We start from the raw sequence: 71,785 nt of genomic DNA on the forward strand, positions 1-71,785 counted from the left end.
TTTAATTGGGGCTGGCTTACAGGTTCAGAGGTTCAGTCCATTATCATCAAGGCGGGAGTATGGCAGCATCCAGGCAGGCACAGTGCAGGAGGAGCTGAGCTCTACATCTTCACCTGAAGGAAGCCAGGAACAGACTGAGCATCCTTCGGCAGCCAGGAGGAGGGTCTCCAAGTCCACCTCCATAGTGACACACTTCCTCCAACAAGGCCACACCTTTTTTTTTTTTTTTTTTTTTTGGTTCTTTTTTTCGGAGCTGGGGACCGAACCCAGGGCCTTGCACTTCCTAGGCAAGCGCTCTACCACTGAGCTAAATCCCCAGCCCCTAAGGCCACACCTTTTAATAGTGCCACTCCCTGGGCCGAGCATATGCAAACCGTCACACCTAGAAGATGCTCTATTATCCCTGCTGGGGCAATGGGTGGTTGTAGAATGTCCTACAGGTGAAGGCAGGTACAAGATAGAACAAAGCCTGTCATTGGACGAGAAGGAAGGATGGGCGGGAGAAAAGTTTGAGGGAAGAGGAGGAGACTGGAGAGGAAGTGGCCGAGAGAACATGGAGGCTGACGTTAAGATTCCACTCTGCACATTTACAGGTTGTTACGAATGTTCTTAAGGGATGGATGTGTTCAGGGCTTTGTACATCTAGGTGGGCAATTATATCTTATCAATGGGATCAGAGGTTATTGTGTTGTGTGTTCTTTCTTGTGGCGGATTAAGTTTAAGAGAGTTATGTGGCAGCTGGGACACTAGGCCACCACAGAATTGAGATATATATGTCTGGCATGGCGGCAACCTGCCTTGGGAACTGGATGGATAAAGGGATTGTTGCCAGGCTCAGAGGGAAGCCTTCGGCAGTGTGATGGGGGATAGAGCAGAGCAGGTGAGACGCTTTGCTGACTGAGATGAAGACATCTACCAGATATGTCGGGGCACTGCGGTGCCGGACCTAGTGGGGGTAAAAGACAGCATTTTATTTTTTATAATTTTACAGCAACAGGTGATCTTGAAGTGTCGGTCGAGGGGAGATACATTCAAGGCAGAAGAACCATCTAGGGAAGTCATGGCAAAGGCTGTGGGGTGCCTGCCAGTAGAAAGGAGGTGGAAACGACCAGTAGGTAGGACCTGTGCTGGCTGCAATTGCTTACCCCTGACAGTCCCAAGATTCTGGAACTACAGGCCTTTCCTTCACATACAGCTCGCATTCCTGAGCCCCAGTACCTGGCCCACTTCTGGGAGGGGGACTGGGCTGTCAGGAAAAGCTTCTGACCTCCCACCATGCCCTTCTTTCTCCTTTCCACATGGTGATCTTGATTCCTTTTTTTTTTTTTTTTTTCCGGAGCTGGGGACCAAACCCAGGGCCTTGAAGCTTCCTAGGCAAGCGCTCTACCACTGAGCTAAATCCCCAACCCCGGTGATCTTGATTCCTACAGAAAGCACCACAGAAGACCACGTGGAGCATGGAGATGAGCAGAGACCCAGGAAGGGGAAGGTGACTGGGGAGGGGCATCCCGGAAGGGGGAGGTGACTGGGGAGGGGCATCCCAGGAAGGGGGAGGTGACTAGGGAGGGGCATCCCAGGAAGGGGGAGGTGACTGGGGAGGGGCATCCTCTGGGTCTGTGCTGATGCTGGCAATGCTAGCAGCAGATAATAGCGCCATGAAGATACACTTCGCAGGGGCAGTCCTGCTGGTTTGCTTTGTGTGCTGGTCAGTTCCCACGTGGTCATGGTTAGGCAAAATCCTGAGGGATCAACAAAAGCTTTAGAAAGCAAATAAAGGGAAATTATAGCTGATGTTGTTAAAGAGGAAGAAGACTATGACCTTAGCAAAGTAAAGGAGGAGCTGTCGCCGTGGGGCTGTGACAGCACGGGCCAGCACCAGAACACGCTGTGATTTCCTTTCCTTGAAACCAAGAATGTCATCTGTGACCGTGAACGAGCCCTCTCTAGGCTGCCGGGCTGCTTCTTGTACTACGGAGGTGAGCGGGTCACTCTCACTGCTCTCCTGCCTTTCAAACTTCCTGTTCCCTTCCTGGTGTGGGGGTGGTGATGGTGAAGAGAACTTCTCCTGACCCCGGGGGTCATAGGATCTCACAATTCACAAACAAGCACTGGTGGAGGTGGGGCCCTTTATTTTCTTAACCTCGCTTTGCCTCACAGCCGTGTCCCTCAAGAAAAGGGAAAGGAAAGGAATGATTAACACCATTGCACATGTAGGGGAAACTGAGGCTCACCATGGCGCAGTTATTCACACCGTATGTAGAACTGGCACTAGGCCAGAGGACTTCCGAGTCCCAGCTCTGCTGGCCCTGTGAGAGCCCTGGCATGTGTGTGTGAAGACGCCTTGGCAAAGCCTAATGCTTTGATACTAATGTTAAATACTTAGAGATACATGAAATGTTCATTCCTTTTGTTTAAATCCAAACAAAAGAACCAAACATTGCCACGCATGGAGGGGTGCCTCTTTAATCCCAGCACTCAGGAAGGAGGCAGAGGAGGGCAGATCCCTATGAGTTTGAGGCCAGCCTGGTCTACACTGCAAGTTCCAGGCCAGCAATGACTACATAGTAAGACCCTGTCTCTAAAAGTAAAAGTAAACAGAGAAACGAACATGGATGGCTCTGGGTGTGGCTTTGCCTCCAGCCCCCACATCCATGATGGACGTCTTCTGCATGAAGGCAGAGATGGTGCTCAGTCAGCAACTTTTCCTCTCCTGGGAAGAGACAACGAGGAAGGAAGCAGGTGACTGATCATCTCAGGAAGTGGCAAAGGACACCAAATGCAATTTGACAGATAGTTCTGGAAAGTTCTAGATGGTCTTGTCAGGGCTGGCCTTTTTAGGACTGGCAATGAACAGGAGATAGTTCTGGCAAGTCTGAGGGGTACAGGCAGAAGGGACACAAAAACAAGGAACTCCAGCATACTGCGGGGGTGACCAGAAGGCCAGCGTGCTCAAGGCATAAAGAGAAGGGCACCCCAGCTGAGTTCTGGAGGGCTTCTTCAGCTGCAGGAAGGAAGGACCTGGTCATTATGTAGGGGAAATGTGAGAGTGTCATCATGGAGACCAGGTAGCAGGCATAAAACAGTTTAGGTCAAGGTGCTAGGGGCTTGGGTTAGAGGTAGACTAAGGTGGATGGGAAGAGAAAAAGCAGAAAGAATTTTGGAGGGGAGCATCAGGCCTTTTGGGATCAGAGCTGTAGGCAGGGTTGGGATGAGCATCGTGCTGGCTAGACTTGTCAATTTGACACAAACTATAGTCACCTGAGAGAAGGACACCTCAATTGAGAAAATGTTTCCAGAAGATTGGGCTGAGGGCAGTCTGTAGGTATTTTCTTAATTAGTGTTGACAAGGGGGGGCCCAGCCCATTAGCCCTGACTAATAGAAGCAGGAAGAGGAAGCTCTTCCAGGCTCTCTACATCCCCCTCCTCTTATGCTTTTGGCTAGGACAGTTTGGAGGGTGACTTTATCAAGAGAGAAAAGAATAGAATAAGAGTAATGTTGAGGGAGGGAAGAAATCAAGTGTCCTGTTTTGGTTTGGTCTGTCTGTCCCTTTGACACAGGTTCCCACTATGTAGCTCAGGGTGGCTTCAAAGTTGAGATGCTTCTGCCTCAGTCTCTCATGTTCTGTGACTAAAGGCACATGTGAGTATGCCTCGTGAGTGTCCTGTTACCGACGAGGGGATTAGAGGTGTCTGTTGAACAAGTACAAACAGCTCCCCAACAAGCTTGGTTCTGGGGAGGCTTCAGAAGATGTGTTAATTCTGGGAGTCAATTGTATGGTCGGGTTCAGGAACTGAGGCCACGCGGCTTCCCCTTCACCCTTTAGAAGTCACCCCCAAACAGAAGAGGTCCCCACTCAGGCCGGGAACTGGGACTTTATTCTCTGAAGAAGATGACCCTGGGAGGTTGGAGAGCTGGATAGGAATAGGGAAGTCAGACTAAGCAAGAAGCTGGCGCAGGATGAACACTGAAGACCAGAGCTGTCCCGCCTGGGGGTCCAGCTTGACTACAGCCAAGCTTTTACCCTGATAGGTATTTCAAAGCACCCTTCTGTAGGAACTGAGCCACCCAGAAAAACCTGTAGTGATTGACATTTGGAGGTCTGAGTGGAAATACCAGGGGACCCCACTTAGCATCCTACAAAGAGGCCCGCAAGTCTCCTGCCGTCTTTGCAACCAGGTTTCCTGTTAGCATTTGGCCATCACGGGATGGTCAAGGTTCATCAGACACCCAAGAAAAAACCTTCCACACAGAAGACAGAGATCCAGTCAGAGGAGAACTCACACAAGGGGAAAGAGAATGCACGAGGGGAAAGAGAATGTCGAATGAATGGCTTCCTCAAGAAGATTAGGGGCAAATGGGACCTATGAAGAACAGTCAGATTCATGAAGGGTTCCTGGGAATTAGAACCGATGGCTGAGATGGAAAATCCAGTGGGCAGAAAATAAGGGTCATCAGGCAGTGTGTTTAAGGAAACCCTCCCTGGCCCCCAAGAAAGCATTCAGAGGGAAGCAACGGTTGAAAACCAGACAGGAAAGAGTTCCACATTCTGTCCAATGGGAACTCTAGAAAACGAAACACGAGAAAGTAGGAAAGCGATTACCAAAGAACTAATAACAAGAAGTTCCCAGTGCTGGAGGCCGTACCTGCTTTGCAGGGAACGATGACATGCGTGAAATTAACGTGAAATACTAGACTACCAGAGAGGGGATGTTGAGTATCTTTCAGAATACGGAAGGTGAACAGAGACTAGAGACATCTTCAGAGACGAAAATACCAGGGTATTAGTTTCCTATTAGCTATCTCAGGGAAACTTCTGGAGGGAAACTGCTCCTATGAGGAAGGAAAACAAAAGAATGCATGGGGGGCTGAGAGGCAGGAGGCCACTGCGGACTGAAGGGGGCGCCCAGGAGGCAGGAGGCCACCGCGGACTGAAGGGGGCGCCCAGGAGACAGGAGGCCACTGCGAACTGAAGGGGGCGCCCAGGAGGCAGGAGGCCACCGCGGACTGAAGGGGGCGCCCAGGAGACAGGAGGCCACTGCGAACTGAAGGGGGCGCCCAGGAGGCAGGAGGCCACCGCGGACTGAAGGGGGCGCCCAGGAGGCCACCGCGGACTGAAGGGGGTGCCCAGGAGGCAGGAGGCCACCGCGGACTGAAGGGGGCGCCCAGGAGGCAGGAGGCCACCGCGGACTGAAGGGGGCGCCCAGGAGGCAGGAGGCCACTGCGGACTGAAGGGGGCGCCCAGGAGACAGGAGGCCACCGCGAACTGAAGGGGGTGTCCAGGGGGCAGGAGGTCATGGCAGACTGAAGGGGGCTTCCCAGGCAGACAGAACAGCAGCAAAGGCTGAAGAAGGAGGGGGAGGAAGCTGGGCATGACAGTCCTGGAGACTAAAACTGGCAAAGTTTAGTGATGAGTTCAACCATGCAAAACCTTCCTTCCGGTGACAGACTTTCAGGGTATGGGTTGACCTAGCCAGATGGTAAGAGCAAGCTAAGCAAACTGGAATCATTAACACTAGGGAAAGAAAAGATGTTTGCTATGAGTGAAGGATATTAACATAATCATATCAATAAAATACTGAGGCCTTTGCCACCAAGGTTAATAACCTATGCTCTATCCCCCAGGACTACACGGCGGAAGTAGAGAACAATATTGGTAAGTTGTCCTCTGTTCTCTGCATGTATACTATGGCATACATACACAGGTGCACACACATATACATACACGCATGTGCAACACACATACATGTACATACACACATGCACATACGCAAACACAAATAAATGAATACATAATATAGCATATTTCCTACAGTACGTAATTAATAGGTAATATATGACATTCCTCATTTAGGGACTAGAGAAAAGGCTCAGAGACTAAGAATATGCATGCACCACCCATGCAGAGGACCTGAATTCTGTTCCCAGCATTCATATCAGGTGGATCACAACTGCGTCGAACTCCAGCTCCAGGGGAGCTGATACTCTCTACTGGCCAATGTGAGTACTGCAACTATGTTCCCTATATCTGTCTGTGTGTGTGTGTGTCTGTCTATCTATGTATCTCTGTATCTAGTCTATGTATGTATGTATGTATGTATGTATGTATGTATCTATCTATCTATCTATCTATCTATCTATCTATCTTCCTATCTATCTATCTATCTATCTATCTATCTATCTATCTCTTCTCCTCCTCCTCCCTCTCTTCCTCCTGCCTCTCTCTTTGGCTTAAATAAAACTATTTATACTAAATATTTGACAAAAGAAGTCACTGATATTTAAAGTTTCAGGACTGATTAACGTTCCTAAGCAGAGAGTGCAAACAGTGAGAATCAGTCCCGGGTCCCAGCCTCCCCAACACTTAGATGTGCTGATCTGAGGATGAGACCATTCTAGAGGATGTGAGAGGAAAGTAACTCAGGCTAAGAGTTTCAAGGAGGCAGGAAGCTTCAGAGCGGAAGGCTCTCACACCTGCTAGCATGAACTGCTGAATCAGGAGCCTTGGGTCAGCGGCCTTGGCCCTTAACATCGACAGCTGGAATACGCTTGTTAACCCATTCCCAGATGAGTTTACAATGTAGGATTTCTGCCCAGGCAATGTGCTGCTTACAAAAACATCTGCTTTGGAAATCCCCCGTTTAAACAACAAAACAAAACAAAAGCCCTCCCCCAGCATCTGCAGCATGGGCCACTGATCTTGGTCGAGCTGATTCAATGCACAGGAACTGCAAGTCTTTGTTTTCAGGATAGATGCTATTTCCTCTGACCTCTGTACTGATCTTTAGTTAACAGGGACTCGAAAGAGGGGCTCAGAAGAGCCCAGAGGACTGTGGTTCAAGCAGGAAGGAGCGCTCAGCTAATACTGTGGACCCTGCAAAAGTACTAAAACTGAAATTATTTGGGGGCCATGAATGTGATAGAACTTTATATCCTTTAGACATAGCTTGCCACCCTGACCTTTCCACGCAGAGTGGATTTACCATGGGTGACTGTCATTGTGTTACTTGTGGCCTTTCAACTCCTGCCCCCGGTGGAGAAGAGCCTTCTGGTGTGTGGCCTGGGTGTTCTCTTGTCAGGGAGAAATGTGTCTTGCCCAGGAATTTTGTCATCTCTTTATTGGATACGACATCATTAAAAATTAAATCGCATAAATCTTCAATTAAGTCTCTTCACATCGCTTACATATGTAGTATAGGGGCTCGCGTCCTGGGTCTCAGTGATGTTAGGCGTGTTCTACACTGTGCTGCTTCCTTAGACCTTGCCCTCTGTTTACCTTTAAAGCAAAGATAATATTTGAAACCTACCTATTTTTAGTTATTTACTATAGTTTGTGCTTATTCAGGCACTTGAGGTTAAATTTATATCTGCATGGTGGTGGTGCGGTTAGTCTCTGTTGGGGCCAGATGTTTCCAGATTCTTGCCTGGTGTCTTGTTTAAAGAACTGAAAACCCACATACACACACATGCACACACACACATACTTAAAAGCAAGCAGAATTTTTTTCTCAGAAGCAATGAAAACGTATAGGCCACAAACCCCAGGAGAGAGTGGGCTCTGGGTGACCAGCACCAGGTGACCATTTGGGAATTTATTTTATTGGGCTAAGAAGAGGAGGAAGAGTTGGTTGCTAAGGGACAGGGGACAGGTAGTTTCCTTTTTTGATTGACAGGCTTGAGTTATATAAGCCTTTGTTTACTGTAAATGTCCTTCCCCAGAATGCATCTGCTTTTAATCATTTGCACACCCAATTATGCATAGTCATAAGGTGACCAATAAGATTTTTCACCTAAAAGTTCATTTTTGAGAACACAGTTTTCTTTCTGTTCACTATGCCTAGTTCTCAGTCAGACATTACAGGCCGCAAAGCGGGCGTGACTAATTTGCTAGGGAGCCATTGCTTTGAGGGGCCTGATTGCCTCCTGGGAGAGGGGTATGTGTGCAGCTTGTCCAAGGTTGCTAAGTGCTTTGCCGATCCTCTTCCTTCTCCTTTTCCTCCTCCTCCTTCTTTTTCTTCTTCTTCTCTTCCTCTCCCTCTCCTTCTCCAACCCCTCCTCCTTCTTTTTCTTCTTCTCTTCCTCTCCCTCTCCTTCTCCAACCCCTCCTCCTCCTTTTCCTAACACACTCAAAATCCTCTGACTACAGAACTTTTAAGGAGAGCTGCTCTCCAGAAATGGAGCCCCCATCAGCTTAACCATCCGCTCTGATTTTTCTGGGCTACAAATGTATCCTGAGTGCAGGATGTCAGAGACACAGTCACCCCAGGAGTCCTACAGTTGGAGCACCTTCCAGTGTGGTCCTGGGATATGGTGACGTGGTGAACACCCAGGAGAACATTTACCTGCTGCCGGCTACCAAATGCTCCAGGAACTACCAGGAGATGAAGCCTTGCCCAAGACAGTCTCTCCATGCCTTCCAGTGCCCAGAAAGACTGTGAGACCAGAGGCCTGATATCCAGTAGCACTGTGAGATGGAGTCTAAATGCTTACCACGGCCCTAGTCTGAGGCCTAGTACAGTGTGACCCAAGCTGGAGTCCTCTGAAGGGGTGTAGATATAGAGATTGTTGGACCCCGATCTCTAGGGTTACTGGTTCCGTGGTCCCAGGTGGGCCTGAAAATGTGCCTAATAGGTTCCCAGGTGCTGCTGCTGCTGCTGCGTTCAGAGTTCACTGTGAGACAGACTGTCCTACACTAATTCCCTCACACTCTGCAGGTGGCAAAACATGTGGTGAGGTCACAGATGGTCAGAGGTCAGCACCACCCAGAGAGAGGCCAGACCTACGGAGTAATTAAAGCCCCAGCAGTCAGGGGTGAACTGGCAAAGATGAACTAACCTGAAACCCCTCCTCTGTGGAAGACCATCTCCCCACCTCTCACCTGAGACGGCATCAGGTAGGACTTTTCTGTTTTGAGTGTAAGTATGAATGACTCAGTCCCCAAGCCCTGTCTCTGTCCCTGATTGTAGGTGCAGCTTTCCAGGTCCCCGCTGTGTACTCTAGATACCAGTCATCCTGAGGAAAGACAGACCCAGGAGCTCCTGGCACAGTGGGAGGCAGGGGGAGATCATAGGGAGGAGAGAGTAGGCTTGACCCTGGCCCCTTGTGAGGCTTGGAGGACCAAGGGATGAGGAGACACTTCAGAAGCTTTTTGGGGATCATTTCCTTGTCTTCCTGTCAATGGGCAGGCTCCTTTCAGCCATAGGATCCTTCCTCTCCCTGGGTCTCAGAGGGAAATGCAGAGCTGCTCGGACCTGGAAGACCCTCACTTCCTGGGTAGTCAGGCATAATTGAGGTTTTAGGATATTGAGGTTTTTAAAGATTTATTATGTATATGAGTGCTCTGTCACATACATAAACTTCTTTGTTATATACATATACTCCTGTATGGCAGAAGAGGGCATCAAATCCCATTATATATGGTCATGAGCCACCATGTGGATTCTGGGAATTGAACTCAGGACCTCTGGAAGAATGGCCAGTGCTCCTAACCACTGAGTCATCGCTGAGCCATCTCTCCAGTCCTAGAAGAGGGCCTCCTAACGATATTCTCCTCAAGCAGCCCTGTTCCTTTGTCTGCACCTGTGTCCACAGCCATGACGTGAAGTCCCTCCAACATAAGAAAAGTACCTAGCATGCTTCTACACATAGGAAAAGTTCCAAGCTTCCCAAGCGATCCAAGGCTTCTGCGAGAATGAGCAGAGAAGGAAGCTTGCAGGCCTAGTACTTCTGACTTGGATGTGAGTGTGGACTGTTGCTCTTCCCAAAGCGTGGGCATGAAGATGGGGCAAGGAATGCAAGGAGATGGAAGGAGGGACCAAGGATGGCTCTGGAAACTTCCAACGACAGCCAGAGCATACCAGCAAGTGGGCGGGCTTGCCTTGGAATTCTTGGGTCTGGGTTGACTGGCCACTCTGAGGAGAGTAGGGAGAAGTGAGGAGCCCATGATTGCTCAGGAACTCAAGATGGTCTCTGAAACTCTGCTAGTTTCAAAGGGCAGAGCCAAGTAGCCCAGAGACACCCCTCTTCACCCTGTTCACCCCATAGGAAAACCCTGAGACCGCCCTAGGAAGTGATAGACATCACTAGCAACCCTCCTCCGCACCCCACACTCCCATTCCCAAAGCCCCTGCTGCAACCTCGAGGGCAGGGGAACATTGTCTTTTTGCCTGTGACTCCTGAGAGCCCCCGGGGTCCCAATGCTTCCCATAAGATGACACTTCTGCAAGCCCAGGGGCACTTTTGAGACCCCTTCCTCACATGCCCTGTGCCCCAGCTCCTCTGTAGGATGGCTGACAGCTCAGATACTTCATCCAGTGGAAGATTTAGGCAAGGATTTTACCTCGATGGTGAGACCCTCCTCCTTTCCATAGGATCAGTGCAAGAGGCAGCTGGCTTGAGGCAGCCTTTCTCTGCGGTACTGGATTTAATAACCCAAGGCAGATGGCCACAGCTCTCTTACAAAAAAAAAAAAAAGTTCCCTTTGTCTTGTAAATCAAGGGAGGATGTTTGAGTTGGTGTGGATATCTGGTTCCCTGGTAACCCCTTTCCTGGTGGCTTTAGCATCCTTGATGAGTTGACACCCCACCCCTACCCCCACCTGTGGTTGCCATGTGGTAGGGTGCTAGGTCTCTGGGTCCTTCTGGGCCATCAGCTAGGTACTTTCCTGTAAGAAGGACTTCCTTCTCCCACCTTTACCCCTCGGACTTTTGGACCCCACCCGGCTGCACCGTTAATTACTGAGGAGGGCTGTATAAAGGCTGTACCTGCCCCAGGCTGAGTTGTTGGTTTGGGTGAAGCTTGAGTGTGTTTAAAGCTCCTGATTCTGTTGCAAAGACATTGTACTGATCTGTGAGCAGCTTTCTGGAGTCTCTAAAGAGCTCGGGGATGGAGGGATAAAGACGATGATGCTTTCCAGACAAGCAGAGCTGGGTTGGGGAGGCAGAACAGCGAGCTTACTGTTGCTGCCATTTTATTTTCCTGAGGAGGAGGAAATCTGAGAAATCAGATTTCATGTTCAAAAGCACTTAGATTCTGGAGTCCTGGGAGCTGTCTTTTGAGGAAGTTGTGGGCTGAAGTTAATAAAAAAGTAATAAGAGATCTCTTTCATGTATGTGATACAGCTCACTGCTCTGAGCGGTTCTTTTCCCTCCCGACCCACACTTCGGAACATTGGGAAGACAGAAAGAATAGAAAGCAAGGAAAGAGGCCAGGGGCAGAGGTGGTACATACACCCCACTGCCTCTGGCTTGTCCCTCTCCGGGTCCCCTGTGGCTATGTATCTATTATCCCTGCAAAGAGCCTTGTTTAGGACCGGAGCTGGGAGACCACGCTCCGTGACTTGTGAGTCTCATTGGTTTTAGGATTACTATTGTGGCTGGCTTTATTCTTGTTTGAATAACATAAATACACATCTGTCAAGAACAGTGGGCAGGCGGAGGCCCAAAGGACCTCGAATTCTGACTAGGAGGTAGGAGTGGGAATTGGGTTGGGAAAGTACAGGCAGAGTGTGTGGGCTGTGAGACTGAGCGCGCCGCGTACAAGACGGCTTCAGTGAGCCATACCGCGACAGCCAGAGCCATTCAGGAATCTAGGAGTGCTGGGCTGGGCAGGGTCAGGCACCTACCTGGTCTTCCTGAAAAGGGATGGGAGGGCCTTTTATGGACCCACAATCCAAGGCTGGCCTGGAAGTTGCTTCAGGAGCCTCTCCTTAAAGCCCACTTCACCCTTAGGAATAGCACAGACTGAATCTTTGGTGGGATCTGCCCACTCTTACACCCCTCTGGATCTGCTATCCAAGGGGTAGCAGGGACCTTGGTAGCAGGTAGCCTAGCAGGGACCAGAACCCAAGACTACGCACATCACTATAGATGCTCAGCCCACAGAGCCCTCTAGCCCAGCTTCTTACTGCTCTAACCAACCCAGGGAGCTCCAGGGACATGGACATGGCCCCTGCCCTGGAGATTATGTCCAATGAGACACAAGTCATTTATTCTGTGTGACTCTGTGATGTTCAGACAGGTGACACAGATGTCAGAGGGACCCTCAGAGGGCCTGAGTAGGATGGGGGTGGAGATGGACATCATTGGATGAATCTAGATCAAGGTTTGGTGCCTTGAAAAATCAGCCAGGACCTTCAGGGGCCAAGAACAGCACTGTCCTACAAGAAGCCACCCCGTAAAGGGACTCCTTGCCAAAAGGAAGATGGCCGAAGGGGAACAGAGTTCCCAGATCTGTTATGGAAGCACCTTCTCCAATCTCAAAGTATGTCATAGTCTGTTCCTCCTCTGGCTGTGTGACTGTAGTCAAGTTCTATCTCTGCCTGCCAAGTTGTCTTCCTTTCCTGTTAGGTCTGTTGTTAGGCTTTAAATCTCAGCCTGTGCCTGGACAGAGCACACCCAGACAACAGGTTCCACATGGAGAGGTTTAATGAGAGAAGAAGAGAAGAGAGGAAAGGCCATGAGCACGTGGTGGGAAGGGGGAAGGGGGCAAGAACAGAGAAGAACAAAGAGTAAGAGGGGGTAAGAGAGAGAGGAGGGGGCAAGTAGCCCCCTTTATAGTTAGGCACAGCTGGCTGTTGCTAGGCAACTGTGGGGCAGAGCATACCTGGCTGTTCCCAGGTAGCTGTGGGGTTGGAGCTTAGACAGAATACCAACATCTGTTGCTCTGGTCTCACCCGTGGCTGGCTCAGCACTCTGCCTGTTACCATCTCTCTTTGTCCCTTTTGGACACATCACAAACAAGGGGCTGCTGAGCATAGGAGACCAGTCATGTGCCCATCACTGTAAGGTCCCGATGAACTGCAGGCTCTAGAAGGAAGGATGTGGGTCTCGAGCTGTAATGCTGACTGACCCTGGGCAGATTGCTTCCCTTCTCTGGTCATCCAGCTCCTCATCAGTTGAAAGAGGCAATGCTGCCATTGTTCTCCGTGAGGCGCCGTGTGTGGCCTTTGAATCCAGTGCAAAGCTGTTGGGTGAATGTGGGGAGTGAGAACGGCCATCTTAGAGCCAAAAGAGAATCCTTCCCTCACTCTCTGCTGGGATCCTGTAGATCTGGGGCAATGAGGTTTCCTCCTACCTAGCAGGGAGCCAAGAAATCATTTTAATTCTCCTCCATCTCCATCATAAAAAAAAAATGAGATTGCTGCTTACCCAAGGGAGTGCTGTGAGACTTAATGGAGTAATGCTGGCAGAGTAGTGGGGCCTTGAAGTCACTCCCTGGGATGACTGCCTGGGCTTCTGGGTGGGGTGGGAACTGAATGCTGGCCAGGAATTTTCCCTGTACCTTCTTAGTCCTGGCTTCCCTGCCAAGGCTCTTGGGCTGCAAAGCTCTCCCTATCCCCTGTCCTGCTAAAGCTCCATGTCCTACTGAATGTGTAGAGCCTAGATTCTGACAGGTCCTTTCTGTGCTATCCACCCTGGTCTGATGCCCTCTGCAGGCCACGACTTCCCCTGGAAGGACCTTGCCAAGCTCCTCTCTTTCTCTGTGATGCCTCTGCATTACAGAATGTCCAGCGGCAGAGATTCAGTTCGATCCCTCTGGCAAAGAGCTCCAGGCATTAACAGCCGAAGGATTCCACAAGCATTTATTGTGGAGCTCAGCTCTGGAGGAAAGCAGGGTGCATTAGCAAATTCTGGTGCAGCAGAACGTTGACAGGAGGGGATGCATCCAGGAGGGGACGTGTATCCCTGCACAGTTCAGATACAGCTAGTCATGCCCTAGGAGGCATCCCCTCTGCGTGGTTTGTGCAGTCTTAGGGTTGTTCTGCAGAAGTAATGAGCACAAGAACGATTGTGCTACCAAGTTGCTGTTCCTGCCTCCCCTGTGAATACCTGTGAGACACTCAGATCGCACAGCCTCACTTGGGAACACCTGTGTGGAGCTCAGCTAGCACAGCCTTATTGCACTTCACACTGAGGTGGTGATAGTGCAGGGGACAGGAAGGTTGGTTTGCACTGAGGTGCTCTGGACATGTCGCCTGCAGGCTAATTAGGTTTGATACCTGGGGAAATGATACCATGTATAAGTAAGTTTGACTATAAGTACTAGAGAAGTCCCAAGGAACAAATGTTTTCAAATGAGACAGGAGACTATCTTCCTAAGGAAATATCAGAAGACAGACCAAGTCTTTGTCTCCGTGGGGTCAGGGACACATAATTGCCATTTGTCTTCTTTCTCTTCTAAATAGGACTTCATCTCCAAGACTACTCTATGACCCAAATGTTTTCCCCCAGTTTTAGTCATTCCAATATCAGTAAGAGTAAAAAGGAAAGAGAAAGATACATCAATTCTCTTTAAGAAAATGTCCCCAGGGCCTGTCAAGATGTCTTAGTGGGTATAGGTGTTTGTCACCAAACCTGAAAACCGGAGTTCAATCCCTAGAAACCACACCATAGCAGGAAGAGAACTGACTTCTTTGTGTGGTCCCCTAACCTCCACATATAGGCTATAAAAATTTACAAGAAAATGCCTGAGTTTGTATTGTAGGCATTTATTTTTATCAGCTTACTTTAATAGGGGTTCAACCTCCTTTCTGGCCCACCGTTCACCAGAGGTAGTAGAAAAGAAAGATTGTTAGAATATGGGAGAAGTGGAACGGTTTAGAAATAGTTCTTTGGGAGATTCCTCTCTTCGTTCTCAACCCAGATCGTTAGCAAACACCAAACGTGAGTCCGCGGCTGCAGTCCAGTCCACTTGGCAGACACTACACAGGAACCAGCAAGGGCAGTTTAATCTAGAAGAAACCTGGAGGCTAGCCAACTGGCCCAAATCTGGAGAAGCTTCAGGAACCTCACGAGAAGTTCGTTGGCGAGTTCCTCTCTATGAAGTCACCACAAGTGAAGCTAAGCAATGTGATGTAAGGCGAACCAATACATGAGTCATTGAAGACTAGGGAGTTGGAGCAAGGCAAACCACTTCTCGAGCCCCCACTGTCTATGGGGTCATATTTATATTCCTTCTGAACATCACATGTCCTTTCTTGTGTCTGCTCTAGCAAAACATCCTTTTACCTCTGTGCCCCAGCAAAACATCATTTGACATAACTGGCTTCCCAAAGAAACCAGAAGCTCCCATTTCATTGTACTTATCTCTTGCTTAGAACTTACTCACATAGCCACATCTGCTGAAGGAAATTCTGGGCAATCAAAGCCCAGAATGACCATGAGGTCAGCTAACTGTTGTGTAGAAGACAGGGAGGACAAATATTGGGTGCCAGCAAAGAGTGGCTGCCAGTAGTGTGGGTCTGTGGAGAAGGCTATGCACTGAGTGCAGGGGCTAAGAGTTGGGGAATGGTACATGTCTAACCATTAACCACTCTCTTGGAAGTCAACTCATCTGATGGTGACCCCCAGGGCACAGGGACATGGTGTATGATGCTGATGCCGTGGACTGGATGGCCTCTGATCCTTGCTTATCCTCCAGCTGGAAGTTGTTCACGCTCTAGGTTTGCTTTTCCTGGGAAGGACCTGCTTTGTCCAGGTGCTGATTCACACAGTTCCCAAGGCAGAGCTCAGTTCCTGAGCTGCCTGAGTTTCTCTTTTCTAGACTCCTGGGATTGCTCCTTGCACTGGGCTGTTGGGCACAAGGGACACATCTCTCCTTCAGACTTTGCTTGAGCTGTGCCCCTGTGAGCAGTGCTGAAATAGCCCAGTGCATGAAGCTCCCCTCTCCGCTAAGGCAGACCTCATGGTAGGTGTTTGCAACCCCTTTTGCATTTGGGCTGAAACTCTGGAGGCATAGGAGCCATCTCTACATCTTCCCTCAGTGAGGACCTAGCCCAGAGCAGGTATCCCTTGGGATATTCTGAAGGAACACCGATGAACAAAGGTTATCCCAACTCTGGACCTCCCACTAAATGAGAAGTTCAAATCCAAGATGTGTGCTCTTGGCACCATGGTGGTGGTTCCAGCGTATGTGGATGGATTTAGGAGCCTGTGACTCAGCTGTGTAATGCTGGGTAGATTTATTTTGAAGCACCAGAAATGGCCCAACTTACTGTCTTCTGAGGGTGGTCCGGCTTCTGGGGCCTACTCAAAACCAGATGGAGGCAGAAAGAAGTCGGTTTCAAGCAAAAAGAAAAGTCAAGTACAACCCGAGTGTCAAGATATTAGTACTGAGTTGTTCAAAAAACCCCAGGCTGGACACACTGTGAGTTGTAGAAAGTCTTATGTCTAAATCATTTAAGTCACTCCAATAAATAAAGGTCTCCAATTGTCCCTACATGGATGCTCTTGCTCCCCCAGTGGTGCCTGTTATGGGGTTTTCAGCAGCTTTGTAAGGCGCTCTTCTTCAAGATATATCAAGGGAAGCCTGAGGACCCTGCTAAGTGTGGCTCTGACATAGCTAAATCACAGGCTTACCTTCTCCTCCCCTTACCTCCTCCTGGGCACAGTCTACAGGTAAAGTGTATTTGGATGCCCCTGGGTTTGTACTTTTGCTCCCTGAAAGTGATCTTAATTATGGTCAGGTTTCCCAAACAGCTGGAGGGCCCTCCCCACTGTGGGAGGTTCCCCCTCCTGCCAAGGGGCCCAAGGCTGCCATGTACCTAACCCCAGTCATAGCCCTCAGGAGACCCCAACTTCTTCTATCAGATTTGTGCCTACAGGAAATTCCAGGCTTCTCTGGAGACCATCTTAATACTCATAATCTTGCCCTTTGACCTGTCTGGCCTGGCTCGGTCCTAGACGAAAGTAAAGTAAATAAATATGATTCTGTTTGATCACACACACACAACATTTATCTTTCAGCAAGACGCTTCCTGAGGAAGCGCAGTGAAGTACTTTGGAATGACAGACTGCTGCATCAGTGTGGCTACGCTGTATGGAACCCCAAGCTAAGCCACATGGTGGACAACGCTGGGCCAGGCTGGGCACCCCAGGGCCCTACCCTTCTCCCCGAGACCTTCCAGGTCTATACCACCCTCTGGACTATCAAAGGTCCAAGCTTTCTCCAGCTCCCCAAGTTTAGAAGAAAGTGATCATGGCTAGTGAGGCCAGCAAGTTCCCCCTATCCAGGAGGCACGATCTTTCTTAGACCTGTTGGCCAGCGTGCGGTGGGGCTGTGCAGGGGTACCCACATTTGCTGCTTCTGTGCTGTGTTCCCTGCCTTCTCGGAAGCTTGAGGTGGGTAACGGATGCCAGTCCTCTTCAGGTTTGAAAGGGAAACATCTCTTCCCTGAGATGCTTGTCACAGCCCTTTTATGTCTTTGTTCTTGTCTGGCCTTTGGACTCTAGAGGACAGCAGAGGTCCCAGACATTCTCTTAGGAAGCTCAGGAACCCCAACGCTATTTGGGAAAAGCATGCGCTAGCCAGCTAGTAAGAGTAGACACTTCCTCTGAGGCTCTCCCGGGCACCTTAAGCTCATCACGACGAGCCCTGATTTGCTCACTAACCCACTTCTCTTTGCTGCCCCACACCCCCAGCCTTTCTTCTACTGGATGTCCAAATCATGCACAGCTCACCTATGTCTGTCTGGTTGGCTGCTGTAACAAAATTCTTCTATGTGGTAACAACCCGCCAAGGGAACTGTGAGTGAAAGCAGTGTGGCAAGGTGCCACGCTGGAACGGCTCGAGGACCGCCTGGGTCTGCGAGTACTTGGGGGCAGTGTGGAGCCACAGAGAGAGAGGTACCCCACAGTGCCATGCAGCCCCACGGGTGCCGGCACTGGCGCGGGATAAAAGGTTTAGCAAGTTTTTTAATATTTACTGCAACACATTGCTCACTCTTCTAGGTCTGCGAGTTCAAGAACAACGAGTTAGTAGATGGGCTGTCTGGCAAGAGCTGGCTCCTCTCTCATAACCGGTCACCTCCCAAGGCACCACTTGGTCATAGACAAGAATAATGAGAGTTAGGTTTAGCCCATGAACTTTGGATTGGCACAGATATTCAGGCCAGAGCTCCCGACCTGGATATCACAATCTGACCATATTAACCACCTCAACAAAACCACACGGTGAACTTAAAGAGGAGAGAAACTGCTTTGGCTCATGCTTTGAGGCTCCAGTCAATAAATGAGTGGCCTCGTTATTTAGGTCTCTGACGGAGGTGCTGGAAATAGTGGGAGCACTGGGCATAGCAAACTCCTTACACTATGAGCCAGGAAGCAAGATGGAAAATAGAAGATGCAGAGGGCCCATAAGCCACACTGAGGCACACACAGTGACCCAATGATATCCCAGTAGACCTCACTTCCTAAAGATCCCACCATCCCTCAAAAGTGTCCCCTTAAGGACAATCCTTTAACACATGGGCCTTTGAGGATTCTTATCCGAGTCTGACCAGGCAATTCTCTAATGTTCCAGAAATGTTCTTTGTGAAGAAGCTATTTCATTTGATACAGTTAAACTGATCCCTTGTCTTTCATGCATTCTACCAACCATGCATCTACCATCCCACCATCCACCCATCCCGCCATCCCAGATCCCTTTGAAGCTGTGTATTGTGACATAAAGAGGATTCAAGCTGTGTCTACGGGGACAGTAGCCTTTATGACTAGCCCCACACCTGCCACAGGAGGTGGGCTAGGCAGGGCTGCAGTCTCACAAGACTTTCACACTTCACCCTACACAGCAAACATCTGAACCATTCACAACAAGAAACCCAGGCCACAAAATAATGGCTGGCATAAAAAGCAGAGCTCTGGGAATGTGGTAAAATGGGGCAAAATGAGCTCAGCGGGCACAATATATTTTTAGAAAATGGAGTTCATTCACTCGAGGAGCTTGAAGAACTATTAATATGTGTTCAATAGGGAGACTAAAAGCAGTAGCACTCCCCTGGCCAGATCGCATACATCACCAGGAGTGTCTGCAGCCTCTGTGTCACAGCTGAAACAGTGTTAGGAGAGGTGTGGCTTACACATGGTCACGGGGCTGAACCCAGTCTGTCTGATGCCAGTTCCTGCCTAGGAACCAACCATTGGGATTTCTGGCAGCTACATATTAAGATACTTGTTAAGATCACTGAATGAAGAAAAGATATTAAAGAGAAGGGCGTGACTGCTCCAAGGTGGAGGAGAAAGCTCATGGTAGATGAGAGAGAGAGAAAGAGAGAGAGAGAGAGAGAGAGAGAGAGAGAGAGAGAGAGAGAGAGCAAAAGGCAGAGACAGAGGCATCTGAGTCCAGAGCGAACATCACCCTGGGCCTGCCATGTGAGGAGAGAGGGGAGGGGAGACCAGGGGACCAAGAAATAAGAAGGGTTAAAAAAGGTTTAAAAAAGGGGTGGGGAGACAGAGTAACTGAAATGGCTGGATTACAGAAGGGTGGGCAACCCAGCCATTCAGGGAATGGATTGCAGTATGCCAGCCAGGAGGACCCTGTAACTGGTAGAAACTGGTGGGTTCTGGGAAAACCTGGCAGCTAGGTCTGCTTTGATATGTTAAACAGGTACCCCAGCTGCTTATCCTGGGTTTGGGAGCCTAACAATCTACTTCCTGTTTATCTTACCACAAACAGGAGTGGCTCTGGAACTGAACCAGGTTGGAAGTCTAGTGATTGATGTTACCATCCTGGTCTTGTGGAAGTGAGTAGGGTGACCTTGTCACCCTTCTCACAGCAATCCTACCAGTTGTACTACAAGAACCTGGCATCAAGGCACATGCCCAAGAGCTCACAGTGATGCCGCCTGTGAGCACAAGAGCCTGAAGGCGGCCATGAGAAGGAGAGAAGAGCACAGAGTCCCTGTGTGCATCCAAGCAGACTCTAGTGTCATTCACCTCAGGGTGTTCCCAGGCCTGGTCCCCTCATACCCTAAACCAGAGCTGCTATGCATGACCAGTAGTGTGTGGCGGGAGTAACAGGTCATTCCTGGGTCTAGGTTACACAAAGATAGGGGCTTCCTCTTTTTTTTTTCTTTGTCTCCATCTCCCTCCCTTGTCACTTGCTGTAGGGGAACTTTCTTTGAGCAGCCCCGAAGGGGTCTGCATGCTGCAGAACTTAGATGACTGCCTGCAGCCATGCAAGTGAGCCATCCTATCTCATACGTCAATCTCTAGCCCCAGTGAAGCCTCAGATGACAGTAGCCATTGCTCACAGCTCAGCTACAATGTTGCAGAGCCCCTGACCACAACGACCAGTACAAGCTGGTCCAGGATTCCCAATTTCCGAAGCTAGGTGAGGTAAGGGAGTTTTCATTGGTTTGTTTCTTTTTGTACATGCCCCTAAATTTGGAGACAGGAGGGGAGTTTGTTACGCAGGATAGATGACTAATACTCTCAGGCTATAAATTATGCAGTAGTGTGAGCAGAGGATAAGTCTGTGTGTGCTGATAAGGAGCAGGTACTAAAACATGTTGTTAAGAGAAAATAAATACAAAGTTCAGGAAAACACAGGTATCTCTTAATAATCTAAAACTCCATTACTGCCAGAGGGAGGTGGCTCAGTGGTTAAGAGCTTCTCTCCCAGAAGGCCTGGGTTCCATTCCTAGCACCTTTGTGGCAGCTCATGGCTCCCTGTAACTCAGTTCCAGGGGATTCAACATCTTCCTTATGCCTTCTCAGGCACCAAACATGTATGGGGTGCCCAGACATACATGCAGGCAGAACTCTCCTGCACATAAAGTAAGCCTTAAAAATAAATATTTAATAACCTTAAAACCACCGCTTACTGTACTCATGTATTTACATACAGGAATCTGTGGTAAATAGCTCCTTTGGCTGTGTCTGGTGTGGTATTGGATTAATCTGCTCTCAACTTCCTGGCGGGTGCCTGCACACCTCTCACTAACACCCAATGCTCTGGATTTCCGAAAGGAAGACACACATACACAGCCTTATGTTTTAAATACCTTAAACAGCTCAGTGACTTGGCCACTCCCTAACTCCACATGGCCAACACACATTCCCCTCTGATATTCCTGAGTTAATACTCTAAATCTATATTTTCTCTTTGCTGCCCTGAACCCTGATGGGCAGCCCCTCCTGGGGCCACTTTCCCCCCTGCACCTACATGTCCACTGTCTCTCCCTCCTGCACCTTTCCAGCCTGGTCTGTCTCCTATGCCCTCTTTCTCCTTCCTCGGTCTCTTGGTCCCTTCCTAGGAATCCTAAAAGTCCTGCCTCTGTCTCTTTGTCCAGCCATTGGCCAATGGTAACTTTATTTGATCAGTCAAAAACCAACTGGAACAGGCATCCTTTAGTCCTAGGTGTGGGACACTGCAACCAGATTTGGGGTAACATGATGAGAACACATACTACTACATGGGCCAACTATTAACCCTAGTTCTTCTCTCAGCAAGAGAGAAGTAAAAGAATGCAAAAAAGGAATTTTAACTTCTGTTCACTGTATTACTATAGAGATGACACATAACGAAAACATTTTTGTGACGACGTCATGTAAATTGTGTAGCAGAAACATTCTTAAAGCAGCAAGGTTAGAGCACATGACTGCTGGAATCTCTTTGAACTTTGATGTCCTGTTCTATTAAGATTGTCATGTGACTACAAAGGAAAAGAATGAAACCACAGTCATCACTTCTAGGGGCAGACAGAGGTTTAGTGAGTCAGGCTTTGACAGTGATGCAGGGAAATGGGTCCCCTCATACCCGCTGCCGGGGAGTGTCTGAAGAACCACTTAGGGGAGCTGTCCGGGATGAGCATACAAGAGTGAACCAAAATGAAACCTAACATCTCCACTCCCACTTGGAGACGGACTACTTCCACTCAAATGCATTCGCTTTTAAATATAAAAATGTGCTAGAAAAAAAAAACGAGCTATGTTTATTAATGGAAAGCCTATCTTGTGAGGCTTAACTAGGCTGTACTCAAGATAGACATGACCCAGACTTTCAAGAACAAAAACTTTGAAATATCCTATGTGACCATAGGTAACTAAGTTCATGTATTTCCATTCCATAAGACACCTTGAGGCTACTGAAATATTCAAGTGAGGCTTAGCAAGTCACTGAAGAAACAGTTTAAGATCTTTAAAGAAACAACTTACTGCTTAGTGTCATACATTCCATGACATCATCAACAGACACTGTCCCATTGTCTAATGTTTCTAGGAAGAGACGTCTGTAGCTCTGGAGAAGGGGGAAAGCGTAATACTGAGGGATTAATTACAAAGGGGCCTAGCCTTTAGCCATGCTGTTGAGTTCTGGTGAAATACTGATAAAGAAGCAGTGAGCTGGATGTAAGAAATGTATACAATATTCATGAGTCATTAAAGATTAATTTACGAATAGCCGCTTCCCCATACGGAGAGACACACATGACAGAGTGAGTGGGCACATGGGAATTTTAAGAGCTGCCCCTCTCAACTCTGGGTGGCTGAGCATCAGATTCGGAATGGCCTTAGAAAATAACAGCTGGTCCCATCACAGCAGATTGGGGCTGGGTCTGGTGCAATTAGCACTGGCCCTGGCCCTGGCCCTGGCAACTTGACTGACCAGGCAGTTCCAGTGGACACTCATGCTAAAGAGCCCTAATGGAGGATGACAGCACTGAAAGACTGTTGTGATGGAGGCACACAAGGTGCCCTAACAATGTGGTACCCTGAACTGGGTACTGGAGCAGACAAGGGATGGTAGGATGTCCCTGTTGCTGGGTGGGTGGGTGTGGTCACAGGAGGTGGAAACATGTGAAGGAACCTGGGTGAGGAGAGTGGAATTCTAGAACTCTCCTGTAATCTGAATACTCTTTTGTGCTTCATGCTCTCTGTGTTTTAAGCCAGTAGGGGTGGATGCTTGTTAGCTTAATTCTCAGGGCACTTCTTGCTTCCTGAGTGAGGCAAGAAGTGGAGCTTCAGTCTGGGGAGGGAGTCCAGACACTCAGCAGCCAGGAGGAAAGAACTCACTAGGGCTCAGCCCATCCCTGGGGCTGTCTGGGGATGGAAGGTGAACTTGCCCTATAGAGAGCATCCATCTCCCTCAGGATTCTGGTATTTAGTTCTGGGAGTTATCCCTGAAATAGCTGCTTGTTCTAGAATGAGAGAGAGAGGACTGGAGAGAAAAGGCCCTAGGGCAGAGAGCAAGACCTTGGAGTTAGGGAAGTTCAGTTCTTGCCCTATAGATGAGGAAAGCTAGAGGGCTGGGAGGCCAGGCCTGACCTGGAGGGAACCAGAGTAGGGGTCAGGTCAGCCTTGAGTCCAGTCTAGGGCTCCTTCTGTAGCTATGGTTTCATAGTTGTGCTTCCCAGACCAGTGTTTGTTGGGGAGGCAGGACTAGTCTATGGGCTGGAGAGACCTCTCCCTTTTTGTGGTTCTGGGGATCAGAACCGTAGATGTGCTAAGCAAACCCCCTCCCATTGTGAGCTGCACCTCAGCCATTTCAATATTTTATTTTATTTTTGAGACAGGGTCTTACCAGGTGCCTCTGGCTGGCCTTGACCTCATACTGTATCCCTAATACCCTTGGAATAGTGATTTCCCTGTCTGTTTTCACAGTAGCTGGAATTCTAGGCCCGTGTCCCCATGCCCAGCAATTCTCTGTTTTGCTGAGGCAAGTTTCTCATTTTCTATTCTGTATGAGAGATGGGGGTCTAGATGCCGGTGGGGTCCAGTCTGCCAGCTGCTGACATGCTCCCGTCCTGAGCTCTGTGCACACTCCGTCTGGCTTACCTATTGATGGCTGATCTTCTGAGTTCTTTGGGAGAGCCGAGGCTAGTCTCTTCTCACAAGTGTCAGTCTGACACAGGGACGGACCTTGCTGCCAGGACATGTCCCTATTAAGTCCAAAGTGGGCTCCTAGAATGGTATTGTTGGTGACAATATCTTAAAGAGAAAGACTCTGACCAGGTAAACAGAAGGTCTGGAATTGGACAAAGAGAAGCCTGACCAGGTTTCAACGGGAATCTTACATGGTAGGTTTCTGTTTACCAGGACCTCCTGAAGGGCAGTACCCTGGGCAAGGGAATCTAGTTCCTGGGTAATCCAATCAGTCTGTAATAGCTCGAAGACCCCTCCCCTGCTGACAGCCATACAAAACCAGCTTGTTTTTCTGCCCCTTTGCTTCTCTCTGTCCCCTGAGAGATAGGCTCATCAGTTTAATCCCCAATAAACCTTTCTACCCACAGGGTGGTCCAATTTGGTGGTTTTGCTGCACCCTCATTTATATCTGGTGCCAAAAACTGGGAGGAAAACACTGGGAACCCATGGGCTCTGCCCCACCTAATGTAAGCCTTTTGATCTTCCTGGGCAGAGATCATTGCCGGTGCTGGTTCCTGCCACTACCATACTGACTCTAAAGTTTAGAGATGGCCTCTCCGGCCAGTTCTCTCCTCTACATGCTCTACCCTCTTGTCTCTCCTTGCCTGCACACGTAAGTGTTCTCTCAGAGATGCCTGCTCTGTCTCTCTCTACGTCCCTCACTGGTTCAATGGAGCCTGCTCCACAAAAGTCACACTGGTGTGTCAGGCTGAGGGACCCTTGTTCTTACCGAAGTGTAAGATAGGTTATGGAGTTCCTGTGAAGGACCCTAAGGGCTTTTCGCCAGCTTTACACCCACCGCCTCGGGTCAAGATTAGGCCAAGTACCATTCTCCACCCACAGTTCTCGGGAGGAGCAGGGACATTCTTGAAAAACCGCAGAATGTACTGACCGATAGTCACCTGACCCTCTGGTCCCAGATAGAGTTCAAATGTATGTCATGTGCTTGCTAGCCTATAGATTCAAAGGTCAATGTGCTTAGCCAATCAGTTTAAACTGTAAACTTGCTGATGCAACCTGTACCCCTAAAAAGTATAAGAGCTGCTTGTTATAGCCACTTGGGGTCACCTTCTAGTCACTAGCCACAAAGGACTGATTGAAAGTCGACTCTGACACGTCGGAAAATAAACCTCTTGTGTTTGCATCGAACTCCGTTCTTGTGTCTCACTTGGGGGAGTCTCCTGGTAGTTAAGACTTACTTCCAGTCTTACAAGGAAGCCTCCCTATGCCCTCCTGGGTGCCCATCGCGTTGAAAAGGAAGTCTCTTCACTGCGATTTGGGGCATCTCCCCGACAAGCCTTTCACCCTTTGGGGACATCCTGGGTTACACTGTGCCCCACATCATACCCCTTCTCTTCCCAGGGCTCCATCTAGGCTTCTTTACCCCTACTTCAAATGAATCATGGGCTTTTCCCGTTCAAAATTAGACTTATAGTCTTCTCCCACCTGCCTTCTTAAATATTTTGCCCTCCTCAAACTCCAATAACATTGAGTCTCACTGTCTGGTTTCTCACTGTATTATGGCTTGGCCTTGGTATAAGCTTGATATTCAGTCTTAATGGCCAAGAAATGGGACATTGATTTCCCAATCTTCACATACTGTGACAACTTCTACCACAGCACAAGCAAACGAACTAAAAATCTCTTATCTCTAAGCTCTGCTCACTCTCCTCTCCTAAAACTCCCTTATGACTAAGCTTTCTTTACTGTCTTGTCCCCCCACTCAGATTTCTGGGTTCAGTCTTACAGAGATCCAAATGTCTTTGGGGACTTAGTAATGTTGGGGAAATGGTCATGTGAGGTTTTACTCTACTAAAAAGCTGGCCCTGGAAATGGGATTTGGCCTGCCTACATGACCCAAGCATGTTTGGCTAAAGCAGTGGTTCTCAGCCTTACTAATGCTGTGACCCTTTAATACAGTTCCTCATGTTGTGGTGACCCACAACCATAAAATTATTTTTGTTGTTACTTCATAACTGTAATTTTGTTCCTGTTATGAATCACAATGGAAATATTTTTGGAGATAGGGGTTTGTCAAAGGGGTTACAAGAACCACTGGTCTAAAGGTTTTATCCAAAACCTCTGTTTTGAGTCAGGCTGGCCACCTGAGTCTGTGATAGGGAGAAAGAGAACAAAACCGAATTGCCCAGGAAAAGACACTGTGCTTAAGAACAGCTAAGAGGTAAACTATTTTCAATAGAAGTTAATGATGTAATCACAGGGCTCGCTTTGCTCTCTGAATACCACTCCTTTTTCTTGTTTTTGTTTACTCTCTTTGAAACTTTTCTGAAATGTAAACATTGTTTTCTCAGGATTTGTAAAACCATTAACATGCTGGTCTTTGTTTTTGTTTTTAAATAATCCCAAGCAAAGTTAACATAAACCTTGTAACAAAAATGTTCCACTTCGGTAATTTGGTAGCTGCACCCTAGTTTATAGTTCTCGGGTTGGTATTATGCCTTCTCTGCTTGCTAGAATCCCACCTCCACCTCCTTCTGACTCCCAGGTTCCCCTGCTCTCTCATCTCTGCACTTCTCCCCTTGGGTTGGTGTGGGAAAGAGAAGGCTGGGGAAGATTACATTTAAACACACAGTGAAAGCCTCTGACTTATCTTGCTTGGGGAGAGGAATCCATGCTGCGGGCACAGGATTGGAGCAGGAGTCCTCTAGGTAGCCTAAGTATGGTTCCTAGCTCTGCGGAGAAACCTGTACTCCTTCCCCCACCCAGTTTTATTCAGATTGGGCCATGTTTTTAAAACAGTGTTTCAAATGGCTTTAATAAGTATCCAAGGTGGAGGACCCCTGGATTGAAGTGAACTGGAAAGGAACATTGTGGCCAATGGGTGGAATTAATTATGTTTGCTAAGTTAAGGTTCTGTCTAGAAAAGCAAGCCGCTGCTTTGCAGGACTGCACATTGTTAGCTGATTGGATTCAAATTTCCAGGCACTTGTACTTTCTACTTTGTGTTCTCCGTGGCTACTTCTGTAGGGTGTGGGGAACCTTGTCTGAGCTAGACCTGGATCCTGTATACAGCCTGTATGGAAGGCTATATCCCTGTGGAAGAGGCTCCCACTTTAAAGAAAGGGGTTCTGTTGTAAGAATGTCAGGATATTAAAGCTGAAAGGCTAGCCACACTTAGCACAGCCTGTTCCAGAGCACCAATTATTTCCATTCTGAACTACTTCTTGCATTTCTCTATGGTTTGACTCAGGCCATCTCTCCAGAGCTAAGCAAAATGAATGTGAAATTTGATGACAGACTGAGGATCATTGCAGTCCCCAAAGAAGACACATGAATGGCCAAAGGTACATTAAAAAAAAGCTCAGTGTCTCTAATGAGAGAAATATAGAGAGAACCATAATGAGATACTGTAACGAAGTGTCCAAGACTGGGTTCTTTATAAATTGTAGAGGTTTATTTATTACTGTGCTAGAGCTTGGTAAGGTCAATGTCTGGGGACCTGCATCTTGCTCATGACTTCTTGCTGTATCTTTCCATGGGGGCATTGGAAGGAGAAGAAAGTGCAGGGCAGGGGTATTGAACTCATCCATTCATCAGAAGCTCACTTGCGATGCGAATCTACTCTCACTGTAGTGGCATTAATCTTCATGAAAGATGGGAAAAGGCGAGGTGATAGGACTTAATGCAGTGAGTAAGAGACACGGGGAGCTCTCGGGAGGGAATCGGCTGGAGGGAGAAGTTGACAAGCCTCTTACGGTGTCTCATCATGAGTCCATAGGAAACCTGCACTCATCCCAGGGAATCTCTGCCTGTAGGTTGTGGGAAACAGGTCATCTATTTAGCCTGGAGGTGGGGGTGGGGACTCCCATCCCTGAGGCTTTGAGAGCCGAGCTGGTTGTGGTATTGTGAAGGAGAGTTCTGAATCAGCGGGAATAAATAACCTTCAGTTTCTCTCCTGACCTTGAGGCTTTATGATTTTGTGATTCTAAGTGTTGTAAGGAACTTAACAAGGAGATTACTTCTATCCCTATTCGAATTACAGTGTCTTGCCTGTCAGCTTCCTAGAGGGAAAGGACTTGAAAAACGCTGCGCCCTTGGAAGAGATGATGCGATTCGGGTGCTCTCATTCCGGGGCAGTTCTCTTAAGCACCATTGTAATTATGACTGAGCAGATGCTCCAAAGTGCTGGCTGATAAGTTTGCCGCATTTATCTTTCTCGAGCAGGCATCGCGGGATGACTGAACACAGAATGTCATTTTGATGCATATTCTCTCTCTCTCTCTCTCTCTCTCTTTTTTTTTTTTTTTTTTGTTTGCTGAACACTTTTTGAGTTTTCTATTACGGAAGTTACATTCTCCCTGTTGACTCTGGGTTATTGAAAGTGCTGTGCTTTTTTTTCCCCCCCTCTTCAAGATTTGCATTTCGTCATTAAGTCTCAGAAGCAGCTTTGCGAAGTCGGCAGCAGGAAGGGAAGGAGATGTTCTGGATGGTTCTGTCTCCAAAGGTACCATTGACCTCTACCTGATTGTGAGATGCACCCACCTAGGTACTGGGCATACTAAGTGTCCTAGAATAATAGAGAGGGGACAGATAGTCTAGTGTTATGAAGTTGTTCCATACTGGCATGCAGCTAAAGATCCCCCAGCCTGGTTCTCAGGGTGGTGTTTTCAGTAAGGCTTACCTCAGAAGTCACAAGACCTCTGAGCATCCTGCAGATCTAGGATAGGATGACTTCCATTTGGGGACCAGTGAGCAAACATCAGCCTGCAAACATGACCTACAGCCCCAATTTTAAGAAATCTTTCTTGTAGAAAATCTTCTATCTTGAGCAAGCAGCTCATGGCATTGTCCCAACACTCTGAAATATGTCCGTGTAGAGCAAGGCCTCACACTACAATTCAGCACATCATGTATGGCTTTATCTCTCCCTCTAGCCCGGTATTAGCAGACTAGGAGATCAGCAACACCGAAGTAGTTCCACATGTCGGGGAAACAAAGGAACAATGTTCTTAGAGCAAGGGGATCCCTGACCTGTTTAATAAGCACGGGAGGAAAAAGATTAAAAAGAACCTTCATTTACTCATGCTTAAGTAGGGAGTCACAGAGAGCTGCCCATCTCTGGTCCGAGTTACTTCTAACAATGGGCATCAGTTACATTACTCAGGAGGCTATGGCAAGGAGGGTCATGAGTTCAAAGCCTGCCTGAGCTAAAGAGGTCAGCCTGGGCAAGTTATTTAAAGTTTTTGTCTCAAAAAGCAAAAATTGAGCTGGGAACATGGCTCAGTTACTGAGTACTTTCCTAGTACACCAGAAGTTCCCCAGTCCTACAACTAACTAAAAAATAATATTTTGATCTTGTGTTCCATCTAAAAATATTGGTATAAAATTATAATCCATGTATTGTTACTATTCTTGGCTATTTCCATACTGGATATTGAGCTTGGCTAAGAAACCTACAATCTGTAGACATCTTTAACTGCAATAGAAAAAGAAACATGGAGTGAAAGAAAGAGGAAAGAGTTACAGCAGTATCAGGCCCTGACTAGAAGGTATTAGGACAGTCAGGAAAACCAACACTTCTCTCTGGTTTAGGCCATCTTTAAGGTTTCCAACCAACTTAAAACACCACAGTTCTTCTAGGGAACAGTTAATTTATCCCCAAATGGCCTATCTTGAGCAGATGGATAGGGGAAGGGTCAGCTTACTTACTGTAGAGCTCAGGGGGAATAAAACCACAGGAAACATACTGCATTCACCTGACCAGACTTAACCCAGGAGACCACACAATGAAGAGCTAAGTGTAGGTCTGGAAGAGAGATGTCAGCCATCGTAGGGAGGGATCCAATGTCATATAGCTGACATGCTCTCCTGGGATGAGTGGCTTGCTGGGTGTGTGTGTGTGTGGCTTGTGTGTGTGTGTGTGTGTGTGTGTGTGTGTATGTGTATGTGTGTGTATGTGTTTATGTGTGTGTGTGTGTATGTGTGTGTATGTGTTTGTTTGTGTGTGTGTGTGTGTGTGAGAGTTAGACTGTGAGGGAGCAAACAACCTCTACTGCTATGGCTCTGGCTTTCAGGCCCACCAAGGAACAGAAAACAAGGTCTATCCTATGTAAGAGAGGGAGCCAGGATGAGAACCTGCTTCAGCTGGTGTCCTTAGAGGATCACACCTACAGGGAAAATGTAGGTTAAGAAACAAAATGAAACAAAGCTACCTGTCTGCTAGCTCAGCAAGATAATAGGAAAGCAGATTGTCCTCTGCGGGGCCCTTGGTGGACCAGGTGTCTTACACACACAGGTTAGGTTTGAATCTGTATAACCCAGAAGGATGGAGACTCACAAGCCAAAGCTTTCATATAAAAAGGGGACCCAGGCTGCTTATCAGCTTGATTTACTCCAAAAGTAAAAGTGGTAATCTTTTGCTGAAGGACTAATCCAGAATCTAGGATGAGAGGAATCTCACAGAGATGAGAACACAACCCACCATGTTCAAGAGAGGGAGAATGAGATGACTAGGACCAGGCTGGAAACTGGAGTATGGGAAGGTAGAGGAGAATGTGAGCTTGTCTAAATTTAACAAAGAATGTACTCATGAATGACACATATACACAGTTGCTTATTGCAGTGATGCAAAGCAAAGCAAACACAAGGACAACCTGGATAGAACAACCCATGCCATTGTTTGGAGGACTGATTAAAAAAAACCGAGCAAACCAGTAGTGAAGAAACACCCCATGTTCACTAATATGAATCTAGGGATGTCTCAGTAATTAAAAACAACTTTTCTATACTTAGCCATTTGATTAAAGAAGTGAGCTTATGTGTGTGAAAACAATTTATATTTTTGTGTATAGTAATTGTTGGCATTTTGTCTAGGTCCTGTCCCACAGTTACCTGGCAACAGCCAGGTGTGCCTGACTCACTATAAAAGGGGCTGCATGTCCCCTCCTCTCTCTTGCTCTCTTCTCTTTTCTTTTGGGCCCAGCCTCCACGCCTGTGGGATGAGTTGCTCCGCTAGCTTGTTGCCCAAAGCTGTAGCACACAATGTAGCAGCTGTGGTTAAAATGGCCGAATAATAAAGTCCTGAGTCATTTCTATATCTTGTTTTTATCCTGAGAACGTAAACTTGTTTTTCCACTGAGCTTCCGGGGTTTTTCCACCCAGTGGACTTGGTGTAATATATTGTGTGAACCTCAGTAAAGCTTTGGCATTTTCTCTTGATGAATGACCCAAAGCTGTGTCTTTTGTTAGATCCCCCAGGCCTATGCCCAGTTCTCAGTACTGTAGTGGCACAGGCGCCATCAAGTGGTGGTCCCACTGAGATCAGGAAAGTGAGGAGCCCCTGACAGGATCATTCTAAGAAGCTGGCTGGTGAAGCAAAAGGAATGTATTGGGTGAGTGGTGCAGCATCAAACCAAAAGTAAACTTAGTTCGCAGTAAGTAAAAGGATCACACCATGGGAACCTCAAGTTCCACATTATATCCAACAGATTAGATGGTAGCTCTGCTCAGACAGCAGGAACAGAGATAAAGGTAAAAACAGCTAAAGAATTTATTAAAACTTTAGAAAAGACTAGTCCCTGGCTTGTTCATTCAGGATGACTTAATATTCCTGATTGGTAACATGTTAAGACAGATTTGCAAAAAACACTGCAGAGAGATGGCTCTGAGAGCATTCTTGTTGCCATTTTCTCTTTGTGGAGATTGGTCAAGGATGCTGTCTTGAGTACTAATGCTAAAATAAAGAATAAATGTCAGAGATAGAAAGAATATTTGGAGCGGCACAGGATGATGCCTCCCGTAAGTCTTCACAAACCTCTGATTCAGATCAAGATTCAAGCTCAGAGGAGGATGAAGTAGAGACACTAGAAAAAGAAATAGAGGAGCTTAAAAAGAAGATTAGTAAGTGCAGGGTTGCTAAAAAATCAGAATCTTGTCCTCCTAGTAAAAATCCCTTCTTTAAAGAAGAGGGAGCTACTGCTCCTTCTGCCTATGAATCCTATCCTTCCTTGGAGTGGTGTTAAGGCTCCAAGGAAAGGGATAATTTTTTCTGAGCCTCACCCTTGACAGTGAGCAGTATATCCTGTTGTTGAGGTGTCAGACTCCAACAATGCAGGCCAATTTATTAGACAACATGTTCCTCTGAGTTTTAAGGAGTTGCTCTGCTTATGGTCCCTTTGCTACCTTTACTTAGAATTATGTAGGACAGTGCTGTCTGGGGGAGATTGTCTCATATGGAGAGGAGAATGTCAGGAGCAGTGCACCCAGACAGCTCAGAGAGATGCTGCTGCGGAATGGGGGAGGGACATCTTATATCATATGGGAGTGGTGGCTACCACCCAACCAGTACAGAGGATACTGCATAAATAGGAATTTCCCCCCAGTAAGGGTTTGGGGCGGTACCTACAGGGGAACCCTCAACCTGTGTCTGATGGGGACCTAGTTATTTGAGCCCATGAAGGTGGGATGGGATTAGGAAGTTTATCATGGAGGTCACTGCTAAATTGCTTCCTGTTATGATCCTGTATGGGTGGAGCAGTGGCCCCTTTTCTCTGAAAAAATTGGAGGTAACACATAAACTTGTATAAGAACAGTTACAGGCAGGACACATTGTTCCCTCCACTTCCCCCTGGAATGTGTCTTTGTGGTCCTCTTACATGCCTGGATGGCACTCCTCTGATGTTAAGACAGGGGGTAGCTTTTAATTCCACTGCCTATTGGATACATCTATCACCTTTGAAGTTTCCCTTAAATTTGAAAATAGTAGGTTTAGTAAAAATTTTAATATCTCTTCCTTCACCTGTGTTATTCCTCCATTTTTCTTGGTGGTTTGGAATGGTACTAATGCTGGAGGTAGTCTTGACTATTCTTCACAGGAATACATGAAGCTGTTGGGGACCAGAGGACTCTGCCCTGGTTGTGCAGATCCAAGGCATAGTTCCATTGCCTGTCAATCATTCAAGAGAAAATCAACTGATCCTGACTGTCATAAGAGAGACTTTGGCATCACGGCTGCTATTGGCACCTTCTCCTTGGGCATTATTGCTCTTGGAGCTGCCCTTGTGTTTGTGTTTTTTCTTTGTCGCCTGGGCAGAAAACAAGCCCAGAGCTAAGCTGTCAATCGACAGATAATGTTATCTTTGGCAGAAGGCAACCCATCAACTCAGATATGACTGATATATAAAAATTAGGCAGCCAAGGATGGGTAAGACCATAAGGGTGGCTGTCAACCTAAGACAGGGGGTCCATGAGGCCTGAGTGGGCTGCCCAAAGGTGGGTAAGGCAGACACTGACATTCATGAGTCACCCAAGACAGACACTAATTTATAAATAAAAAAGGGGGAATTGTTGAACCCAGCCCCAACCCCTATGGGATGAATTGCTCCACTAGCTTGTTGCCCAAGGCTGTAGCCCACAATGTAGCAGCTGTGGTTAAAATGGCCGAATGACAAAGTCCTGAGTCATTTCTGTGTTCCTGTTTTTATCCTGAGAACGTAAACTTATTTTTCCATTGTGCTTCCGGGATTTTTCTACCTGGTGGATTTGGTGTATATATTGTGTGAACCTCAGTAAAGCTTTGGCATTCTCTCTTGACGAATGACCCGAAGCTATGTCTTTTGTTAGATTCCCCCAGGCCTATGCTCAGTTCTCAGTACTGTGGTGGTGTGGGCGCCATCACTTCTCCTCTTGCTCCTGCTCCCTTACCCTCTTCCTCCCTTTCTCTATTCCCTTCCTCTCTTTTTCCACTTGCTCATGCTGTTCTCTACTCCTCTTCTCTCTCTCTCTCTCTCTCTCTCTCTCTCTCTCTCTCTCTCTCTCTCTGCCTTTCTCTGTCTCTACTACTCCCTCAACTCTCCTCCCCATTCCCTAAATAAACTCTATTCTATACTATACCTGTTATCTCAGAGGAAAGGGATGCCTCAGCATGGGCCCGCAGAGGCACCACCTTCATTCACACCATACCATGCCTCCACCAAACATATTCCTTCCTCTTTCTTTTTATAAAACACAACAGTATCGCTGAACAATACTTAGACAACTAACATATGGTGTGGTGTTGGGTAGGTCATAAGCTTGGGGGAAGAGAGAGCCACTGGGCCTGGCTTGAGTGTTTCAAACTCCAAAGCACATTCCCAGTGACACATTTTCTCCAACAAGTCCACGCCTTCTGATAGCAACACTCCTGGGTGACTGAGCATTCAAATCTATGAGCCTATGTGGGCCATTGTTATTCAATCACCACACACAGTAAGATACACTTCACATATTTGAGGGTGTCTAGAATTAAACATCAAGCAGTAAGTGTTCAGAAAATGGACAAACAAAAACAGCTGATAATACTTTGATTGTTACCACAGTCTGGAAAGAAAGACTTAGCATTGGAGAGAAATGGGAGAACATTGCCTGGACTCTCCTACATTTGATTGTGGTCAGGATCACACCACTCTGCTAATATCATTAAACCATTGAATTATACCTGTTAAATAGATGGATTTTATTCTATATGAATTTCACTCATAGAAACTTTTATCTTAACAACTGGCCTGAAAGATAGGCCCATTGGTTTAATAGTGGTATAAAAGTAACCAATCTACCAAGTTCTGATTGAATCTAACACCTACTTCAGAAGCTCATGTAATCTACCTCAGAAGCTCATACCTAATTCTGTAATGTGAGCCAAGAGCCCGTAGTTAGGGAGACCATAAGCCTGGGGTTGGGGGGAGGAGAACCTACTGCTATTTATTTGCTAAATGGACATAGTATCAAATGGCCCTTTAAATAGTTATCTTTGTACCCATAGATTAGTGCACCTCTCAGTCTTCATCATAAAAGCTTCCTTTTGGAGTAGACATCAATAAGTCAGAGACTTACAACTGGTAAGAGTGTGGAGGATAAGAGACTGTGGAGTGCTCAGCCCTAAAGGAGCCATCTGCATCACACTCTTCCCCACAAAGCTCAGAGATCATCCCCGCATTTAGATGGCAGAGGCATGAGCAGCTCTGTCAGGTTTTACCCAGCCTGGTCTACATAGTGAGTTCCAGGACAGCCATAGCAACATAGTGAGAACCTGTCCTGAAAACCCAACCAACCAATCAGGCAACCAACCAACCAGCCAACCAACCAACCAGCCAACCAAAAGGGCTGTCAGAATCAGAGGTTGTGGAAAACTATTATAAAACAGTGTTTTGGGGACATGACAGAGCCATTGCACACATGAATTTACAGCAGCTGAGATTATATGCCTAAGACCTACACAAGATCAAGCCAGACAAAATTACAGCATGAATCAGGGAGGTGCTCATGAAGTCCCGCCCACAGCTGATAAGCTATTGGTTGCTGCTGGGGGAGGAGGAGTCACTTTTCAGGGATGTGGCCTCTGGTAAGTGTATCATATGCCAATGGATGCCCTACAGCCATGTGCATATTGACAACACCATTTGTGGTGGTTTGAATAGCTTTCACCCCCAGAGACTCATGTGTTTGAATGCTTGGGCCATGGGGAATATGTGGAGGTGTGGCCTTGTTGGAGTAGATGTGGCCTTGTTGGAGGAAATATTTCACTGTGTAGGTGAACTTTGAAGGTTCCTATGATCAAACTCTGTCCAGTGTGGAACCAGACCCTCCTCCTGGCTGCCTATGGAAGATAGTCTACTTCTGACTGTCTTTGAATCAAGATGAACAACTCTGGGCTCCTCTAGCACTATGTCTGCCTCCATGCTGCCATGGTTCCATTATCATGATGATAATGGACTGAACTTCTGAAACTGTAAGCCTGACCCAGTTGAATATTTATCTTTGTAAGAATTGCTTTGGTCGTGTTGTCCCTTCACAGCAATAAAAACCCTAAGACACTATTGGACTCATTAAAAAAGAGTATGTGTGATTGAGAGCAAGAAATGGTAGAGGGTATGGGAAAGTTTGGAGGGGGAGGAAGTCATGGGTAGGTTTGCTCAAAACACATGTATACATGTATAAAGTTCTCTAAATAAAAATTTGTTTTTAAAAATGGCCTGAAAATTAATGACCCAAGTTTATAATTCAAGAAACAGAAAAAGTACAAAGGAGGATTTGTAAGAAATAGGAAAGAGAAATTAATAAAGGCAAGGGCATAAATATTGAAGTAGAAATGAGACCCAAGAGTGATCTCTGGAAAAATTAATAAAATAGACTTGCCTGTGGTAAGACTGCTAAAGAAAACGTGGGAGGCAGCACGACGAACTCTCACCTGGAAGCTCACCTCAAGGTGTTGCTAATAATGCAGAGAGAGCAAGGAATTATTGAAACACATTTATATTCTGTTGTCTGAGAGCTGAGAGCTCAGCCTTTTGAACATGGATCAGCTTAATGTAGAGAAATACCGAAAGTGTAGAACCGGAATGAATGTGGCCATGGGGAGAAGCAGGAAATAGCTGTGGCCTCCTGAGCAGGCCTGGAGAGAGAGAGATTTGGCAGCAGGGAAACTCTGTTGGACGCTGGAGAGAGGGGCAAGAAGATGGTCCTAAGTGGATGGCTTAGGTGCCACTTTCTCAAGTTCACGCATTGCTGAAGCAGTGACAGCCAAAACCTCCTCTTCTCTGGCTTGACCTGCTCCTTGGTCACCACGCAGCATCCCTAATGGATCTCCCCTCCAGTGTACTTTCTGATGTCCTTTTTTTTTTTTTTTTTTTTTTTTTTTTTTGAGAATTTTGGTCCAGATGATGTTTCTTTACGTGGCTCTTTACAACCCCAAGGCTCATGAGCCTCCATTGTCTTATCTCCTCCCAGCTGCAAGAGACGTAGTGGGCGTCTTTTGTAGCAATCAGACAGCCCACAACTCAAGTGCCTGGGAATAATCTCGGGTGGCAGTTTTCACGTTGTTTCACGGAATAATGGGTTCCAAGAAGGTTCTCGGGAATCTGTAAGGGGTGAAAGTCAGGATGCCAGCCATGCTGCCAGGATGTCATTCTGTGAAGTTCTACCTGTAGCTGTGTTACATCTTTATGAAAGTCCATGTGCCAGAAAGACACAAATCTAAGCAATGTTTGAATTTCTCTCAAATCTAAACTGTTGTCAGAAAACGGCATCAGGTCACTGGCTGTCTATGTCCTCGCTGAGGTTCAGGACCAAGAAGTCATCCATTATGGGCTAAGGATTACCCTTAGTTACCATAAGTAGTGGCACTCAGGGCTGGGCTGCATTTGTTCTACATATCTGACACAATAATCACTCAACACTGATTACCTCAATACCATTTAAAGAGTCTCAGAAGTCAGGTGTGATGGTGCACACATACTTCCCAGCACTCAGGAGGCAGAGGCAGGGGCAGGGGCAGGGGCAGGGGCAGGGGCAGGGGCAGGGGCAGGGGCAGGGGCAGGGGCAGAGGCAGAGGCAGAGGCAGAGAGGCAGAGGCAGAGGCAGAGGCAGAGGCAGAGGCAGGCAGCTTTCTGTGAGTTTGAGGCCTGGCTGGTCTATATACTGAGTTTGAAGCCTGGATGGTCTTTATACTAAGTTCTAAGGACATCCATTCCTGAGCGAGTCTTATGGCAAGAAAGACAATCAGGGTTTACAGAAGAGGTATTTGAGTGTGAGAGAAGAAAAGGCCACTGTTTTCAGGTCTACCTGATGACAAACTGCAGCTAAATGGACGGAGAAGAATTAATGGTATTTGGGAAATGAGAACTAGAGAAAGAAGAGCTTAGTCAGGATATCCAGGGGAGGTGGCAAGTGGGAGAGGAGAGAGATCTGTGTGGCTGGCAGGGCTAAAACCCTAACCATGTGAGGAACAATGTGAGAACACTCTGACCCGGGGTGCAAACCCACTCCGTGAGATGTGAGATTGTGAGTGGCCCCCGCACAGGTCACCAGAGTCTCCACAATAATCTTGGGACGGGAACGGAGAGAATGGGTTGTATGATATCGACAGTCCATTGCAAGGTGCATTAACAGCTCCATTTTAGCTGCTGGATGGTTCACAGGAAGTGGCCACCCAGCCTGGGCCAGTCAAAGGAGCATCTTTAGGTCCCTGCAGTCAGCCCTGCAAACACCCCTGCTACAGCTGTGTTTGGGGCAATCTGTCTGGAGTACATAAAACTGCTCTGTGATCCCAGAAGCTCTGGACGAAAGATACCATCAGGAGACAACGCTTGGCACCAAGGCCTGGTGGGCTCGATAATTGGACCCATCACACAGTCTGTTAGCTTGGCTCTGTTTCTTGTAAACAGTGCTCTGAGCAAAAACCACACTGATGAAGTGTCCCATTCATTTCCTGCTGGAGATCCTATCTGGAAGCAGGGTCTGGCCCCCTGGAGATGTAGCTGGTTCTCTCTATGCTTTCCCTCCCTCTAAGATGCAGAGAGCCATGGGCAAGGAACAGTTTGGTAAGACAAATCCTGTTTTCCATACATTTTTTCTTAAGTACGTCTCTTTGCTTGCATAGCTATCAAATATAAGACATCAGACCAATTTAATGCCGTATCATTTCCTAGCACACATGTTTTGGTTGATCTGAGAGATTACACTTAAAGGTTCTGAGCATGCTCAGAGTCACCGTGCGTCAGCCAGTAGTGGTAGAATTGCACCTGATTCAGACCTGGGGGTTGTAAAGCTGCTGGGATGTTTCACCCGCTGTGCTGAGCACTGCAACCAGGAGACAAGGAGTCTGGGTATCAAGAGAGAGGAAAGAGGGTATATCTTGGCTTTGCCAGCGGCCCTGAGATAAGATAGCATTTCATATCAACCAGCCCACAGAAATGATTAATAGGGCTTAATACTGCTCTATCTGGCCTATTAGAATCTGTCGTTAAGCACGGTCCATTGTATAGTCGTCCCTCTACTGGGGCTGTGCAAGGCTGTTGTTGAGCAAATCTGGCTGAGATTCTGTAAGCTGAAGAGAGCACCAGAGCTAGGAGGTAGGATCCACAGTCCACCACGACCCTGAGTTTGGGTACATGAGTGGTTGTTGACATGGCCATATGCTTCCTAGCCACACGATGGACAGACACTCTCCTCTTCCATTGTTTCTCTGAGGCACCACAAGTAGACAGGAGACTGGCCTGGGTTGCAGAGCCCTTGGCATTTTCCTGGGAGGCTGGACACAGGAGCAGAGGTAAGGATCTCTATCAGCCTGTTCTCCATCAGTCTTTCAGAGCCAAGTGAGGCTGACTGGTCAGTTCCCAGATCTCTCTGCAGCCTGAGCGACTGCTTCGCTCGTCCCCCTCTCAGTCTCCCTCTCTTTGCATTCGTCATCACCGCAGCCGTGCACTCCTTGTGACCCCTTTGTATCAATGACAGGATGTGCATTTAAGGACTCAGATGAGTGGCCTTCTGGTCCCTCTGTCTTGTGCTCACTAAGGGTGGTTCTGAAAGGGGGTGTTGGCCCATGTCACCTTTACCTCCATGTCCTTCACACATGGTAGGGTCAGCAAATGTTTGCCGAGTGTGTTAGCTGCTTTTCTGTTGCCGAGAGAAAATACCATGGCCAAAAGCAAATTAGGAAAGATGGGTTTGTTTTAGTTGACTGCCGCTTCACTCTCTCATAACAAACCCTCCAAAAGTGACAGAGGGGCACTGAAAACTAGACCTTAGTTTCCAGAATTATCAGGGAATGGGGACCTTGGAGTGCCAACTGACTTGGCCACTTCTTTAGTTCTTTAGAGGATGTACTGGATACACATGGCTAGAGCAACTTCCTTGAAACTTCCTTGCTGCTTCTGAGTGTATAGGAGGGCAGCCATCTAGAGAGGCCGGTACTGGAGAGACTGAGGCTAGAGAGGCAGTACGACTGGGCTATCTGTAGCGGATCCCTCTGTGACTTTGTTTCTCTCTTCCAGCCCTCAACCGTCTCCTAGGTCACCATCACCTGGCTCTAACATGCTAGGTATTCTCCCTGCCATTTCTCATTCTAGGCCATCTCTGCCCAACTCTTTGATGAACTAAAATAGACAGAAACGTTAGCATCTGCAAAAGTTCTTCTATTGTTGAAGTCAATTGTCTCAGGGAATGACAGGACATGGAGAGGCATGGCTTTCACATACCCAGCGAATATATGGATGGGTGGTGTCTTAGTCAGGGTTTTACTGCTGTGAACAGACACCATGATCGAGGCAAGTCTTATAAAGGACAACATTTAATTGGGGCTGGTGTATAGGTTCCGAGCTTCAGTCCATTAGCCTCAAGGTGGGAAAATGGCAGCATCCAGGCAGGCATGGTGCAGGAGGAGCTGAGAGTTCTACATCTTCATCTGCAGGCCACTAAGAGAAGTCTGTCTCCCACCTGGCTAGAAGGAGGGTCTCAAACTCCAAGCCCACAATGATATACCTACTCCAACAAGGCCACATCTCCTAATAGTGCCACTCCCTGGGCCAAGCATATACAAACCATCACAGGTGGTAACGTGTGAAAGTCTTACATGTGTCTCAGTAATATATACCAGGGATCTACCACCCAGACAAGATTGGGGGAATTCCCAGGACCACAGAAGGTTCTATCCCCCACACACCTTGACCTCATTGCTTCCTAGATTCTTATTTACACATGCGTGTAGGCATTCATTCAGCCACACATTAGTTGACCTGTTCTTTTAATGAAAGATTTATTTTACTATTGTGTATGTTTGCCTAGAGAGGCCAGAGAGGGCTTTGGATCTCTTGGAGCTGTAGTTAGGAACCTTTGTGAGCCTTTTGTTGTACCAGTTGGGATCTAAATTCCTGTCTTCAGGTATAGCTGTAAGAGCTCTTAACTTCCGAGACATCTCTCCAGCTGCATGTTTTGTTTTTATTTTAAAATTGTTATCATTGTTGTTGTTGTGTGTGCATGTGCATGCGTGATGTGTGATGTGTGATGTGTGATGTGTGACATGTGTGCATGTGTGTGTGTGTGTGTGATGTGTGTGTGTATGTCTGTGTTAGGTAGACTTGTTAGTAGAGGTATGTAAATGTGTCTGACTGGGTGCTCACACACGTGTGTGCACATGTTTGTAGACCTGAAGTTGATACTGGGTGTCTCTCCTTGACTGTTCTTCACTTGTTCTTTGAGAGCTCTCTCCTTGAACTTGAAGCTCGATTTGGCTAGGCGGTTGGCCAATGAGCCTCAGGGTCCTACCTGTTTCTGTTCTTAGCCATCAGAGCTGTGGGTGGTCACGTGGCATCATGGACAGCTTTCTATGTGGATTCTGGGGATCCAGAACTCAGGCCTTGTGCATCAGGTGCCTTATGGGGTGAGCCATCCCTATAGCCTCATTTCTGATATGGTTTTGATGAAGCCAGTTGCTCATACTTTCCTGACTTAATTTGACAAATTCATGGGTGGCCAGTTTTCATTTGCACAAATAGGTTATTTTTTTTTCAGCCCGTGTCTCAACGTTTACTCCAGACATTTGAACAAACAAGATACAGAATTATTCTGTATACAGAGTAGGCAAACTGCTGTTTGGCAAAATGGAGCCACTGAAGGCAAGGCATAGCCTGGAGAATGCTATGCTACACAATATGGAGTGACTCGGAACAGGCACTGGTCAGTCCATTCAGGGAAGACGCTTGATCGTCCAGCTGAGGAATGGCTGGGAGAGGCTGTTATTTTCTTGCCTTCCCTTGAGCGGTTGCTGCACCTGGGCTCATATGGAGGCTTTGTATGTGTTCTTAGTTCAGACAGGAGGGGGAAATGCAGACAGACAGACGATGGGCAACGGGCCAGCCCCATGCCTTTCTGGGTGAAGGTAATGAGGAAGAGAGATATCCATGGAAGTTTCCGAGGTTGCAGTGAGAGAGCTTTCTTGCAAATAGTGTTCCTCTTCTCTAGAAGAGATCCTTGTCCTCTCCTGTCCTCAGGCCTGGGTTTGTGTCATTTCTAGAGAACATATGGTTGCAGCACGTCATTGAAACTTCTTGGGTCTCAATTTCCCCTTGTTTGAAACAGGACAGTTATACTTCCTCCCAGCTCTGTTCAAAGATCCAATAACATAATTTGTGGGAAACAGTTATGCATTCTGAACAGCTAGCAGTTGGAGATTGGCCCATTGACTGTTGGGGTGGGGGTGTATAGTGGGCCGAATGGTGATTCCTAAAATACGTCCATGTCCTGGCTCCTGGAACATGGGGATGTGACATTATTTGTATCAAGGGACTTTCAAGATATAATTGAGACAAGATCATTGAGGATTACTTAAGGGCGCTGTAACATCAGTCGTTGCCGTATACTGACAAAAGAGAAGAAGATGCTGAGAGGGGGACATGGTCTTTTGAAGACAGAGGCTGAGATGTAGTAGCACAGCCACAATGCAGGCTGATGCAGGCCCCGGGAGTCGGAAGAAACAAGGAATGGTTTTTCTCCCACAGCTTTCAGGATCATGGCCTGGCAGCATGTTGATACCTGATGGCCAACTTCCAGGGCCATAACAGTAAATGTCTATTGCTGTAAAGCCATTTGTCATTTGCCATGCAGCCCTGACAAAGGGATGCAATGTTTGTTATCTGCCATTCCTGGCTTGTTTTATGTCAACTTGACACAAGATAGAATCATCAGCGAGAAGGGAGCCTCCATGGAGAAAATGCCTCCATAGTATCTGGCTATAAGGCATTTTTAAAATGAGTGATTGATGGAGGAGGGTCCAGCCCATTGTAGGTAGTGCCATCCCTAGGCTGGTGGTCCTAGGTTCTGTAAGAAAACGTACTGAATAAGGCAGTAAGCAGCACCTGTCCAGGGCCACTGCGTCAGCTCCTACCTCCAGGATCCTGTTTGAGTTCCTGTCCTGACTTCCTTCAGCGATAGACTGCAGTGTGGAAGTGTAAGCCCAATAAACCCTCTCCTCTCCAACTTGGTTTTTGGTCATGGTGTTTCATCATTAGAGAAACCCTAAGACACCCGTTTCCTTTCTTTAGGGTTTGCTGGATAGGTGTAGTTTAATGTCTAGTATATCTCTACACTTCATTTGCCAGCTTGCACACTTATTTACATAGGATCATTATCCGCCCCCCACCCCCAAGCTTTTAAAATGTATGAGGCAACTACCAAGCAGCTAATGGCACAGCACACTGATGCCAGATGACATCATAATGGGGTTTGTCACAAGGTCTGTCATGATCCTTTTCTGCAGGAGTGGGACAGAGTTAGCTCCCTGACAAATTAAAGATGGTGGACCATCTTTAACGAGAGCTTCTTGCTCGTGGTGCTAAGGGGAAGCATCAAGCAAAAAAGACTTTGGGAATAATCAGAGTGTGTTTCACAGGTTCTAGTTATGATGAGACAATGTGCAAGCCAGGGTCAACTCAACCCTAAGGAAAATTATGGCCTCCCTCAGATGGGCTGTGCCAATGTGAGAGAGCTGTCTTTGCTCCTAGTGATAGAGCTTGAGCCAGGGCTGAGGCCAGGAGAGCTGCTGCCTTCATTAACAGAAAGTTTTCTCAAAATGAAAACAAATGAATTATCTCATGTTCTAATTTGATAAGAAAGGTTTCTGTTTCTAGGAAGGAGACTCTCACGTTCTTGTCAGCTACGAGTGTCTTCCTGGTCATCACCTTCTCTGACTCCTCCCTTCCCCCCACCGGACTCCATCCTTCCAATCACAACAGCATTGTCTCTGTGAGGACTGTGAGAGGGGCCACCTCCCTTTGCCCGTGCTGTCACTTTCTAAATGCTTAGCTCCTCCTGGGCCAAACAGAGTGGATCTTGCTGGACCGTAAGAGCCTGTTTAGGTTTCAGACTGATCGCTCAGCAAGCTGAGGGGAAGACACACCATCTTACCCTGCTGCCCTTCCCACCACAACACATGGCTTGAAAGGCCTACTTACGTTTGATAGTCACGTCATTGCCACTGGCAAAACCACACTCTGGAATCAGAGAGAGTTGTAAGATGCATAAATCACAGTATAACATTGTGTGTGTGTGTGTGTGTGTGTGTGTGTGTGTGTGTGTGTGTGTGTGAATTTATGTGTGTGTCTGCATTTGTGTGTGTGTGTGCATTTATGTGTGTGTCTGCATTTGTGTGTGTGTGTGCATTTATGTGTGTGTCTGCATTTGTGTGTGTGTGTGTGTGCATTTATATGTGTGTCTGCATTTGTGTGTGTGTGTGTGCATTTATGTGTGTGTCTGCATTTGTGTGTGTGTGTGTGTGTGTGTGTGTGTGTGTGTGTGTGTGTGTGTGTGTAGAACCAAGGAATAGGCTCCATGGAAGTTGCTAGAAGTTGAGCCTGAAGAAAGAGCTCATCCGTGACTGAAGTTTGGAGAAAGCCTACCTGGCTGCCTTCTTTCCTTCAAAATATTGTTTGTTGTGCCTTGAGTTTGTGCCAGCCACTGTAGAAAGTACTCTGGATGCAGCTGCAGTACAACACAGCACCGAGGCTTTTCTTAAGGCATACACACTACAGGCGAGACAGGCAACTAACAGATGATTTCATGATAGTGGCGGGCTATGAATTATGGGGCACGGCTGTCAGAGTCAGTAACTAGATCCTGTATACGTGGTTCTGCCTCTGCCTCAATCCTGCCCTGCTGGCTGGAGATCCCTACTACCACTCTGTCTGCAGCTGCAAGAAGTCGTTTTGGAGCTTGGTGTTTTGGTATGTGTGTGCGTGCCTGTGTGTGTGTGTGTGTGTGTGTGTGTGTGTGTGTGTGTGTGTGTGTGTGTGTTTTCAGGACAGAGCCCTTCTGTCCTGGATTTGTTATGTAAACCGGGCTGGCCTCAAACTCACAGAGATACATACTTGCCTCTACTTTCCACGTGCTGAGATTAAAAGCATGTACCACCACGCCCGGATACGAGAAGTCTTAACAGCATTCACATGTTCAACTTTACTCTTCCTCCCCAAAATCACCTTGGCTCTTCTTGCTCCTTTGTTTTCCTGGGTAAAATCTAGAACCAGTCACATAAGTCACATGTTATGGAGTGTGTGGTGCTTTGAATGAGAACGGCCCCCATAGGTTCATAGATTTGAATTAGATCGATCTCCAGGCAGTGGCACTCTTTGGAAGGATTAGGAGGCGTGGCCTTGTTTGGAGTAGGTGTGGCCTTATGGGAAGAAGTATTTTACTGGCAGTGGGCTTTTGAGGTTCTAAGGGTCCAAGCCAGGCCCTTGCTCTTCCTGTCGCCTGTGGAGCTGGATGTAGAGCTCTCAGCTCCTCCAGCACCATGTCTCCCTCATACCACTGTGCTCCATTATGACAACGAACTAAACCTCTGAAATTGTAATCAAAACCTAGGTCACGGTGTCTCTTCACAGCAATAGGACACTGACTAAGATTGAAGGGAAGTCCAAGAAGCCAATGTTTTTTCATAAATGAAGTACTTTTCATCAAGACATACCCAAATGCTAGTTTGGTAGCAGGTGGAGGATGAGTGGGGTGAATGTTCGCTTTAGTTTTCATCTGTAGCTGTAACGATCCACCCAGGACACGGCAGTCATGTCTAGCAAGTTTGAGAGGAGGAGGAGTGGCTCCACATCTGGCTGGATAGAGAGAACGTCTCTTGCCTCAGAGGCTGTAAAGACCCTTGCCGTGTTTAGAGCCAGCGAGAACCTAGCTCCCTGTTAACAGAAGTGGCATACCGCTCTACCCTGGCTTTTGTCTAGACATGCTGGACATGCATGAGTGGCTGGTCAGCGGTGAGCTGGGGACTAGTAGCCAATGCATGGTTGAGGCTGGTATGGACCATTTCTACTTAGACTCTATAAGACAGAATTCAGTCACTGGCCATGCCTCATTGCAAGGGGCCTGGGATATGTATATCACCTGTGTCCCTGGGAGGCTGGGGAATGTATGTCACATCACCTGTGTCCCTAGAGGATGCACAAACATTACCACTTCTGCCACACTGGAAGCGCTCTCCCTGTGAGGATGGATGGCTTCTAGCTGGGTCATCAGGAAGGCTCCACAAAGAAGAAAGCCTGGGTCTGGAAGATGCAAACTTCTTTCTGAGGTGCACTGGATGCCCATAGCCTATGGCCATACACTTCCATATGTGCTCCCCTTCCTCTCCCCCTATGTGCCCTTCTCACATAGCCCAAGATGCATGGCATAGAGGAGATCCTACAGACAAGCTCTAGATGGAGTGGGCTCCCCACCTCATTTTGGGAGGGTCAAAGAGGACATTTCACTCTTATTCCTGGCAAAGAAGCCAGGTAGTAGAAGCCTCTTTTGCCATGATTGGTAGTCAATACAAAGACGAGTGGCTGCCCAAGATTCTGAGAACAAGGGAGGGCTGAGAGGTTGTCTGTAAACTTTTTTTTTCTTCTTTTTTTTGGAGCTGGGGACCGAACCCAGGGCCTTGCGCTTGCTAGGCAAGCGCTCTACCACTGAGCTAAATCCCCAACCCCTGTCTGTAAACTTTTCATTGCTTCTTTGTGAGTTTCCCATCATGCACCCCCAAACCACTCGCCTCCCCTTCCCCTCATACATACCCTTTACCCTTGCAACCTCCCACAACTCCATCAATAGAGAAAAAAATCATCTTGTTATGGAAGCTGCAATGAGTCACCGTGTATCCCACAGGAAACTCTTTTGTTCATACTTCTTTGCTTGCAAGTGTCCATTATAATGACTTGTTGGTCTGGTATGGGGCCTCTGGCTTCTGTTACTCTATCAATACGGAACCTCACAGGGACTCCTCTAGGATATCCTGAGGTGGAAATTTCTGGAGACTCGTTTTCTTTGGAGACTCAGTTGTGTCACGTGATGTTTGTTTTGCCGAAGCAGACGGGTGAGAGAATGTTTTGCTAAGAACAGATGTGTTCTCTGGAGGCTGTCTTGAGAAAGGGCGTGTGACGTTTTGCTGGAGTGCGTGCTTAAGAGGGCATGTGACGCTTAGAAAGAATGTAAATATTACCCCACAGACAGTGAGAGGAAGCTCTTGCATTGGTTTGCCTTGCAGGACTTTGTTGGTCTTTGTTTGGGCTTCACTGGTCTTCACTGTTCTTTGATTTTGGTGACTTTGTAGAGAGAAATGGACCAAAGACCTTCTGGTGGTGTTCCAGCTACCTCTTGCCACTTCTGCTGACTCATGCTGATTTAGTGGAGCCTTGTGGTTTCTTCTGGATTAAGCTGCTGCTGCTGATTTGTGTTCGATGATACTATTGAACTGGACTGCTGATATTCTGACAATGAAGATTGGAGTCACCCCAAAGAACTACTAAACTACTAAACAGGTCCACAACCTGTTTCCCATTAACCTTTTCTTTCCCCTACTTCTGGTAGGTGGGCTAGAAAGGAGGTTGAAGCATTTAAAGAACCTTTATTAAAGTAGGTTTTGAAAGATCTAAGCCTACAATATCCTGTTGTCACCCTGTGTCATAGAGACTTTATAGTTTTGAATCTGTAGGACTGGCACCTTCCGGTACTCCAGCAGTTTGTTGATGGGGTGGGCCAAATCAAAGCCCTGGATCTGGGCCTGAGAAGTGTCTGAGCTGGTCAGCCTTCAGCCTCTCACACTATCATGCCCTCGAGGCTGTGCTCACCAGCAACCCTGCAGTTGTAGGGCTGGCTCTACTGTGCTACCCACGTGAGGTGTGTGACCTAACTCCCCCGGTGTCGAGTGTCGCAGCTCTCCCACTCTCATGACCCTCACTACCTCCTATGCTCATGGCCTCAGGGCTGGCTCACCTGAAACCCCCACATCTAGGACCAGCTCTACTGTGCTGCCCAGGCAAGGTGCAGGGTCCTTGTTGAAGCAGGTAAAGGGCAGGGCCAGACCTCCTGCTCTCACGACCCCAGGACCAGCTCTTCCACCTACTGTAGGTGGCAAGGGATGAGGGTAAGGAAGAGAAAGAGAAACTGAAGGATGTGGGCACAATGAAGAGAGACAGAACTGGAGAGTCCAGGGTAGTGAGGAATGCTTGATGTGAGTACCCAGTGATGCCACCTGGGACCATGGTGGGGTCCTGGCCTGTGCTGCCACAGTGATGCCATGCTATCTCACAGCAGACAAATTGTGGGACCATCTCTCCCATGCTCACACCCCTGGGGCTGTCACTTGTATCCTCCCTGACCCTGCCTCTGCCCCCTCTATCAGGGTCAGCTCTACTGTGTTGTCCAGGTGAGGTGCAGGGCTCGCTCTCCAGCATGCAGCAGCAGGTGAGGGGCAGGTCCAGCTCTCCTGATCTAATGACCCCAGAGCTATGTCTCCTGCCTGCCACGTGTGGTGAGGGGTAAGAGGGGACGTGGGTATCTCTTTCTCATCCACACTACCTCACAGGAGATGAGTGGTAGGGCCAGCTCTCCCACACTCATAACCTCAGGGCAAGCTCACTCACAACTCCTGATCTGTGTGGCCCACTCTCCCAAATACTGCAGCTGGCTAGGGGTGGGGTCAGCTCTCTTGCTCTCAGGTCCCCAGGGCCATCTCTCCCATGATGCCCAGGTGAGAGGTGGGGCCAGTTCTGCACCGTCTTCAGTTATTTATATACCGAGGATCTTACCAGGCTCCAATGAACAGATCCAAACTCATGGTCACACAGATGGTTCTGATTAAACTCAGTCTGAATAAAACAAAACAGACACCAACGTGAGAAAGAAGTTTGTAGGGAAGACTTGGGGTAGGTGGGGTAGTAGGAGGATGGGATATGAGGTGAGATTGGTTAATCTGCATCCTGTGCATATGTGGAATTGCCCAAGAACAAATTTAACATAATTAAGAAAGAAGAAAAGAGGAAGTAGCTTATTCCAAATATCTCAGGTTACCTGATCTAAACAAATGAGCACAAATTTCCCCTCCTCTCACAAGGACAAAATGTGGTCATTCTACGAGTAGAAAATGGACCTTTTATGGCCCCAAATCACATATTCATCGGGGAAATGTACTAAAAATTATTCCTCTGTTCGTTGACTTCAGTGCAATTTTTTCTGAAGCCCTCGTGTAATTACTACAATTTTGCAGAGGCCACTATTTCTCAACTGTGACACAAAGTCAAGTATGAAAAGTGCCTCATTAGGCAGGGCAAGAAAGGGGAGGGGCCTGTTGTTGGGGGAAGGCTGGTGATGTTTGGGTCTCTTTGCTGACTTCTCTGCAGTGAGGGGGTGCATGGTCTCTGGGGTGGGGTGCTCTCTCAGCTCTCGCTCTCCCCATCTCCCCATCTACGATCTTAGCGGGCATGCCCCTGATGCTTGATCCATTGCAGGAGTTCCAGCCACAGCAACATCCCTCACTCTCTTCCTAAAGTAGGTCACGATGTGCCTGGCCATCAGGAAGGCTCACCAAGGGACAAGGTCTGGGTCTGGAGAAAGGGGGATACTGAATGAACATTCTAGAACCTTTCTTGCTATATTTTTCAGTCCCAGCCATTTGCTCTCCTAGATGGCTCTGAGGGGATGACTATTCTTTTTTTTTTTTTCTCTAGAATATTTTAAATGAAAGAGACTGTTTCAAACGAGCAGATCTGTGGCTAATTTGGACTACCTGTGCCTGCTGCTAGCACAGCTGTTCCTGAGGCCCTTACATTATTCATAAGGAACAGGACAGGGATTGCTGTGGGGTTTGGGGACAGGAAGCCTGTATACATCTGTTTAGGTCATACACTGTGAAATTCTGAGAGATGTCACTCAAACAGATTTCATTGCGTACCACCCACTCAGACGTATGTAGGTGGGTGGCCCTGCTGTAGAAGCCTGGACAACAAAGTGTCTGAAACAACAAAGAGGGTGATGCCCTCCCGCTCCCCCATGCTGGTGTTGGCGAGCTGTATGTATTCCAGCAGTGTAGGCACGCCCCATGCGTCTGCTGTTCACAGATAATGGTGTTTGGATGGTGACCTGGACCTATCCACTAGGTTCTGTAGCCAAGCTGTGTGGCTTTCCCAAGGACAAGGGGGGAATCTCAGTGCTGGGAAGTATAAATGGAGAGCCTTGAGAGGCAAGAGGTGTTTAGTGGCCATGGAGGGCCCCAGGGAGGGGAAGTTGAGGGCTGGTACTTGAGTCTATGTTCAGAGTTTGTAGACAGAGCTTGATTCCAGACTCAAGCTAGACAGTCTCACGCAAACTGGTGGTCAGGTGAACTCTTACTCAAGATGATGGTACATTGATTGTACCCTCCCTCAGAGCAGGCACTGTGCCAGGACTACGTCAGCTAATGTTCGCAGGAATGCTTAGAAGGATATACTGCCAGGATCCTCATATTAGAGATAAGGAAGCCAATGTCTGAGGTGGTTGGGACTTAACCAAGATCGCACAGCAAGTGCACAAGGAGCTGGGCTTTGGACCCTGTGCTGAGATTTGTTATCAATCACTGTGAGCGTTCCCTGAGCCTCAGGGTTACTGGCCAGCAGTTGGTGTTTGAGCTAAAGAACTGATCCGGGAGGAGGGGAGATGGGTTCACAGCCATTTCTGTCCCTTCTGTTTCTTTCTAACCCCCCCAGGCTCAGATTAGTTTTTATGTCACATCTTTTCTTTCCAACTAGACTGGTCTTTTCTGGGTGAGAGGAGAGAGATTTCTCAAACCAATAATGGTTTTGTATTCACCAGTTCTGGGGTTCCCCTTCTGGTTTGCTGTCAAGTTCATTGTCTCCAAGAAATACTGGCTCTGGTCACTCATCACCGGTGCTGACCTCTTTTGCTCCAAACCGTAGGATGCAAACAGGAACAAACCCTTAAAGAGCTCACAGTCTCGGGGCTGGGGATTTAGCTCAGTGGTAGAGCGCTTGCCTAGGAAGCACAAGGCCCTGGGTTCGGTCCCCAGCTCCGAAAAAAAGACCAAAAAAAAAAAAAAAGAGCTCACAGTCTCTTAGAAAGAGGCCCTCTGGGATAGAGCCTGACTATTAGTTTCTGGGTGCTGCTGGCTGCAGAGAAGTATCCTTGGGCGTGTGTGCATTCCTGTTGTTCTGAGGGATGGATGTGTGGGGTTGGGAGGTTGGGCAGGAGCTCAGGGAGGAATGAGGTCTAGAGAGGAAGCCCAGGGGAAATGGACAGGCTCCTGGAATGGCTTACTCAGGGGGATGGGATGGGTCTGGTTCTACCCCTGGATAGAACTGTCTGCTCTGTCTTGATATGCACTGAACAAGTCATTTGCTCCTGGGAGATGGGGAAGCTCGGCTCAGATTTGAGCTAAGATCCATTCCAGCTTCATGATTCACATCCAAAGCAATAGACCCTGAAGCCTGGGAGGCAGGGTGTCCAAGACGCGATAGAATTCAAGACCGTTTGTTTACAAATGAAGAAGCACGTCTCAAGGTGAAGGTCAGAGTGACAGGTGGGTGACTAATCTTCCAAGAACACATAGTCAGTGCCCAGAGTCCAGGCTCAGTCGCTAAACCCTTCCCATGAAACCCTGCTCTGTAATGTTCCAGAAAGCTCCACTCCAATACAATTCGCTGAAACCTCCTCTGTAGAATTGTGCTACTGGCGTCCTACCTTTCACGGCCCCGAACTGCCCTCTGGAATGAGAGAAACAGCTCACTGCGGAAGAATTCAGAACCCTTCCACGAGGAAGTAGTCAGACTGAAAATTAATTATTCCCAGTCTACCAAATTATCCAGGAGGGGAACTACAACGTCCTAGTAATTAGCCATCAGAAGGAGTTCACAGTAAACACTGAGTCAGTCTCTCCTCTCTCTTTTTCTCTTCAATTGTAAGCGATTGATTCCGAGCAGTTCAGCTTCCCTGGTGTCTCCAGCACAAACAAATGTAGAGCCGTCATACAGGACTCATACAGTTATACCTGTGCACGCCCCAGGGGCATGCACGAACAGTTTCACACTTTCACATGCTCGCACGGCCTCTTTGATTCTCAAACATGCTCAGGAACAAGGCTCTATCCAATAGCAGGTGCTGGACACTGAGTGTCGCCCAGCAGATGCCCGTGCAAAACTCCAAAGAGCAAGCATGGCACTCTGCAAGAGAAAACAGACTCCCTCTGAAAAAGAAGCCCCACCTTTGCCCCCAGAGGATTAACTGGATTTACCTCATCCGCCACTTTAATTAATACAAGGCATAGTCGGCAGATGGAAGACTGGGCTGGAGTATCAGGCACGGAGAGTTTCAAATATGTCAACAAGCCTTCATGGACACTGTGATCGGAACGCTTCGGTTAAATAAACAGGTGCAGCGAGGCAGGCCAACAGCACAGAGTGCTTCAGAAGCTCATCTACCTGGAGACAACCTCCTGGTCCCTCCCCTGGGACCCTTGGCCACCAGCCAGGATAGTTCTGTAGGGACAATGGGATTAGAAGTCCCCGCCTGCCCATGCCCATCTCTTCCAGGGAGTGAACTCAATGTCTGCTGGCCCTCAGAGGGTCCCTTCCCCAGAATGCTCTGGGGAGGGTGTAACCTCTGGAAAAATGGGGGGAGGTTGAGCTTAGGGTGATCTTTGGGCCAGGCGCATGACCTGGTGAAATGGCAGGAGTGAGAAGCTGGGCGAAGTAAGCCCCACAGGCTGGAGATCTTTAGGGTAAGGGGCAGGGTGAGAAGAGCAGAGAGGAGCCCCAGATACTGTGTGAGCCTGGAGGCCAGCACGTGCTTTGGTATGATGATAGGCACCACAGTTAGCCATTTGTCCCCAGTTTCTTTTGGACCTAACAACAACGAAGAAGATGAAAAAGCGGTCTGTTTCCATGAGATCATTGCGATGTGCATTTTAGACCCTGGGGTGAGCAGTCTGCACTGAAGAGTCAAGGTGGATGAGGTGGGGCGGGGTGGGGTACACACTCTATTTCTTTATCCAGAAGAGGTACTAGAAAAAGGTGCTGCTTAAGAGCGTCAGAAATAAGGTGGAGAGGTTACGAGTGTGTGTCCCTGTGCCAGAGTGTACACTTGTGCATGTGCGTGTGACAGCTTCTGTCCACCGTTGGCATCCTGGCCAGCAAATCACTTCTAGAACTCATCTGGAAACTGTCAACAACAGCAGGTACCATCCATTCCCCAGGGACGAGGTCCTCCCTCAGCTTGAGAAGTAGGAGGGGCAGCGCTGGCCTAAAGCAATGAGTCTTCCTTCCTTCCTATTACAAACAAATTAGACTGTCCTTTCACTTCAAGGCCAGCAGCCAGCCTTCCAATGGGGCGCTCTGGGCTCTCTACCTCTGAGACCTCTAGTTCTTGTTCAGTTAGATGTGGCTGTTGTTGGTGTGGGCATAAAATCCCGGGAGTCTCTGCTGGGCTTGGGTATCAAGCTCAGCTCTTTGGCTATTGACTGGGCTGGGGTGGGGTTCCGTGTTAATGCAGCTTGGTTGCTCTCCTCTCGGCCCTCACCAAGGACTCAGAGCCAAACATGAAGGTCTGGCTGGGCTCTGGAGATCCTGAAAACATTCCTTTGCTTCCTTGAGCTCTTGGCTAAGTTGTCACCTCTTGGGGGAAGCCCCCAGTTTCATGCTAAGGTATAGAATTACTCACTTTCTGTTTGTGTCCTCCAGGAAAGGGTGAGCTCCTCGAAGAAGACTGTAGAGTGGGGCCATCACATCACCCCTCACTCACAAATGAGGTCAGCGCCCAGGAGACCATACTACTCACCACACATTCTGATACACGAGCAAAGGAGTAGGGGAAGTAGTCGAAGCCATGTTAAGCATAGATTTTACTTGTTTGAATTAGACCTGGTGACATGGTGAGGTTGGGGGTGGAGCTGGGGAAGAACCTTTTCCCTGTCATTCATCCTGCTTGTGTGGATTACTACCAGGCCTGTAGCCTTAGGCTTTTAGGGAGGAGACCATAGACAAAGATCACAGCCTACACTGAGCAGGGAGCTGGTAGGTAGCAGGGCATGGTGTGGGGGCCGTGAATCACTTCATATATACAACAACGAGGCAAACATTGTTTGCAGTGTGTATGCAAGTATTTAAATCTGACGTTTCATTTCTTGAAATGAAATAGAAAGAAATTTGAGGGGCCAAAATGTATATGAAAACCTTTGCTACTGATAGTAATGCAAATTGAAACACAAATTAGAATCCATCTCTACCCATCCCAGCACAAAGCGGATGGCCAGATAGTGCCTGCCTTGGTGTGGTTGGGATGCTCTCGTGTGCAATTGGTGGGAAGGAAATCAGTAAGAGTTTCTGGTTAGATCCAGAGTGCCAAAAAAGTTTCCAGGGGCTCAAGAGAAAGCTCGGTGGCTAAGAGTGCTTGAGGCACATTCAGAGGATCAGGGCTCTGTTACCAGTACCTCTGTCAGGAGGCTTGCAACTGCTTCTATCTCCAGTTTCTAGGGGTCTGATGCCCTCTGCTGGCCCTCAAAGAGACTTGCTTGCCCATGCTTGGGTAAAAATACACACACACACACACACACACACACACACCACACACACATACACACCACACACACACACCACATCTCACACACACACACACACACAAACACACACACCACATCACACACATACACACCACATCTCACACACACATACACACTACACACACACATACACACCACATCTCACACACACACACCACACACATACACACTACACACACACAGCATATCACACACACCACATCACACACATACACATACACCACATCACACACATACACATACACCATACACACATACACATACCACATCACACACACATCACACACACACCACATCACACACACACACACACACACACACAGACCACATCACACACACATCACACACACACACCACATCACACACACACACACACACACACACACACACACACACACACACACACACACACAGAGGCCAGGCTGATGGCTCTGCTTTCCTTCCTGCCATGGTGGCTGTAGAGAGGCAGGATCTCCCACATCAGAAGGCTAACAGGGCAGTTGCACACAGGAGTTTTGAGTTTGTTCCTGGCTGCTGGGTCTTCCTGGTTAGTGCAATCTTCACTTGGGGCCATCCAATTACTGATCACCCAACAAAGCTCCAAATCTTGCTGGGGACTACTCCTGCCCTACTTGAATGGTATTTATTGTGTTCTTCAGCTAGTTTCTTGGAATTACAGCGCTCCCCAATGAAGGAAGGCTGCTAAGACTAGGAAGTTAAGGAAGCAAGGCTTGGGACATGTACAATGTTCAAGATCTACACACACCCTTCCCGAGGTTGTAAGTGGCAAGCGATTACAGGCGAGCAGGTGTTACTCTTCAGCGGAGCTGCCTACAAGGTGGCCATGGGACTCCGGAGATGTAGCTTGTGTCAGTTGTCGTCCCTAGCAAGGACATCCTAGCAAGATGTGCCTTCTGGCGATGCCACCACCTCTGTGTCACCCATCAAACTAATTTTTTTGTCTGCCATTGGTGTCTGAGTTTGAGGGTACAGTTAAGAAACCGCCCACCAAAATGGCTGCTCTGAGGTTAGAAAGTGTTATTTTACTGAGGCTAAGAGAGAAAAAACATACAGAGGCGTCTGGAAGAGTCCAGAGCAGACAGAAAAGGAAGTAGACATGGCCAGCCTTACGGAAGCAGGGGTGGGAGTGGGGGAAGTGGGTGGATGGTTATAAGGAAGATGAGTAGCTGTGGGGGGAGGTGGGAGGGGCCTGGGAGTTTGGGTAGAGGAGATATAGAATAGTTCTTGGGAATAGGGATTAGGGGAGCCTGGAGGCCATCTTGGATTTTGTTTTGCAAACCACAGGTATCTGTCAATGGAGAGTCATGTGTCCCTTTTGGGCAGGCAAGAACTCATTTCACACCTTCCTGAGGAATGCTGGCTGTAGACATTTTTAGCAATACTTCTGTGTTAGAGTTTCTATGGCTGTGAAGAGACACACAACCAAGGCAACTCTTATCAAGGAAACCATTTAATTGGGGCTGGCTTACACATTCAGAGATTTAGTCCGTTTTCCTCATGGTGGGAAACACAGTGGCACACAGGCAGACATGGGGCTGGAGAAGACTTCTCTGCATCTGGTTCTGCAGGCAGCAGGAAGTGAAAGTGACTTGAGCTTCTGAGACTTCAAAGCCTGACCCCAACAGTGACACACGTCCTCCAGCAAAGCCACACCTCCTAATAGGGCCACTCCCTATGGGCCAAGCATTCGAACACATGTCTAGGGGGCCCCTTCCTCTTCAAATCACCACAGTCTACAGTCCAGGTCGAGCTGAGACAAAACTGTCTTTGTGGACAAATACACATCCTGAGACCTAACAGCACCCTATCTGGGCTGAATACACATTTGTTCATGTCTTCCAGGAAAAGGTCACACAAAAATCGATAAGTTTAAAAATAACTGAAAAACCCCAATTCTATGTAACTAATGCAATAGGAGCTCTAGGAACGTGGACTAGCCACACATAAGACTAGGGTATCAATCTAATCTGTTGTTTTGCTTTAAAAAAATCTAAATAAGCTCCAATTTTTCAGATAGTGGTACTGCTTTCATTTTGCTTTCTTTGTAATTTTCTAGGATCTTGACATAAAAATTTAAGAAACCATAGTTGTTTTTCCTGAGATTTGTGAGAGGAGGACCAGCTCCACAATTTTGAGCTAAATTTGAAGCAAACTTTAAAAGTCCAAATTTGAAGCAAGTTCACTCTGGATGGACTCAAATCAGGTCCACTCTCTGGAATCTCAATAAGAGGCAAGGAGCCGGGGTTGGGGATTTAGCTCAGTGGTAGAGCGCTTGCCTAGCAAGCACAAGGCCCTGAGTTCGGTCCCCAGCTCCGGAAAAAAAAAAAAAAGAAAGAAAAAAAGAGGCAAGGAGCCACATGTTACAAGGACGTCTAAAGGACAACATTACACTGCCACAGTATTTCCCATGGTGGCTTAGTTATTTTCCAAAAACTACCACTCCCAGCATTCCGGGAAGTTACCCGGTCCTTGGGCAGGCAGGGCTTACAGGTTGACTGGCTTTTACAAAATATGGGCTGGCGAGATGGCTCAGTGGTAAAGGTGCTTGCGGCCAAGACTGATAGCCCGAGTTCAAGCCCTGGAACCTACAGGGCGGAAGGAGCAAATCAACCCCTGAGAGTTAGTTGTCCTCTGATTTCCACATGTGTGTTGGCATGCACGAGTATTGAGAGCATCCATGTACACACGTGAAAACAAAAGAACATGCTCATTGTGGGAAACTGTGAAATACAGACAGACACAGAGACAGAAATGAAAGTCCCTGCAGCTACCGTGGCACCTTTCCAGTCTGACGTACGACACAGAAAAAGATAAGGACCATACACACTATTGAATTCCTATGCTCTGCTTTTGTGGCTCAACAGAATGTTCTAGCCTTCTATCCACAAAATGGTTTTGAGCAATTTCCTTTTTATTAGCTGCATAGCCATCCCTCCTGTGCTGACGTAGCTATTGGCCTTGCAGGCTTCCCGTGTTTACTGTTATTTCACTGTTATTCATTTATGTTTATTGTCTGCTTGGGAAGCCGCCCTTGAACTTGGGGTCACAGGACAAGTGTCCCTGTGTTTTCCACCGGTTCTGTAATGAGGTGGGTTAGGAATTTGAGGGAGACACATTTGTGAGAATATAGGGCTTAGGGACTAATTACTTTCAATAACCTGGAGGCCCTGATGATACAGTGAGTCTGCAGGCCTCCCACAGCTTTTATCCATTTGGGGCAGACAAGCCTACGTGACACTGGGACAAGGATGTGGGGCAGTTGGGCTCTAGATGGAAGACATAGTGTTGCTACAAGAAATGTGAGGTGCTGTGCTGCATTGCAGGCTTGGTCTCTGGTCTGTGCTGCTGTCTTCTTCTTCTTCTTCTTCTTCTTCTTCTTCTTCTTCTTCTTCTTCTTCTTCTTCTTCTTCTTCTTCTTCTTCTTTTCTTCTTCTCTTCCTCTTCCTCCTCCTCTTCCCCCTCCTCCTCCTCGTCTTCCCCCTCCTCCTCCTCCTCTCCTCCCCCTCCTTCTCCTTGTACACTTCTTTTCTCAAGATTTAGCCTCAGTGGCAGGTTAAATCAGAAACCAAGAGAGCCCCCAAAGCCAGCTGCCAGCAGCCTGTGGAGGGAGCCTTGGCCTGTGTAGCAGGGCAGCGGGAAGGTTACTGGGACCTGGGAGAGGTGTCCTTGTTGAGTCTGCTTCCCTTCATTTTGTTTTTATTACCAGCTTTATTGAGGTCTGTTTCACAGGTCATAAAACCCAGCTATTTAAAGTGTATAATTCAGTGGTTTTAGTAACTTTGCTGGGTGGCACCCCCTGCACCACAGAATTTTAGAGCTTCAGGGTGACCCCCAAACGAGATCCACAAGCACATTTCCAGTTACCTGTCCTCCCCCACCCCACACCCTTCCCTAGGTACCCACTTGCTGGCTCTCTGATTACATTCCAAAGGTTGTAAACCTCAGATCAAGGGAACAGCAGAAAGACTGCAGGGCCTGGGTTTGTTTCCTAGTAATAGAGTTTGCTATCCCAAAGGCTGAGCAGCCAGGGGCTCTGCACCTATTACATACACAGCTTCTACCTGTGTCAGGTACAGCATTGTGTTCCTTTGTCTCTTAATGGTTGCATTCTTGATTTCCTCCAGCCCCTACCTCATCTAACTGGATGCCCCTGCTGTCTCCGGCTTTGAAAAACACTTGCTGTTGGTTCTCTGGCTGGGTTGGGGAGTCCCAGCAGGGTCATCCTAGGAACCCAGTGGCCTGCCAGGGAGCTGCAGGGCTGTGGTGTGACCTTGTTACTTCTATGATTTCTGCCCAATTTAGTCCGAATAATTTTCATGCTCAAAACGAGGGAAACATGGCTGTAGGTGTGTCTGTAGGTGTGTCTGTAGGTGTGGTCATAGGTATGTAGGTGTGGTCATAGGTATGTAGGTGTGGTCATAGGTAGGCAGGTGTGTCTGTAGATGTGGTCATAGGTATGCAGGTGTGTCTGTAGGTGTGATCATAGGTATGTAGGTGTGGTCATAGGTATGTAGGTGTGGTCATAGGTATGTAGGTGTGGTCATAGGTATGCAGGTGTGTCTGTGGGTGTGGTCATAGGTATACAGGTATGTCTGTAGGTGTGGTCATAGGTATACAGGTGTGTCTGTAGGTGTGGTCATAGGTATGCAGGTGTGTCTGTAGGTGTGGTCATAGGTATGCAGGTGTGTCTGTAGGTGTGGTCATAGGTATACAGGTGTGTCTGTGGGTGTGGTCATAGGTATGCAGGTGTGTCTGTAGGTGTGGTCATAGGTATGCAGGTGTGTCTGTAGGTGTGGTCATAGGTATACAGGTGTGTCTGTGGGTGTGGTCATAGGTATGCAGGTGTGTCTGTAGGTGTGGTCATAGGTATGTAGGTGTGGTCATAGGTGTGGATGTAGGTGTCTGTAGGTGTGGTCATAGGTATGTAGGTGTGGTCATAGGTGTGGATGTAGGTGTCTGTAGGTGTGGTCATAGGTATGTAGCTGTCTATAGGTGTGGCCATAGGTATGTAGGTGTGGCTGTAGGTGTGGTCATAGGTATGCAGGTGTGGCTGTAGGTTTGTCTGGGTGGCAGAGCATGTGCTATGCATGTTTGAGGCCCTGGGATCAAGCCCCAGAATGACACTGAAAGAGGCATGAGCAGATCACACACTCAGCTTGACAACCTTTATGTACTAGGGTAGGAGATGCTGTAAATGAGATTCTTCAAAATAATGTTTTTGTTTTTTTGTTTTTTGGGGTTTTTTTTGTTTGTTTTTAAAAAAACGTTTCAAATAACACAAGGCCAGTGCAGAAAAACTGCACATAACTCAAAGTCAGCTCCAAGGTGTCCCTTGCATAGCCCTTGCTGCAGCCCAGGAGACGGCACTTCCGGTCTCTTCATTTTATAGTCTAACTTTTGCAGAATTCTGGTGGCAGAGAAGCCATTTTGCCTGGTTCTTACTGGTCTGGGCTGCCACTCTGGCTTCACTCAGCTGCTTCTGGGATTTAGACCCAGCTGTTTAACCTGCTCTCTAATTTCCCTTTGACCCTGGGCCAGGCTTGGCCTCTAGGAAGGTCCTTTTGTCTGCCACATCATCTGAGAAGGCAGGGCCAGCCTAGAGCCATTAACAGTGAGAGCCACTCCGGAGCGTCTGGGTAGCAGGCTGCAGCACGTCTCAGGGTAATTGAATTTTGTACAGAAGCTATCCCATTAATCATAAATTAATGACTCTTCCAACTGAGGCAATTAAGAAGACCTAGGATTAAAAAGAGTCATAGATTCATTTCACATCTGTCTAATTACCCTGAAGTTCATGGAGCCCAGGAGAACGTGAAAAATAGACTCTATTCTTCTCCCTTGTACTTGACATTTTTCTCTAGGGTTAGCTTCAGCCCAAAGGGGAATCGGCTTTGAAAGTGTGGCTGCCTCTGTGCGACCTGCTAGGCTAGAGCAAAGGGAGGGTCCTGGCTTGGTGAGGAAAGCTTGGGGGTCGGGGCTGGGGACAGCCTCAGCCTTTGGGTCCTGGGAGGCAAACTTTTGTTAGGGTTGAGGGTCAGAAGTGTGGAGATGAGAGGAGGCTTCCAGGCTTTTCCACAGAGCCTGGAGGAACCATGCAAGCAGAAGTGTGAGAACAGTGGAGCGAATCAAATGTCACAGGCTTCTCCTGCTTCCAGGTACCTTGTCAGGGCACCCGGGTGCTATTCCTCACTCTGGGAATTACCCGTGCTCAATCACGTTTTGAATATGAAAGAAATTCCCTTGACCTAACCCACAATACACATAAAATAAAAAACAAGGGGAACGGATATTTAGTTTGCAGAACCTTAATTAAAGTAACTGCCTTAGATTTCCCAATCACACCTAAAAATAATGGGCTACATCAAGGGTCTCTGAGGAAGAGAGGGAGGGGTTCGGTGAGTCTGAATAGAACATTTGGATGTTCTTTCCAGAAAATGACAACTCTAGAGACTGGATAAGACTTGGAAGTCAACCCACATATCCTGGAGGCCCTGTAAAATTTCATTTAAGCAATAAAGGAGAAAAGGTAGTAGGGTTGGGGGCTGGGTAGCAGTGGGAGAGGAGAAGAAAAAAAGAGAGGAGAAGGGATTTCAAAATAAAAGACCTTTAAAGCCATTGCTCCACGGCTTGCTTTTGGATGGGGCTTCGCTTGACCAACATGCCTATCCTGTTCCACATGTAAGGGCTCTTCACTTTTCTATGTCTCTCTGTCAGGCTGAACTTGCCATTCCAATCATGGTACTGTGGTACTTGATAGGCTGGTCTGTCAGTGTTCACTCCCCCGTGACAGAAGGTAGAGGAATGAATGAGACCCTTTCCTGTACTGCCACCAGTATCCAGGAGATCCAATCCAATGATGTGAGCTCTGTTCACCAGTGTCGAATCTCTCCTGCAGGCAGATCTCTGTGAGTTCAAGACCATCCTGGTCTAAAGAGTAAGTCCTAGTACAGCCAGGGCTACACAGAAAAACCCTGTTTCAAAAACCAAAATAATAATAATAATAATAATAATAATAATAATAATAATTTATTAATTAATTAATTTAAAATGCGAACATAGGTGTTGTTGTAAAATATAAAAAATAAAAAAAAGTGTTGGTGTCCTTTACCTTGTTAGGTCTGGCACTGCGGTGCCCCAAGATATCTGTTAGATATCTTGGCAGAAACACATCCCAACTCTTCAGCGGCCCAGTGTCTCTTACCGCTGCACTGCACTCAAAGCGTCACATAAAAAAACACACAACACAATAATCTTAGATCCAAATGATAAGATATAATTGTCCACTTAAACATACAAATCCCAGTACCATCCATCCCTTGAGAACATTGATAACAACCTGTAAATACACAGAGCGAGATCTTTACGTCAGCCTCCATTGTCCTGCCATGGCTTCTCTCCCTCTTCCTCCTGTCTCTCTCCCTCTCTCTTCGTTCCAGCCTCCTCCTCTTCCTTCAAACTTTTCTCCCACCCATCCTTCCTTCTCATCCAATGACAGGCCTCCTTCTATCCTGTACCAGCCTCACCTGTGACATCATCCCACATTTCACCCTTTTTGTCTAATTAAAAAAAACCTTTTCTCTCAAATATAAGCTGAGCACAACTATTATCATTTTGTAGTTAAAAGCATAAAATATATCTAACACCCAGTCCAACACTCTGTCAGTTAAACAGAACATGTAATTATCCATTCCAGCTTAAGAAAGGCTTAAAATCTATGTTATATCCTGGCTAGCTTGTATACTATCTGATAACTATCTAATAAAATATGTATTTCCAGAGTTAAACAGCCTGATAGGCTATGAGACTATAATCAGTCTTCAACCCCTTCAGAAATCTGAGAATGATCAAATATCTATACACAAAGGAAGCCTAACACGGCTTCCAGAACTGAGAGGTTGTAGAGACAAATCTCCACTAGCACAGTCCCCTGTTAGCACATGTGAGCACAAGTCTTTAGCCTTCTGGCCCAAAATCAACTGACAGACTCTTGAAATGCAGATTTTGAAGGGCAGATCACCCTGTCTTGGCAGGGTTTATCAGTCAACTATTCTGCATAATTTGTCCTTTTCTGGACAGCATTAGTCTGTAAATGAAATAGGCAGTTTTGTCCAGTGGCTGCCAAGCCACAAAGTATTGCCTCACCCAGAGTTAGAGATGCCCAACTTCTTCATTAAATCCGCCAAAGGGGAACTGTTAGGAGCAGATATGTCTCAACAAAAGATAAATAACTTTAAATCTCAAATTTTGTGGATTTTGGATATTTTTGAAAACCATCTATCTATAGAAGACAATCTGGACTGTTGTCTTTATTTCTTAATATTATCTTGAAAGTATTCTCACAAAGTCAGAGCCATGAATTTGCTAGTTGGCCCTTAACTCACAGGTGTAATCAACTCAGAAGTTTGTAATGACATCATTAGAAGGACTGACTCTAAACCTTGTACTTTTAAACTCTTTTAACAAATAAATTCTATATCAAAGCAAAGATATGATTTTAGCTTAGTTACCAAATGAGATTATGATTGTACAACTCAATCTAGTTAATTCCTCCCTGTTAAATTACAACCATTTCTAAATTACTTATAAAAACAAGTTTAGAATAACCACTTTTAGCCCCCCCCCCCAAAGTCCAGGGAATTGGGGTGACGACTCCTCCATAACTTCTTCAAGCTGTACATGGGTGTTAAGATATCCTTGGGATAGGGGGTAGCAAGAATGAAGCAAATGCTGTAGCCAATGTGTCCTGACTGGACCCAGCTGAAAGTCCTTGAGACCAGGATTCCAAGTAGGCACACTCTGCAAAATACAACTCTCAAGACAAAAGTTTAGAATTGAAATCTCTTTTTGTTTGATTCTCCTGCATTAATAATTTTAGGCGGTCTACCTCTATCAAATCTGATCAGTATGACTCTGTGAGGTTTCCAGAGCCTAATCACACTTTTTAAAAACACAAAGACAAAATCTTCCTCCCAAAATACTGTGTTCCTTAGTCTGTAACCAGAAAAGCTTGTATCCTGCACTCTCTCCCAGAGTAATAATATAACCATAAAACTCAAAGTCACATCCATTATGAAGATTAAACAAATTTTAAAAAAGGAAGCAAGCTAAACAATGAACCTGATAGGCTTTTGTACTGTATGATATCAGGAAATGAACCCAAAATTCCCATGAAGTGCACGTAAGAGAATTCGAGCTTCCTGTTGTGGTAAATATCAAAAGTAACCACAAACCCTCGCTAGCCGGCATCAACGAGCCATATGGCCTTTAGCGGGATAATTCATAAAACAAACTAAACACCTTTTATCAATAAACAACGTATCAAACCAGGACTTTAGCCCAAAAATCTCAATCTGTCAAGGTCTCTACCAGGAGCCACAGATTTTTCTTTAACCTTAATAACCTAAATATATATCCTTTTGTTAAGCTCTCTACCTGGAGCCACAGATTTTTACTTAACCTTAATAACTTGTAAATATCACAATACTCTACTTGGAGTCAGTGACTAATTTTTCCCTAAGTTCCGAACCATGGATGAAAATCCCCATGTGATTCAGGTAATCTCTGTACTCTCCTTAAAACAAACCTAAACACCTTTTATCAATTCTAATACCAATAAGCAACTTAAAACTCAGGACTTTAACCCAAAATATATCTATCTGTTAAGTTCTCTACCCAGAGCCACAGATTTTTCTTAACCTTAATAACTTCTATAATATATGTCTGTATTCACTCTGCCTGGTGTTAAAGACATTCATCATAACTCTCTACTTGGAGGTAATGACTAATTTTTTCCTATCTAAGTTCTGAACTGTGGATGAAAATCTCTACCTGATTCAGGTAATCTCTTTACTCTCTTCTTTCTAAAAACAAACTTAATCACCTTTTAATAATACCTGTAATCAGTAGCTTGTCTAACTAAGATTTCAACCCAAAATTTGTTGTAAAATATAAAAAATTTTAAAAAAGTATTGGTGCCTTTTACCTCATTAGGTCTGGCACCGTGGTGCCCCAAGATATCTGCTAGATATCTTGGCGGAAACACATCCCAACTCAGTGTCTCTTGCCGCTGCACATTTGCTACATCAAATCGTCACGTAAAAAAACACACAACACAATAATCTTAGATCCAATTGATAAGAACTTACAGTGAGAAGGCTAGGCTGATTCCAAGGCAGGCTTCAAACTAGCAGTTAAGGAGACTAGGCCTAAATCTCTGTTTCTAAGAACTGGGCAATTAATTCCAGGCAAGTCCAGGCCTCAGAAGCTGTCCAGCTTCCTGGCTTGAGGCAAGGACAGTGGGTCAGCAACACTTTCCAGACCTCCCCCCAACAAGTGTCCAGCCCCCACACCCCAGTAATGGAATGTCCGTAGAGATGGACCCAACAGATTAACACAGAGGTCACCCACCCTGGAATTCCCTAATGTGCTTTACTTTAAATCAGGCCTGCAAGCTCACTTGGGTGTCTCTCTATCTTGATAATGGGAGACCCCAGCATGCTGGACTTCTGCAGAATAAAACACTCGTTGTGTTTACATACTGTTTGAGTCCAGGGTACCATTCTTCATCGAATCATGGACGCTGACAATAGGTCCAGTGGAAATGGCTTCACAAAGCTTGTAGTCATATGTTTGCCTCTGCAACCAACATCGTGTCCATGCTACAGCAGGGCAAAGGTTGCTCTCGCTGAGCATTAAGTAGCATTGTATCAGAGGTATGTGGGAGAGTGGCTTTGTCAGTGAGGGGGTGTTGTTATCAAAGAGGGACTAAGAGGGACTAAGAGCTCCTGAGAGCTCAAAACAATGGTTTTGATACTCCAGATACTGTGACAGTGCCCAGCCACCAGAACAGGCTTCATATAAAGAACTGTCAGGGAACGTTAAAGTTAGCTAGGTAGCTTCAAAGGTCAGAGAGGCCAAAGGCTGACAGGCATTGAAGCAGCTGTGGTTGAGGGAAGAGGAGGGCGTTTCTTTTAGCTCAGACCCATGGGCAGAGGTCAACAGCCAGCTGTTGGCGGTTCAAGGATGGGGGGAGGGGGAGGGGGGTTGTGGGGGATCGGGGATGCCACTGAAGCTGCAAGGGGAGAGTGGGAGATACCACTGAGGCTGTGTGGGGGTTGTGGGAGATGCCACTGAGGCTGTGTGGGGGTTGTGGGAGATGCCATTGAAGCTGTGTGTGTGGGGGTTGTGGGAGATACCACTGAGGCTGTGTGGGGGTTGTGGGAGATGCCACTGAGGCTGTGTGGGAGTTGTGGGAGATGCCATTGAAGCTGTGTGTGTGGGGGTTGTGGGAGATGCCATTGAAGCTGTGTGTGTGGGGGTTGTGGGAGATGCCATTGAAGCTGTGTGTGTGGGAGTTGTGGGAGATGCCATTGAAGCTGTGTGTGTGGGAGTTGTGGGAGAGTGGAGATGACGCTGAAGCTAGGGGGGGGGTGGGGAGCGAGAGATGCCAAAGAGGCTGCAAGATGAAAAATAACGGCTGGGACAGGACCCAAGAAACAGGAAGCCTGCAGGAAGGAGACGGCGAGCAAACAGGAAGAAGCTGATCCTGGCTCCCACCTCCTGCCTGACTGCCTCCCTCTGGCGCCCCGTGTTGCAGGGACCAACACAGTTGGCTGTCAGAGCTGAACTATGGACGCGAAATTCTAGGATTACCCATGAGGAAGTTGGATGTCCGGTTGGGAGCACAGAGTCGGGGACTAACTATCTTTGTTCCTTACTTCAGGTTTCGAGCATGTAAAGGCCCCTAGAGGAAGTAGTTCATGGGACAATCCCGAGGTTGAGGTTGGGGACACGCGCAGTTACCTGTGTATCCCTCCCAGAGGCTGGTACTCTGCCCTGGCAGGGCACTGGTGTGTAGTATGGAGGAGAGAGTGGTGTGGCAGAAGCCTACACAGGTAACCTGCCACCTTCTCTCAACAGCCTGTAGAGTTCCTGTCCCATATTCACCAGGGCTGTGATTCCGGGCCCTGTGGACCTGCATGGGGCCAAGGAGCGGGTATTGAACCTTTTAGCTTGAATAACCCAGGTTTGGCCCCAACTCCGTGAATACTCTTAAACTCCCTTCCTGTCCTTACTGTTTTTTCTGAGTGAGTCACCAACAAGAATTGTTCTCAACTAAATAAGGCACTGTGTGGCCTTGGGCAGGTCCTTAAACCTCAGAGTCTCTGTTTCCTCAGAATGCCTTCTTGGTCCCTTGATTTCTGTGTAAGAAACAGGATGAGACTTTGGGCCTCTTCACCTTGTCATCTTCCCCACACACCTCCCACCCCCCTTCCCCCTGCCCTGCTCCTCCTTGCAGGAGTATTATTTCAGCGTTGTGCGTCATGATTTTGCTTTGAAGGCCGTCAATATCAGAAGGCAGAGATGTAACTTGGAAAGAAAAAAACAACCCTCAAGTCCCAGGATGACTGGGACTGGCTGGACAGAGATGGACAGCTGAGGCTGTGTCTGGGTCCCTGGGTGTGGAGACAGAGAATAAAGCAAGAGAGAAGAGGAGGGAGTGGAACCTCTCACATCTACCTGAAGGAGGCCAGAGACCAGGTGTGCCCAAAGCCCCAGGCTCCCGATGAATTCCAAAGCAAGTGAGCCTTTGAAGAGACTCAAGAGACTAAGGTGAAGTCTCCTCCCCTCTGGCTATTTCAGAGCCCAGTGGGGATGAGAGATGTGTACCTCATGAGAAAAGGGATTCGGGTGGCAGATGTTAGGTGGTTCCTTTGCTGAGATGTCTGTCTATCCGTAGTATGGATTTACCTGCAAGATGTTGGCTGCCTTCCTGGCTGAGCTCAAGTTCTTGCAAGTTCTGGTCCAAGTCTGAGAATAAGCCGGGCGCGTATCTGAGGACCACAGTCAGTGTGAGTGAACGCTAGGAAGGCTTGTATTCCCATGGCCTAGACCACTGTGGTGTCACGGGTCCGTGTTCTGGGGGCACTGGCGAGTGGTAAACAGAGGGACTGTTTCCCAGAGGTGAACAGAGGGGATCCAATCACAAGACCCTCTGTGTCAGCCAGAAAGGGGGTCAGCAAAGAGTTAGTTATTGGGTCCTGAGGACCGGCAGGTGTTCTTAGGCCCACTTGGCATCCCACCAGCCACCGAGCACCTGCTTCCTCAGAACTCATTTAATTTTTTCCCTGTTGAGTGCAGGTCTTGGGTGAAGAGTGATTTGAGATGTTTTCTTCCTTCCTCTCTTTTCCTTTCTTTCCACATTGTCTTGGAAATGAGCCACTATTGTGTACAGATTCCTGGTGGCTTTTAGAACAGGACCTGGTGGGCTGGGGTGGGGATCATTTCTCTGAGGTCCTTGGGACAATGAGAAGTCCCTCTCACTCCTGCCAGTCGGATTCATCCATATTCTAGTGATTTTGCTCAGTTTCCCTCCTTTCCTTGGAAGAGGCGGGGTGCTGCCTGGGTAGAGGTATCTAAGCCCAGAATGTATTGTCCTAAGGTCCTGACACACAGCAGAAGTAGACCAGCCTTCTCTCTTCTGCTTAATGCTATCCTGCTGCCCCATTTGACTCAAAGGATGGGGCCACTGCTTGATGAAAAGGTAACTCTGTTGTGTGCTTGCTTGCCTGTGTCTGAAACCTGACTCTTACCCATGCATTAACCATCCAGAGATATCCAGAGATGTTCAGTTCAATCATCAGGGTAGAGGGGTTAGCATAGGACCTGGGAAATATGAGTATCATGCAAGTCTTAGAAGCAATATTAGTGGGAGGCCATATTGGCTCCCCAATGACTTAAAAGAGCAGAAACTTCCTCTCTTAAGTTCTGGAGCCCAAGAGTAACAGGGTTACTGTGACTTTGTTCCTTGTCTCTTCCCATTGTCTGTGGCTGTTGATATTCCATGGCTTGGGTTTGTGTTGGTTACATTTTTGTCAACTTGACACAAGCTTAGAGTCAACTGAGAAGATGGAGGTCAGCTGAGGAATTGCCTTCAATAGATTACCTATAGGCAAGTCTATGGTACATTTTTTGATTGATGCTTGATGTGGGAGGGCCCAGCCTACTGTGGGTGGTACCACCTCTATAGGCAGATGGTCCTGGGTTCTATAAGAAAGCAGGCTGAGCAAGCCATGGGGAGCAAGCCAGTAAGCAATGTTACTCCATAGCTTCTGCTTCAATTCCAGCCTCTAGGTTCCTGCCTTGAGCTCCTGTTCTGGCTTCTGTCAATGTCTTAGGGTTCCATTGCTGTGAAGAGACACAATGACCAAGGCAACTCTTATAAAGGCTAGCATTCACATGGGGGCTGGCTTACAGATTCAGAGGTTCAGTCCATTATCATCATGGCGGGAAGCATGGCAGTGTCCAGGCAGACATGGTGCTAGAGAAGGAGCTGAGAGGTCTACAACTTGAGCTGCAGGGAGAGATTGCTACACTAAGCCTACCTTAAGCATGTGAGACCTTAAAGCCCACCTTCACAGTGACATACCTCCTCCAACAAGGCCACACCTACTCCAACAAGGCCACAAACTTCCTAATAATGCCACTTCTTATGGACCATGCATTCAAACAAGGAGTCTATGGAGGCCATTCCTATTCAAACCACAACAATGAACCAAGACTTGGAAGTGTAAGCCAAACCCATATTGCTTTTGGTCATGACATTTATTATAGCAATAGAAAGCAAACTAAGGGATGGGCTCATCTCCTTAACCTTCTGGGTCATCACTACCCCATCTCTCCTGAGTAGCTTTAGTCTACCTCATCTGAGTGTGGTCAAGACTCCCTTGGCCTTACTTATGAGGCCTGAGAACCTCAGATAAATGTCACCCCACACCAGCCCACTCACCCTGGTCTCAAGAGTTTGAATTCAGTCAGATCTGCAGAGACCCCTATGGCAACTTGTATGGGTCTCAGGATTTAGGACGTCCATTACTTTGTGGAGGCCAAAGAGGAATAAGTCGCAAAGTGACGGGTAGGCTTGATGCCTTTGGTCACTGTCAGGGAGCTGTATTGTAGCTTGATTCGATGCATCATTCAGGATGGTAATGTAGATCCCAGCTCTTTAAGCAGTGAGTGTAACCCCATGTGGATTGGGTAAACTGAGCGTGGAGGTCACACCAAAATTGTTGAAAGTTTCTTCAACACGCAGTTACCAAAAATACATTCAAAAATCAAACTCCTCATGAATCCAAGATGTGCCTGGCAGCCCTCGCCTGCCTTGCATGGCGTGAGGCTGATCACATAACAAACATTTCGCTCTGTGATCTCACCATACCAGGCAGCACCCACAAACCCTGCCTGAAGCACCTCAACTCAGACATGAGACCGTTGTCTGTTATGAGCGACTGTGTTTTTACTGTACCCAGAAAGCTTTTTTGTTTCATAGAAATACAATGGTTAACATATAGAAAGCAAAAAGGAAATTAAGTATTTCCCCACTGCTGTTCTAAAGCATGTACGTATCGAATGAGTGGACCTTTGCTGTGGATTGTTTGAGAAGGTTTGATTTTAAAAGTCGATCTTTGAGTTGCTGACTTGCATTTAATAAAATCTTGCACCTGGCAATGGTACAATGGTAGTTCATGACTTTAATCACAGCACTCAGGAGGCAGAAGCAGAGGGAGAGAGAGAGAGAGAGGGAGAGAGAGAGAGAGAGAGAGAGAGAGAGAGAGAGAGAGAGAGAGAGAGAGAAAAAGAGAAAGAGAGAGAAAGGCAGAGAGGTAGAGAGACAGAGAGTGACAGAGATGGAGGGAGAGAGAGAGAGAGAGAGAGAGAGAGAGAGAGAGAGAGAGAGAGGATTTCTATGAGTTCGAAGTCAGTCTGGTCTACAAATAGAGTTCCAGGATAGTCAGGGCTATCACCCAGAGAACCTCTATCTTGAAAAACAAGCAAACAAACAAACAAACAAACAACAACAAGCCTAAATAAAAACTTGCCCATTGAGTTTTGGCTTGGGAATAGGACAGGATTGCCAGTGGCTTCTGAGATGGCCTTAAACATCTACCATTTTGTACTATGCATTTGTACAAAGCATCATAATTAACATTGTCAGTTTTAAAATCAAATTTCAGTCAACTCTGGGCTATGTTGAAGATCTATGTCAATAGCAAACCTCCATTCAAGATTTATTTCTTTAGGTAAAAGCTGTCACATCCATCTCATCAGAATGTAAGTGGTAAAATGACATGCATGCCAAAGAATTGTCAAATAGACTTTTTTACGGTATGTGTTTAGCATTGTACACCTATTTTAAAGTCTTACTTACCGAGGTTCACACAGTTCCTCAGGGGCCCTGAATGGGAAGACTAAACTCTGATGTAGAGGAAATCTCGGAATTCAGGTATACTTGGTACAGAGTTCATAAGGATTTTGTGCCACTGTAAAGTTGAAGGGAAATCATTACATCGAGCCCTGGTGTGGGAGATTGCCTGCATTTTAATTTCTCTGTGTTTTTAAACCACCCACATAGATGGTAATTAGTCAATACTTAATTAGATCTCACTGATCTCTTTGCTCACCTATGGCTGAGCCCCTGATACACCAGGGTATATCTCTAGATGAGACCTGCAGAGGGCAAGTTTAATTATAAAAGTTTCTAGGGGATAAGAGAATATTCCAGAGCCCAATATGAGAGACCATGGCTGGGGAGCACAGATTTAGGTTATCCTGAATACCATGTTCCAGCATGGTATGTGTCTGAAGTTGTTGTTGTTGTTGTTTAAATAGTAACAGAATGAAGAAAGCCGTAAATGAAGGCAGTTTTCAAATGTCTTTGTGGAAATGTTAGGTAAGCGGCTACAGCAGTAGAGAGACCTTTATTATAGGCCTCGGATGCTCTGAGCAAATCCTTAGGATTTGGTTGGAGGAAGCTTGTTCTCTGTTGATCCATCCCTAAAACATTTACCTCTTAGTTCCAAAGATGTTAAGTCAGACACAGACGAGGGCAAGGCATGGCCGTTAGAGTGGATCAAGGCAGTCCAAGATAAACTGTAATTAGGCTCTGAACCTGTAACAAAGTCCAACCTGTTGTCCACAATTGTTAAAGTTCTAATCTGTTAATCAGCCCTGAGGAAGGCGGGAGCTCTTTCAGGAACATCTGTGCACATCGCTTATTCAGTGCCCAATGTCCTTATGAGAGGAAGATGGATACACGCGTGTGCTCGTGTGTGAGAACATGGTGAGAAGACACCATCCTCAGGCCAAGAGAAGCATCTCACACCCTGCTCACTCTGTGGCCTGGATACCCACTGTCTTAGTTAGGGTTCCATTGCTGTGAAGAGATACCGTGACCATGACAACTCATATAAAGGGCAACATTGAATTGGGGCTGGCTTACAGGTTCAGAGGTTCAGTCCATTATCATCATGGTGGGAAGCCTGGCGGGGTCCAGGCAGGCATGGGGTTGGAGGAACTGAGAGGTCTACCTCCTGTTTTGAAGGCAGCTAGAAGACTGGCTTCCAGGCAACTAGGATGAGGGTCTGAAAGCCCACACCCACAATGACACACTTCCTCCAACAAGGCCACATCTCCAAATAGTGCCACTCCCTGGGCCAAGCATATGCAAACCACTACACCCACTCAATCTTCCAAGCAGAGAGGACCGGTATTGTGTTATCAGGCCTGGAAGACAAATGCACCTAATCCTTCCCCTGTCTACGGCCATTCTTCTGGGCTCAATTGATCCACACACTAAATGCCTGCTCTAGTTCTTCCAGGGGTGTCTCTGGGTCTGAAGCCGTCTCTATCCCCAAAGATACTTATTTCGCCTCGCTCTCATACACCTGTATTCTTTTTCATTGTTTCCTCAAAGGGACACGATAAAAGGAGATGGGCGCTTGTTTACAGGGGTGCCTGCCCTTTAATGCTGGACAAGCAAAAAGAAAGCAAGTCAGCCTGTAGTCCCTCATAAGGTATCTTTCTTAGTGTGTACAGATGTAAACCATGGACGCTGCATCCATGCTGGTGGGGGAACTGCCTTTCAGCTCATGGCCATGCTCCCGAGGCGATCCATGCTTAAGGAGTCTTGAACCCATCACTCAATCCTTTGTTTAG

General features: G+C 47.3%; 1 long non-coding RNA gene across 10 annotated transcripts; it reads left to right on the forward strand.

The window, feature by feature from the left end:
- Nucleotides 1-1,610: 1,610 nt before the first annotated feature.
- LOC102553680 (uncharacterized) lies at nucleotides 1,611-33,186 on the forward strand. 10 transcript variants are annotated; one of them, XR_015633101.1, is made up of 8 exons: nucleotides 1,611-1,976; nucleotides 5,624-5,654; nucleotides 5,853-5,998; nucleotides 8,713-8,891; nucleotides 26,849-26,942; nucleotides 28,012-28,102; nucleotides 29,673-29,778; nucleotides 30,472-30,692. It is a non-coding gene; the product is annotated as an uncharacterized LOC102553680 (long non-coding RNA). The 10 variants fall into 10 exon arrangements; XR_015633108.1 differs by lacking the exons at nucleotides 29,673-29,778; nucleotides 30,472-30,692 and adding an exon at nucleotides 30,847-33,186; XR_015633104.1 differs by lacking the exon at nucleotides 29,673-29,778.
- The last annotated feature ends 38,599 nt before the right edge of the window (nucleotides 33,187-71,785 follow it).

Source organism: Rattus norvegicus, chromosome 11 (genome assembly GCF_021556685.1).
Source record: "Rattus norvegicus strain SHRSP/BbbUtx chromosome 11, alternate assembly SHRSP_T2T, whole genome shotgun sequence".
NCBI lineage: Eukaryota > Metazoa > Chordata > Mammalia > Rodentia > Muridae > Rattus > Rattus norvegicus.